Raw genomic sequence first — 72,089 nt, forward strand, 5'->3', positions numbered from 1 at the left:
ATGTTAGATTTCTTTCTTATGAGAATATGAAAAAGAGTGTCCCTCGTTCTCCCGCAGCTATGCAGCACCCTTGGGTGCAGGGAGCTTTGGCTGTTACAGGAAAACTCCGGAAGGAAATAATGGACCTCAAGCAGCAAGTCAATAAGCTCGAGGAGGAGAATCGTATCCCGAGGGGCATCATCGCCAAGAATATCACATCACCAGCCCCGAAAAGAGAGACATAATCACATGGGTATGGGCACTCCCCTTGGCAACTGCGAAGCTTGGGGGAGTGCCCAGGTATCGTATCACCATCACTTTTATCTTTACCGTTTTTCTTAGTTCGATCCTTTTGGTTATCTTGATCTAGTAGAATAAAGTTTATGGCATGATCTAGTTTTGAGTTTTGCTTTATGATCCTTCTATGTAATCGAGTCTGTGCACTATATATAATAAAGATTAATGTTGAGTCAAGGGCTTGATTATTTTGCCACGATCCTAAGTGAATAAAAGAAAAGAGAAATAAATAAAAAAAGGAAACATAGAGATCATATGGATCTTATGGAGAGTAATGAGCTCACATAGAAAAAGTATGATGAATAAAAGTTGTTGAGAGTTGACAAACATAGTTTTGGTCATCGTTGCAATTAATAGGAAGTATAAAGAAAGAGAGGTCTTCACATATAAATATACTATCTTGGGCATATTTTATGATTGTGAGCACTCATTAAAATATGACATGCTAAAGAGTTGATGTTGGACAAGGAAGACAACGTAATGGGTTATGTTTTCTTACATCTGAGATAAATTATATTGTCATGGATCATCCAACATGGTTGAGCTTGACTTTCCCCCTCATGCTAGCCAAATTCATCGCACCAAGTAGAGATACTACTTGTGCTTCCAAATACCCTTAAACCAGTTTTGCCATGAGAGTCCACCATACCTACCTATGGATTGAGTAAGATCCTCCAAGTTTTCATCGGTGCAAGCAACAAAAATTGCTCTCTAAATATGTATGACTTATTAGTGTGGGAGAAAATAAACTTTATACGATCGTGTGATATGGAAGAAATAAAAGCGACAGACTGCATAATAAAGATCCATATCACAAGTGGCAATATAAAGTGATGTTCTTTCGCATTAAGATTTTGTGCATCCAACCATAAAAGCGCATGACAACCTCTGCTTCTCTCTGCGAAGGGCCTATCTTTTACTTTTATCTCCTACCTTGCATAAGATTCGTGGTGATCTTCACCCTTCCTTTTTACATTTTATCCTTTGGCAAGCATAGTATGTTGGAAAGATCCTAGTATATATGGCTAATTGGATGTGAGTTTTCATGAACTATTATTGTTGACATTACCCTTGAAGTAAAACGTTGGGAGGCAAAACTATAAGCCCCTTTCTTTATCTGTGTCCGATTAAAACTCCATACCCATAAGTGTTGCATGAGTGTTAGCAATTGTGAAATACTATATGATAGTTGAGTATGTGGACTTGCTGAAAAGCTCTTATATTGACTCTTTCCTATGTTATGATAAATTGCAATTGCTCCAATGACTGAGATTATAGTTTGTTAGTTTTCAATGAAGTTTATGATTCATACTTGAAATTGTGATTGAATTATTACTCTAGAATGAGAGATCATATGAAAAGAATTATGTAAGTTGTTGTTCTAAGAATGATCATGATGCCCTCATGTCCGTATTTTACTTTTATCGACACCTCTATCTCTAAACATGTGGACATATTTTTCGATTTCGGCTTTCGCTTGAGGACAAGCGAGGTCTAAGCTTGGGGGAGTTGATACGTCCATTTTGCATCATGCTTTTATATTGATATTTATTGCATTATGGGCTGTTATTACACATTATGTCACAATACTTATGCCTATTCTCTCTTATTTTACAAGGTTTACATAAAGAGGGAGAATGCCGGCAGCTAGGATTCTGGGATGGAACAGGAGCAAATATTAGAGACCTATTCTGCACTGCTCCAAAAGTCCTGAAACTTCACGGAAGACGTTTTCAGAATATATAAAAAATACTAAGTGCCACCAGGGGGGCCACACCCTGCCCACGAGGGTGGGGGGCGCACCCCCCTACCTCGTGGTCCCCCTGCTGGCCCTCCGATGGCCATCTTCTGCTATATGGAGTCTTTCGATGAGAAAAAATCATAAGCCATCTTTCCGGACGAGACTCCGCCGCCAGGAGGCAGAACCAATCTAGGGCTCTGGCGGAGCTGTTCTGCCGGGGAAACTTCCCTCCGGGAGGGGGAAATCATTGCCAACGATCCTCTCATCAGGAGGGGGTCAATCTCCATCAACATCTTCACCAGCACCATCTCCTCTCAAACCCTAGTCCATCTCTTGTATCCAATTCTTGTCTCTAAGTCCGGGATTGGTACCTGTGGGTTGCTACTAGTGTTGATTACTCCTTGTAGTTGATGCTAGTTGGTTTACTTGGTGGAAGATCATATGTTCGGATCCTATATACCTATTAATACTCCTCTGATTATGAAGATGAATATGCTTTGTGAGTAGTTACGTTTGTTCCTGAGGACATGGGAGAAGTCTTGCTATTAGTAGTCATGTGAATTTGGTATTCGTTCGATATTTTGATGAGATGTATGTTGTCTACCCTCTAGTGGAGTTATGTGAACATCGACTACATAACACTTCACCATTATTCAGACCTAGAGGAAGGAATTGGGAAGTAATAAGTAGAAGCTGGGTTGCTAGAGTGACAGAAGCTTAAACCCTAGTTTATGCATTGCTTCGTAAGGGGCTGATTTGGAACCATATGTTTCATGCTATGGTTAGGTTTACCTTAATACTTTCGTTGTAGTTGCGGATGCTTGCAATAGAGGTTAATCATTAGTGGGATGCTTGTCCAAGTAAGGACAGTACCCAAGCACTGGTCCACCCACATACCAAATTATCAAATTACCGAACGTGAATCATAAGAATGTGATGAAAATTAGCTTGACAATATTCCCATGTGTCCTCGGGAGCGCTTTTCTCTATATAAGAGTTTGTCCAGGCTTGTCCTTTACTACAAAAAGGATTGGGCCACCTTGCTGCACTTTATTTACTTTTGTTACTTGTTACTCGTTACAAATTATCCTATCACAAAACTATCTGTTACCTATTATTTCAGTGCTTGTAGAGAATACCTTGCTGAAAACCGCTTATCATTTCCTTCTGCTCCTCGTTGGGTTCGACACTCTTACTTATCTAAAGGACTACGATAGATCCCCTATACTTGTGGGTCATCATACTCCTACTAGGAGGAGGACTCTCCTCTCCTGGCGCGTCCCAAGGGCCGGACGGCCTCCCCCATGCTCCTTTATATACGGGGGCAGGGGCACCCTAGAACACACAAGTTGATCATTGATCTCTTAGCCGTGTGCAGTGCCCCCCCCCCACCATAATCCACCTCGGTCATATCGTCGTAGTGCTTAGGCGAAGCCCTGCGCCGGTAGCTTCATCATCACTGTCATCATGCCGTCGTGCTGACGAAGCTCTCCCTCGACACTCAACTAGATCAAGAGTTCGTGGGACGTTATCGAGCCGAACGTGTGCAGATCGCAGAGGTGTCGTACTTTCGGTACTCGGATTGATAGGATCGTGAAGACGTACAACTACATCAACCGCATTGTCATAACGCTTCCGCTTACGGTCTACGAGCGTACATGGACAACACTCTTCCCCTCTCGTTGCTATGAAACACCATGATAGATCTTGCGTGTGCGTAGGATTTTTTTAAAATTACTACGTTCCCCAATAGGGGTGTGATACGTCTCCAACATATCTATAATTTTTTATTGTTCCATGCTATTATATTATCAACCTTGGATGTTTTATATGCATTTATATGCTATTTTATATGATTTTTGGGACTAACCTATTAACATAGATCCCAGTGCCAGTTTCTGTTTTTTCCTTGTTTTAGAGTATCGCAGAAAAGGAAAATCAAATGGAGCCCAATTGACCTAAAACTTCACGGAACTTATTTTTGGACCAAAAGAAGCCCACGGAGTATCAGAGATGGACCAGGAGAGTCCCGGGCTTCCCACGAGGGTGGGGGCGCCCCCACCCCCCTGGGTGCGCCCCCCTGCCTCGTGGATAGCCCGGAGATCCACCGACGTACTTCTTCCTCCTATATATATCCATATACCCTAAAAACTTTGGGGAGCAGAATAGATTGGGAGTTCCGCCGCCAGAAGCCTCTGTAGCCACTGAAAACCAATCTAGAACTATTTCGGCACCCTGCTGGAGGGGGAATCCCTCTCCGGTGGCCATCTTCATCATCCCGGCGCTCTCCATGACGAGGAGGTAGTAGTTTTCCCTCAGGGCTGAGGGTATGTACCCGTAGCTATGTGTTTGATCTCTCTCTCTCTCTCTCTCGTGTTCTTGAGATGATACGATCTTGATGTATCGCGAGCTTTGCTATTATAGTTGGATCCTATGATGTTTTCTTTCCCCCTCGACTCTCTTGTAATGAATTGAGTTTCCCCTTTGAAGTAATCTTATCGGGTTGAGTCTTTAAAGATTTGAGAACACTTGATGTATGTCTTGCGTGGGATACCCGTGGTGACAATGGGGTATTCTATTGATCCACTTGATGTATGTTTTGGTGATCAACTTGCGGGTTCCGCCCATGAACCTATGCATAGGGGTTGGCACACGTTTTTGTCTTGACTCTCTAGTAGAATCTTTGGGGTACTCTTTGAAGTTCTTTGTGTTGGTTTGAATAGATGAATCTAAGATTGTGTGATGCATATCGTATAATCATACCCACGGATACTTGAGGTGGCATGGGAGTATCTAGGTGACATTAGGGTTTTGGTTGATTTGTGTCTTAAGGTGTTATTCTAGTATGAACTCTATGATAGATTGAACGGAAAGAATAGCTTCATGTTATTTTACTACGGACTCTTGAATAGATCGATCAGAAAGGATAACTTTGATGTGGTTTCGTACTCTACCATAATCTCTTCGTTTGTTCTCCGCTATTAGTGACTTTGGAGTGACTCTTTGTTGCATGTTGAGGGATAGTTATATGATCCAATTATGTTATTATTGTTGAGAGGACTTGCACTAATGAAAGTATGAACCCTAGGCCTTGTTTCCTAGCATTGCAATACCGTTTGTGCTCACTTTTATCATTAGTTACCTTGCTGTTTTCATATTTTCAGATTACAAAAACCTTTATCTACCGCCATATACCACTTGTATCACCATCTCTTCGCCGAACTAGTGCACCTATACAATTTACCATTGTATTGGGTGTGTGGGGACACAAGAGACTCTTTGTTATTTGGTTGCAGGGTTGCTTGAGAGAGACCATCTTCATTCTATGCCTCCTATGGATTGATAAACCTTAGGTCATCTCACTTGAGGGAAATTTGCTATTGTCCTACAAACCTCCGCACTTGGAGGCCCAACAACGTCTACAAGAAGAAGGTTGTTTAGTAGACATCAGGGTGCTACTTGTGAGCTGTGTTGGGATTTTCACCAAAGAGGAAGGGTGAAGCAATATAATAGCGGATAGTATTTCCCTCAGTGAGAACCAAAGGTTATCGAACAAATAGGAGATCCAAGCAAATTCCTAGTAAGCAGCACCTACACACACAAGAGCAAATACTTACACCAAACGTGGGCAAGAGAGTTGTCAATCCCCTTGAACTCATTACTTGCAAGGATTAAATATGACAATGATAGATAGATAAATTGAAAAGTAAAATTGCAGCAAGGTAATTTTGGTTTAGCAATATGATTAAAGTAGACCCGTGGGCCATAGTTTTCACTAGAGGCTTCTCTGTTGAAACATAGCATACAGTGGTTAGACAAATTACTGTTGGGCAATTGATAAAAAAGTGCATAGTTATGACGATATTCATGGCAATGATCGTGTATATAGGCATCACGTCCGTGGCAAGTAGATTGAAACGATTCTGCATTTACTTCTATTACTCCGCCAATCGACCGCTATCCAGCATGCATCTATGGTATCAAGTTCATGACAAACAAACGCTTTAAGCAAGATGACATGATGTAGATAGAATAAAACCAAGCAATATGATTAAACTCCATCGTTTTACCCTTAATGGAAACAATACAAATACGTGCTTCGCTACCCCTATTGTCACTGGGTGAGGACATTGCAAGATTGAACCCACTACAAAGCACCTCTCCCACTGAAGATGAATCAATCTATAGTAGGCCAAACCAAATGGATAGATCGAAGAGAAATACAAAGCTATAAAAAGCATGCATAATAAACTTCAGCAAAGACTCCATTACTTCCAATGAATATTCCAAATCATAAACCCACTGTTCATCGAATCCCAACAAACACACTGCAAAAAGATTATATGGTATGGACCTCCAAAGATAACATCGTATTGAAGATCAGAGAGAGAGAGAGAGAAGAAGCCATCTAGCTACTAGCTATGGACCCGTAGGTTTTGAAGGAAATATGCCCTAGAGGCAATAATAAAGTTATTATTTATTTCCTTATATCATGATAAATATTTACTATTCATGCTAGAATTGTATTAACCGGAAACTTAGTACATGTGTGAATACATAGACAAAAAGAGTGTCACTAGTATGCCTCTACTTGACTAGCTCGTTGAATCAAAGATGGTTAAGTTTCCTAGCCATAGACATGAGTTGTCATTTGATTAAAGGGATCACATCATTAGAGAATGATGTGATTGACTTGACCCATTCCGTTAGCTTAGCACGATGATCGTTTAGTTTGTTGCTACTGCTTTCTTCATGACTTATACATGTTCCTCTGACTATGAGATTATGCAACTCCCGAATACCGGAGGAACACTTTGTGTGCTACCAAATGTCACAACGTAACTAGGTGATTATAAAGGTGCTCTACGGGTGTCTCCGATGGTACTTGTTGAGTTGGCATAGATCGAGATTAGGATTTGTCACTCCGATTATGGGAGTCCTGGATAAGGGGGTCTTCGGACAGCCGGACTATATCCATTGGCCGGACTGTTAGACTATGAAGATACAGGATTGAAGACTTCGTCTCGTGTCTGGATGGGACTCTACTTGGCGTGGGAGGCAAGCTAGGCAATACAGATATGTGTATCTCCTCCTTTGTAACCGACCTTGTGTAACCCTAACCTCTCCGGTGTCTATATAAACCGGAGGGTTTTTGTCTGTAGGACAACATACAATCATACCATAGGCTAGCTTCTGGGGTTTAGCCTCTCCGATCTCGTGGTAGATCTACTCTTGTACTACCCATATCATCAATATTAATCAAGCAGGACGTAGGGTTTTACCTCCATCAAGAGGGCCCGAACCTGGGTAAAACATTGTGTCCCCTGCCACCTGTTACTATCCACCTTAGACGCACAGTTCGGGACCCCCTACCCGAGATCCGCCGGTTTTGACACAGACATTGGTGCTTTCATTGAGAGTTCCTCTATGTCGTCCCCGTTAGGCTTGATGGCTCCTACTATCATCGATAGCGATGCAGTCTAGGGTGAGACTTTTCTCCCCGGACAGATCTTCGTGTTCGGCGGCTTTGCACTGCGGGCCAATTCACTTGGCCATCTGGAGCAGATTGAAAGTTACGCCCCTGGCCACCAGGTCAGGTTTGAAAGCTCAAACTACGCGGCCTATATCCGTGGAGACTTGATCTTCAACGGATTCGAGCCTCTGCCATGTGTGTCACGCGGTCATGATGAGTACGACTTAGCTCTACCATCGGACAGTGTTAAGGAGATCGCACCGGCGGCCGCTCCGACCCTCAATTCGGAGCCAGTTGCGCCTTCCGCGGACGGGTGGATGGACCCCACCACGGAGGCCTTACCCTCAGCGGCGATCGAGCCGAACATCGACTTTACCATGCACGAAAGCCATGTTGTTGAACTGCCGGATACTTCTCCGGCCACGGACTCCGAACCGCCTGCGCCCGTTCCGATCGAATCCGGTTGGGCGCCAATCATGGAGTTTACCTCCGTGGATGTCTTTCAACACTCGCCCTTCGGTGATATACTGAAGTCATTAAAGTCTCTCTCCTTGTCAGGAGAATCTTGGCCGAACTATGCCCGGTAGAATTGGGATGCGGATGACGAAGAAATTTGCCGCCCACCCACCACCCACTTAATAGCCACCGTCGATGACTTAACCGACATGCTCGACTCCGACTCTGAATACATCGACGGTATGTACGATGATGCAGGAGACGAACAGGAACCACTGCCCCCAGGGCACTGGATGCCCACTTCACCACATGACGTATACATGGTGTACACACCAAAGGAAAACGACAACGAGGAACGGAAGGACGCAACGAAGGGTTGTTCCCTCAAGAAGCAGTAAAAACGGCGGCGTAAGCGCCGCCCCAAATCCCGCCTCGGCAGAAACAACGATCATACAGACCCAGCGTTAGAGCAGGGGGAACCATTGCCGGACCACGGCAACATGGAGAATCAAGCCGAACAACCCGACTCTGTCAGAGATCATAGTCCAGATGACGTCACACCGACGGACACCCGGAGCAACAGAATGCCCATCAAAGGCTCATTGCCACCGCGAGGAGTCTAAAAAAGCAGAAGCAAAGGCTCAAGGTTGCGCAAGACACACTCCAAATCAGATGGAGCAAAGTACTCAACACAACAGCAAAGTACGGCGGTAATCGCCCCACCAAGAGCTACCCGAAGCGGAAGTTGCTACCTGAATTCGATGAGGAGGCCTTAGATCCCCCACAACCAAAAATCAAAATAGCCATCTGGCCGGATAGGCGACCTCACGGCCAACATAGAGCAGCAAACAACGCCGCACATAAGCCAATACGCGATCCACGCGAGGACTCGCATCAAAAGGACGGCACAACCAGATCCATCTATGGACCACGTAAGCGCGCTCCAGCATACAATGCAACACAACAAACATCCGAAGAACGCGGTACACCCGGATACAGGGGTGCCACACACCCCCTATGTTTCACCGATGAGGTGCTGGATCATGAATTTCCAGAGGGATTCAAACCCATAAATATAGAGGCATACGACGGAACAACAGACCCTGGTGTTTGGATTGAGGATTATATCCTCCATATCCATATGGCTCGAGGAGATGACCTCCACACCATTAAGTATTTACCCCTCAAACTCAAAGGGCCAGCTCGGCAGTGGCTTAAGAGCCTCCCCTAAAGTTCCATTGGAAGCTGGGAAGAGCTCGAAGATGCTTTTCGGGCAAATTTTCAGGGGACTTACGTCCGACCTCCGGACGCGGACGATTTGAGTCATATAATTCAACAGCCCGGGGAGTCAGCCCGAAAACTTTGGAACCGGTTTCTTACTAAAAAGAACCAAATAGTCGACTGTCCGGATGCCGAAGCCTTGGCAGCTTTTAAGCATAGCGTCCGTGACGAATGGCTTGCCAGACACCTCGGCCAAGAAAAGCGAGAACAATGGCAGCATTAACAAGCCTCATGACCCGCTTTTGCGCGGGTGAGGATAGCTGGCTAGCCAGATGCAGCATCAGCGACTCAAGTACATCCGAAGTTAGAGATGGAAACGGGAAATCACAGCGCAACAACAATAACAAACGCCGGAATAAAGAAGACAGCACGAAGAGCACGGCAGTAAACGCCGGATTTAGAAGCTCTCGGCAAAGTCAGCAAAAGCAGCCCTCTAAAGGCGCCAGAGATGAACTGTCTAGCCTAAAAAAATTCTAGACCAAGTATGTCAGATCCATAGCACCCCCAGTAAACCTGCTAATCATACCCACAGAGAATGTTGGGTCTTCAAGCAGTCCGGCAAGCTCAACGCCGTACACAAGAGGGAGGATGCACCAAGCGAAGACGAGGATGAGCCTCCCAAGCAAGACACTGGGGAACAAAAGAAGTTTCCACCAGAAGTCAAAACAGTCAACGTGTTACACGTGATCAAGGGGAGAAACAAAGCGGCACTCCAAGAAAAATATGCCCAAGGGCCTATCACCGCAGAGTCCTGCCACAGGTCGTCTCAACCGATCACTTTCGACCATCGTGATTACTCAGAAAGTATCCGGCATGCAGGATGGGCTGCCCTGGTATTAGACCCAATAATTGACGGATACTACTTTACACGAGTCCTGATGGACGGTGGCGGCAGTTTAAACCTGATATACTAGGATACAATCCGCGAAATGGGGATAGATCCAACAAAAATTTGCCATAGCAACACTACCTTTAAAGGAGTAACGCCAGGCCCAGGGGCTCACTGCACGGGCTCCCTACTACTCGAGGTTATATTTGGCTTCCCCGATAACTTCCGTATCAAACATTTAACCTTCCACATTGCTCCGTTCCAAAGTGGCTATCAAGCACTACTTGGACGCGAAGCTTTTGCTCGCTTTAATGCAATACCGCATTACGCTTCCCTCACGCTCAAGATGCCCAGTCCACGTGGCATCATTAGAGTGCATGAAAATATTGAGCGATATATGTGCGCCGAAGAGAGTGCGACTGCCTTGGCAGCCGCACACTAAAAACGGCCTCACCAACTAAAGCATTTGATAGGTTGTCAAGACCACGGACACGGTTAGACGAGTCTGGCGCAGCTATATCTAATTCATACCGGATTGATGGCCACACCCCTATTACAAATACAAGGGGCTCAACGCGCGCAGACAAGTTGCAATTTTTACTTATCTTTAATTATACATGGTTTCTTTAAAAACTACCTTTTTGCACGACAACTTTTCACCTAAGTTCCTCTCTTTTACAGATGACCATCGTGCTACACCCATCCATGATACGGCACAACAGAGACACAGGCGCAGACGTGCAGCAGGGACCCACTCCAAGGATTCTTTTTAGATTAAGACCATGCGTAAACCTTTTTTACTGTCTCTTGTTGATATACATCCCTCGGATTCTTAGTACAAATTGAGAAGGATGCCGGCGTCTTGGCATGTGGCCACGTCAGAATAACGCACGTACCCGGACACAAGGGGCTTCTTACAAAGGGCACTATTTAGGCCCGGTTTATACCATAAAGACCGAATACCTTAGGGAGTGTTCGGCGTCGCGAGTTTGGCCTTATATGCATCAGCTCTGAATCATGTCTTTGGTCAAATGTTGGGTTTGCCTGGCTCCTATGTTTTGGTGCCTTACGTTCTGTTCTATTGGCTAAGGCAGCACCAGGAGAACTACTACAATTGTGCCCTGGTTTGTCCGGACGAGCACCTCAGTAGAGAAAGTCGAAAACTGACTGTCATGATATAGCGCGAGACTGGTCAACCACTCGATGACCTATCAGAATGTTAGAATTCCTCCGCTTTAACGAAGGGCCATTTCCCAGCCAGGCATATACGCACCCCGAGTTCGGGAGAGTGCGGAGCCACCAGGGGCTATATAGTAGCCCCACCATCAAACTCCTATGGCTAAATGAAAGTGTTAAAGCATCATAGTCCAGTTGCCTCGTTTGCTGCGCTATCACCTCCTTAATAGGACCAAGACGTTGGGTTAAGTGTGAACATGCGTTTTCTGCGAGCACCTCCGCATTCTATGCATGGGGGTTGAAGCCGACGACTGCAATCTTTCAGGTTATATACATATATACATAAACGGCCGCACAGGAGGCACCATATTACTTTCCAGCATAAGTATAAATACAACCTTACTACATTTCATAAAGACATTGTGTTTACAATGGGGATACATGTCACTCAAACATAATATTCTTCGAGCACTGGGCCTCTATCAAACGAGCACCCTCAAGAACCTCTTCAAAATAGTGCTCGGCAGCTACTCGGCCTATGGCCGAACCTTGCACCGCAACAGTGGTAGCATCCATCTCCGCCCAGTATGCCTTGACACGGTCAAAGGCCATCCACGAGCTTTCTATGCAGGCCGACCTCTTCATCGCATTGATGCGCGGAACCGCACCAAGGAACTGCTGCACTAAGCTAAAATAGCTGTTCGGCTTCGGCTTCTCCGGCCACAAATGATCTACGACGGACCTCATGGCTAGTCCAGACAACCTATTAAGTTCGGCCCATTCGGCTAGCTGATCAGTCAAGGGAAGCGGACGCTCTGGAACGTTAAATTGCGACTAGAACAGCTTGTCCACTTCACGATCTGTCTGATCTCGGAAGTATTCGACCGCATTGACAGCGCTTGCCGCCAAGTCCATATATGCGTCTACCGAACTCCATAGCCGATCCAGAGGGGCATACCGCGGATCTTCGAACTTCCTCTGCAGCAAAAAGGGCTTCCTAGCCGCAATATCCCCGGCTTTGCGCAGCTCCTCCTTCTTCGCCCTCATAGTAGAGCGAGTGTCTTTGGTCTCCATCGTGGCCTTTTCAAGGTCCGCTGCCTTCACTCGGTTCTCTTCTTCAAGGAACTGGCAACGGTCGGCAGTGTCTTTTAATTCTACGGCCATCTTGGCCATCTTCTCTTTGCTTTCGCAATGCGTGGCCTTCTCGGCTCTTAACTCTTCGGCTGCCTTCAAAGCAACCGCATTACTAACTCTTGCTTGTTCCTTGGCTCGGGCAAGTTCCGCCCGAAGGGTCTCCATGGTGGCAGCTCTGTCTGCAGTCACAACATATTAAAGATACTGGCATCATGCTGCTCTTATTACGTGACATTCACCAAAAAACATTACTTACCCTGTGACTCGTCAAGCCGCTTGTTAACAAGCTCGATGTCGATGTCTGCCGCATCGAGTTGCCGCTTTAGTTCGGCGAACTCATTAGTCCGGCTAGCCACCGAAGCTTCCACCACCTGCACATCAAGGCAGTACTGGTTATTACCTGGGACTATGATCCTCTGTTCGCCGCCGTTCTCGACGACAACCAGAGTCTCAGGGGCTACTATCTACACAGGGCACACCTAACATGTGCGGTACTATCAAAAAGTATATCATTTCACGTACCTCAAAGCCCGTCAGTAGACTCATAAAGGCTTCATGTAATCCGCTTTCGGCGGACGAAATTCTTTCCATCACCGTACCCATCAACGTACGGTGTTCTTCTGAGATGGCCGCTCGCTCCAACAGCTCCCTCAGAATGTTCGACCGCATACCAGATGGTGCCGGACTCTTTTGTTTACTCTCTTTGAGAGCCGGACGCTGGGGACTTCGGGTGACTATGGGATTATCTTCTGGCCTCACCGGATCCGGAGAGGCCCTCCATGACGACACTTCGAGGTCGCCCGCTTCTTGAGTGGGGGAGTCCGGGGGAGGCGTTTCGCTCTCCATCATCTCCGGAAGAAGATCCCCCGAAGACGAGCTCAGTTGAGAAGGGCTCAGGTCCGAACTGCAAGATATATGCTTCGGTTATTTTCCTCAGAGGAAAGGTAGTATACCTTCACTATTAAAGTATTTTTTGATCACTTACGACTCGTTGGAGGGTCGATCCCCGCGCGGACTTTGTGTGGCAGAAGCACCCCCCGAGGCAGGACCCTCTGTTGGAGACTTCTTCTCCCGTTTGGAAGCCTTGGTTTCCGGATCCTCAGAGGCAGTCCTCTTCCTCCCCCGTAGCGAGAGAAGGTCAGAATCTTCTCCCTGGTTATCCTCCCTTATGGAGGCACTCACTCTCTCGGTTGGAACTGGCAGCGATGGGGGCCCGCTTTTGCCCATATTATTCCCCCCCCCCCCGTATCTTCCTTCGAGGGCTCCGGGCAAGATGCGAGCTCGAGCATCTTTTCCAGTACCGGGTTTTCCAAACCCTCAGGGAAGGGGCCGAACACCGAATCATCTTCGCCTTTGTTAGTCAGTCCTGGTCAAAGGGCGATTTCTCAGGAATGGCGTCATGGTAAATAAAAGATGGTGTGTCCGGCTAGAGGATTACTTACTTGTTCGGCGGCGCGGTTGCTACTCAGGCCCACGTCCTCGGTAGTATCCGGGCACTCTGTTTGAGGTCCGAAGAATGACTTGTACATCTCCTCGTGCGTCAGGCCGAGGAAGCTTTGAATAGTGCACGGTCCTTCTGGGTTGAACTCCCACAAGCGAAGGGGCTGGCGTTTGCAAGGCTGGACTCGACGAACCAGCATGACTTGCATTACCATGACCAAATTAAAATCTCCCTCGAAGAGATCTTGAACGCGGCTTTGCAGTATAGGCACGTCCTTGGCTGGACCCCAGCTCAGCCCTCTGCTAATCCATGACATCAGTTGTGGTGGGGGGCCCGAGCGAAAAGCGGGGGGAGCCACCCACTTGGCACTTCTGGGAGCTATGATGTAAAACCACTCCCGTTGCCATAATCCGGACACCTCTGGAAAGGAACCTTTGGGCCACGGAGCTCCCGCAATCTTGCTTATTAATGCTCCTCCGCACGCTGCATGCTGTCCCTCGATTTTCTTCGGCTTCACATCAAAAGTCTTGAGCCACAGGCTGAAGTGAGGGGTAACACGGAGGAAGGCCTCACACACGACAATAAATGTCGAGATGTGAAGAAAGGAGTCTGGGGCTAGATCATGGAAGTCTAGCCCGTAGTAAAACATCAAACCCCTTACAAAGGGATCCAGAGCAAGGCCTAGACCTCGGAGGAAGTGGGAGATGAACACGACATCTTCGTTGGGTTCAGGAGTAGGGACGACCTGCCCTCGGGCAGGCAGCCGATGCGAAACTTCGGCGGTCAGATATCCAGCCTCCCTCAATTTCTTGATATCTTCTTCCGTAACGGAGGAGGGCATCCATCGGCCTTGAAGGCTGGATCCGGACATGGTTGAAGATCCGGAGCACCTGACCTGGGCTTTGGGTGTTAGAACTCGAGGAGGGGGAAGGATTCGATTGAGCACGGGAGGGAAAAAAGTGAAAGCCTTGGCCCTTTATAAAGAGGGTGAATACCAAGCGTCCTCTCCGTGGCCGTTTGGGGCTTGCCTATAATCTAGGAGTCCTAGACGTGGTTCGGTTATAAGGGGACACGATATTTGCTTTGACGAGACGTGTCAAAAAACTGCCTTGCGTTATGTGCGGGGCTAGTTAAAAGAAACGGTTCGAATAATCACCGGGATGTGACATAATGTCGTGTTGCCAAAACAAGTCAGCAAATTGGATTTGTGGAAATATTATTCTCTCTAGGGTGGTATGTGGAACTTATTTTGCAGGGTCAGACACTATCCTTGTATTCAAATTCTTCCATGGTGTATTCGGAGGAGGAACCCGCCTTGCAATGCCGAAGACACTACTGCGCACCGAACTCATCGTCATTGAAAGCCTAGTTCAGGGGCTACTGTGGGAGTCCTGGATAAGGGGGTCTTCGGACAGACGGACTATATCCATTGGCCGGACTGTTAGACTATGAAGATACAGGATTGAAGACTTCGTCTCGTGTCCGGATGGGACTCTACTTGGCGTGGGAGGCAAGCTAGGCAATACGGATATGTGTATCTCCTCCTTTGTAACCGACCTTGTGTAACCCTAACCTCTCCGGTATCTATATAAACCAGAGGGTTTTTGTCCGTAGGACAACATACAATCATACCATAGGCTAGCTTCTGGGGTTTAGCCTCTCCGATCTCGTGGTAGATCTACTCTTGTACTACCCATATCATCAATATTAATCAAGCAGGACGTAGGGTTTTACCTCCATCAAGAAGGCCCGAACCTAGGTAAAACATTGTGTCCCCTGCCTCCTGTTACCATCCTCCTTAGACGCACAGTTCGGGACCCCCTACCCGAGATCCGCCGGTTTTGACACCGACACCGATTGTCGGAGAGGTATCTTTGGGCCCTCTCGGTAATGCACATCACTATAAGCCTTGCAAGCAATGTGATTAATGAGTTAGTTGCGGGATGATGCATTACGGAACGAGTAAAGAGACTTGTCAGTAACAAGATTGAACTAGGTATTGAGATACCGACGATCGAATCTCGGGTAAGTAACATACCGATGACAAATGGAACAACGTCTACCGTTATGCGGTTTGACCGATAAAGATCTTTGTAGAATATGTAGGAGCCAATATGAGCATCCAGGTTCCGCTATTGGTTATTGACCAGAGATGAGTCTCGGTCATGTCTACATAGTTCTCGAACCCGTAGGGTCCGCACGCTTAACGTTCGATGACGATCGGTATTATGAGTTTATGTGTTTTGATGTACCGAAGGTTGTTCGGAGTCCCGGATGAGATCAGGGACATGACTAGGAGTCTCGAAATGATCGATCTGTAAAGATCGATATATTGGAAGGCTATATTCGGACATCGGAAAGGTTTCGAGTGATCTTGGTATTATTGCAGTACCGGGGGAGTTACGGGATAACGAGAGTACATATGGGCCTTAGTGGGCTTTAAGGTGAAAAGAGGAGAAGCCACGAGGGTTGGCCACGCGCCCCCCATGGGCCTAGTCCGAATTAGACCAGGGGAGGGGTTGCGCCCCCTCTTTCCTTCTCCTCCCCCTCTCGTTCCTTTCCCCTCCTAGTAGGACTAGGAAATGAGGAATCCTCCTCCTAGGAGGAGGATTCCTCCCCTCCTTTGGCGCGCCTAGAGAGGCCGGCCGGCCTCCCTCCCTCCTTTATATACGTGGGGAGGGGGGCATCCTAGAGGATACACAAGTTGATCAGTTGATCTTTTAGCCGTGTGCGGTACCCCCCTCCACTATAATGCACCTCAGTCATATCGTAGCGGTGCTTAGGCAAAGCCCTGCGTCGGTAGCATCATCATCACCATCATCATGCTATTGTGCTGACGGAAATCTCCCTCGAAGCTCTGCTAGATCGGAGTTCGTGGGACGTCACTGACCTGAACGTGTGCTGAACTCGGAGGTGTCGTGCGTTCGGTACTTGGATCGGTCGGATTGTGAAGACGTACGGCTACATCAACTGCGTTCTCATAATGCTTCCGCTTATGGTCTACAAGGGTACGTGGACGACACTCTCCCCTCTCGTTGCTATGCATCACCATGATCTTGCGTGTGCGTAAGAAATTTTTGAAATTACTGCGTTTCCCAACAGTGGCATCCGAGCCAGTTTATGCGTAGATGTCATATGCACGAGTAGAACACAAAGGATTTGTGGGCGTGGGTATATACATATTGCTTGCCGTCACTAGTTGATTCTTGATTCAGTGGCATTGTTGGATGAAGCGGCCTAGACCGACATTACGCGTACGCTTACGCGAGACTGGTTCTACCGATGTGCTTCGCACACAGGTGGCTATTAGGTGTCTGTTTCTCCAGCTTTAGTTGAATCGGACTCAATGAACAGGGTTCTTTCTGAAGATCAAAAAACAATCACTATACTGCGTTGTGGTTTTTGATGCGTAGGTAAGGACAATTCCTTCTCAGCCCGTAGCAGCCACGTAAAACTTGCAACAACAAAGTAGAGGACGTCTAACTTGTTTTTGCAGGGCATGTTGTCATGTGATATGGTCAAGACATGATGCTAAATTTTTTTTATGAGATGATCATGTTTTGTAACACGGTTATCGGCAACTGGCAGGAGCCATATGGTTGTCGCTTTATTGTATGAAATGCAATCGCCATGTAATTGCTTTACTTTGTCACTAAGCGGTAGCGATAGTCATGGAGGGAATAGTTGGCGTGATGACAACGATGCTTCGATGGAGATCAAGGTGTCAAGATGGTGACGATGGTGATCATGACGGTGCTTTGGAGATGGAGATCACAGGCACAAGATGATGATGGCCATATCATATCACTTATATTGATTGCATGTGATGTTTATCTTTTATGCATCTTATTTTGCTTAGATCGACGGTGGCATTATAAGATGATCTCTCACTAAATTTCAAGGTATAAGTGTTCTCCGTGAGTATGCACTGTTACGAAAGTTCGCCGTGCCGAGACACCACGTGATGATCGGGTGTGATAAGCTCTACGTTTACATACAACGGGTGCAAGCCAGTTTTGCACACGCGGAATACTCGGGTTAAACTTGACGAGCCTAGCATATGCAGATATGGCCTTGGAACACTAGAGACCGGAAGGTCGAGCGTGAATCATATAGTAGATATGATCAACATAGTGATGTTCACCATTGAAAACTACTCCATCTCACGTGATGATCGGTGCTACCTCTTGAGCACTGCGTTGGTTTTCCCCGAAGAGGAAGGGATGATGCAGCAAAGTAGCGTAAGTATTTCCCTCAGTTTTTGAGAACCAAGGTATCAATCCAGTAGGAGGCTACGCGCGAGTCCCTCGTACCTGCACAAAACAAATAAATCCTCGCAACCAACGTGAATAGGGGTTGTCAATCCCTACACGGCCACTTATGAGAGTGAGATCTGATAGATATGATAAGATAATATTTTTGGTATTTTTGTGATAAAGATGCAAAGTAAAATAAAGGCAAAGTAAAAAGCAAAGGAAATAACTAAGTAGTAGGAGATTGATATGATAAAGATAGACTCAGGGGCCATAGGTTTCACTAGTGGCTTCTCTCGAGAGCATAAGTATTCTACAGTGGGTGAACAAATTACTGTTGAGCAATTGACAGAATTGAGCATAGTTATGAGAATATCTAGGCATGATCATGTATATAGGCATCACGTCCGAGACAAAGTAGACCGACTCCTGCCTGCATCTACTACTATTACTCCACTCATCGTCCGCTATCCAGCATGCATCTAGAGTATTAAGTTAAAAACAGAGTAACGCCTTAAGCAAGATGACATGATGTAGAGGGATAAACTCATGCAATATGATGAAAACCCCATCTTGTTATCCTCGATGGCAACAATACAATATGTGCCTTGCTGCCCCTACTATCACTGGGAAAGGACACCGCAAGATTGAACCCAAAGCTAAGCACTTCTCCCATTGCAAGAAAGATCAATCTAGTAGGCCAAACCAAACTAATAATTCGAAGAGACTTGCAAAGATAACCAATCATACATAAAAGAATTCAGAGAAGATTCAAATATTATCCATAGATAGACTTGATCATAAACCCACAATTCATCGGTCTCAACAAACACACCGCAAAAAGAAGATTACATCGAATAGTTCTCCACAAGAGAGGGGGAGAACATTGTATTGAGATCCAAAAAGAGAGAAGAAACCATCTAGCTAATAACTATGGACCCGTAGGTCTGCGGTAAACTACTCACACTTCATTGGAGGGGCTATGGTGTTCATGTAGAAGCCCTCCGTGATCGATGCCCCCTTCGGCGGAGCTCCGGAACAGGCCCCAAGATGGGATCTCGTGGATACAGAAAGTTGCGGCGATGGAATTAGGTTTTTGGCTTCGTCTCTGATTGTTTGGGGGTACGTAGGTATATATAGGAGGAAGGAGTATGTCGGTGGAGCAACAGGGGGCCCACGAGGGTGGAGGGCGCGCCTGGGGGGTAGGCGCGCCGCCTACCTCGTGGCCTCCTCTTTTGTGTCTTGATGTAGGGTCCTGGTCTCCTAGGTCTTGTTCGTTGAGAAAATCATGTTCCCGAAGGTTTCATTCTGTTTGGACTCCGTTTGATATTCCTTTTCTTCGAAACCCTAAAACAGGCAAAAAAACAGCAATTCTGGGTTGGGCCTCCGGTTAATAGGTTAGTCCCAAAAATAATATAAAAGTGGATAATAAAGCCCAATAATGTCCAAAACAGTAGATAATATAGCATGGAGCAATCAAAAAATTTAGATATGTTGGAGACGTATCAATCGGACATGGTTTAGTTGATTTGGATCACGTGATCATTTAGATGACTAGAGGGATGTCTATCTAAGTGGGAGTTCTTAAGTAATATGATTAATTGAACTTTAATTTATCATGAACTTAGTCCTGATAGTATTTGCATCACTATGTTGTAGATCAATAGCTCGCGATGTAGCTCCCCGTTTATTTTGATATGATCCTAGAGAAAAACTAAGTTGAAAGATGTTAGTAGCAATGATGCGGATTGGATCCGTGATCTGAGGATTATACTCATTGCTGCACAGAATAATTATGTCCTTGATGCACCGCTAGGTGACAGACCGATTGTAGGAGCAGATGCAGACGTTATGAACGTTTGGCGAGCTCGATATGATGACTACTTGATAGTTTAGTGCACCATGCTTTATGGCTTAGGATCGGGGCTTCAAAGACGTTTTGAACGCCATGGAACATATAAGATGTTCTAAAGAGTTGAAATTGGTATTTCATACTCATGCCCGTGTCAAGAGGTATGAGACCTCTGACAGTACTTTGCCTACAAGGTGGAGGAGAATAGCTCAACCAGTGAGCATGTGCTCAGATTGTCTGGGTACTACAATTGCTTGAATCAAGTGGGAGTTAATCTTCCAGATAAGATTGTAATTGATAAAGTTCTGTAGTCACTATCACCAAGTTACTAGAACTTAGTGATGAACTATAATATGCAAGGGATGATGAAAGTAATTCCCAAGCCCTTTGCGATGCTGAAATCGGTGAAGGTAGAAATCAAGATATAGCATCAAGTGTTGATGGTTAACAAGACCACTAGTTTCAAGAAAAGGGCAAAGGGAAAGAAAGAGGAACTTCAAAGAAGAAAGGTAAGCAAGTTGCCACTCCCATGAAGAAGCTCAAAGCTAGACCCAAGCCTGGAACTGAGTGCTTCTACTGCAAAGGAAATGGTCACTGGAAGTGGAACTGCCCTAGATACTTGGCGGATAAGAAGGATGGCAAAGTGAACAAAAGTATATATTTGATATACATGTTATTGATGTATACTTTACTAGTGTTTATAACAACACCTTAGTATTTGATACTGGTTCAGTAACTAAGAGTAGTAACTCAAACGGGGGTTGCAAAATAAACAGAGACTAGTTAAGGGCGAGGTGACGATGTGGGTTGGAGGTGATTCAAAGGTTGATAAGATCACCATCGCACACTCCCTTTACCTTCGGGATTAGTGTTGAACCTAAAATAAATGTTATTTGGTGTTTGCGTAAAGCATAATATGATTTGATCATGTTTATTGCAATACGGTTATTCATTTAAAGTCAGAGAATAATTTTTGTTATGTTTACATGAATAAAACCTTCAATGGTCATACACCCAAGGTGAATGGTTTATTCAATCTCGATTGTAGTGATACATATATTCATAATATTGAAGCCAAAAGATGTAAAGTTAATAATGATAGTGCAACTTATTTGTGGCACTGCCGTTTAGGTCATATTGGTGTAAAGCGCATGAAGAAAATCCATGCTGATGGGCTTTTGGAATCACTTGATACTTGCGAACCATGCCTCATGGGCAAGATGACTAAGACTCCATTCTCCGAAACAATGGAGCGAGCGATAGACTTGTTGGAAATAATACATACTGATGTATGCAGTCCAATGAGTGTTGAGGCTCGCAGCAGGTATCGTTATTTTTTGACCTTCACAGATGATTTGAGTAAGATATGGGTATATCTTCTTGATGAAACATAAATCTGAAACATTTGAAAAGTTCAAATAATTTTAGAGTGAAGTGGAAAATCATTGTAACAAGAAAATAAAGTTTCTACGATCTGATCATGGAGGAGAATATTTGAGTTACAAATTTGGTCTTCATTTGAAACAATGCGGAATAGTTTCGCAACTCACGCCACCTGGAACACCACAACATAATGGTGTGTCCGAACATCGTAACCATACTTTATTAGATATGGTGCAATCTATGATGTATCTTACCAATTTAGCACTATCGTTTTGGGGTTATGCATTAGAGACAGCTGCATTCACATTAAATAGGGCACCATCTAAATCCGTTGAGACGATGCCATATGAACTGTGGTTTGGCAAGACACCAAAGTTGTCATTTCTTAAAGTTTGGTGTTGCGATGCTTATGTGAAAAAGTTTCATCCTGATAAGCTCAAACCCAAATCAGAGAAATGTGTCTTCATAGGATACCCAAAGGAGACAGTTGGGTACACCTTCTATCACAGATCCGTAGGCCAGACATTCGTTGCTAAGAATGGATCCTTTCTAGAGAAGGAGTTTCTCTCGAAAGAAGTGAGTGGGAGGAAAGTAGAACTTGATGAGGTAATTGTACCTGCTCCCTTATTGGAAAGTAGTTCATCATAGAAATCTGTTCCTGTGACTCCTACACCAATTAGTGAGGAAGCTAATGATGATGATCATGTAACTTTAGATCAAGTTAATACCGAACCTCGTAGGTCAATTAGAGTGAGATCGGCACCAGAGTGGTACGGTAATCCTGTTCTGGATGTCATGTTACTTGACCCTGACGGACCTACGAACTATGAGGAAGCGATGATGAGCCCAGATTCCGCGAAATGGCTTGAGGCCATGAAATCTGAGATGGGATCCATGTATGAGAACAAAGTATGGACTTTGATTGACTTGCGCGATGATCGGTGAGTCATTAAGAATAAATGGATCTTCAAGAGGAAGACGGATTGTCGGTGTCAAAGCCGGCGGATCTCGGGTAGGGGGTCCTGAACTGTGCGTCTAAGGCAGATGGTAACAGGAGGCAGGGGACACGATGTTTACCCAGGTTCGGGCCCTCTCGATGGAGGTAATACCCTACGTCCTGCTTGATTGATCTTGATGATATGAGTATTACAAGAGTTGATCTACCACGAGATCGTAGAGGCTAAACCCTAGAAGCTAGCCTATGGTATGATTGTATCTTGTCCTACAGACTAAACCCTCCGGTTTATATAGACACCGGAGGGGGCTAGGGTTACACAAAGTCGGTTACAAGGGAGGAGATCTACATATCCGTATTGCCAAGCTTGCCTTCCACGCCAAGGAGAGTCCCATCCGGACACGGGACGAAGTCTTCAATCTTGTATCTTCATAGTCCAACAGTCCGGCCAAAGGATATAGTCCGGCTATCTGGAAACCCCCTAATCCAGGACTCCCTCAGTAGCCCATGAACCAGGCTTCAATGACGATGAGTCCGGTGCGCAGATTTGTCTTCGGCATTTCAAGGCGGGTTCCTCCTCCGAATACTCCATAAGAGATTTTGAACACAAGGATAGTGTCCGGCTCTGCAAAATAAGTTCCACATACCACCGTAGAGAGAATAATATTTCCACAAATCTAATCTGCTGACATGTTTAGCAACATGACATTATGCCATGGCCCGATCTTTATCGAACCGCTTTTCTCAACCAGCACTGCACATATTGCGAGGCAGTTTTCTTGACACGTCTTGTCGAAGCAGAGATCGTGTCCCCCTTATTATGGGATTCTTATCAATACGTACGTGGGTAACCCAATCGTGCCTGTTGGTATGACTCCTCGGTTTTAGGCAAGTCCCAAACGGCCACGAGGGGGACGCTTGATATTCACCCTCTTTATAAAGAGGCCAAGGCATGTCCTTCTTTCCCTCTCGTGCTCAATCGAATCCTTCCCCCGCCTCGAGTTCCAACACCCAAGGCTTAGGTCAGGCGCTTCGTACCTTCAACCATGTCCGGATCCAACCTTCAAGCTCGATGGATGCCCTCCTCTGTCACAGAGGAAGACATCAAGAAGCTAAGAGAGGCCAGGTACCTGACCGCCGAAATCTCGCACAGGCTGCCTGCCCGAGGGCAGGTCATCCCCACTCCCGAACCCAATGAGAGTGTCGTATTCGTCTCTCACTTCCTCCGAGGGCTAGGCCTCGCTCTGGATCCCTTTGTTAGGGGGCTCATGTTCTATTATGGACTAGATTTCCATGACTTGGCCCCGAATTCCCTCCTTCACATCTTGTCGTTCATCGTCGTGTGTGAGGCCTTCCTCCGCATTACCCCACACTTCGGCCTGTGGCTCAAGACCTTCAATGTGAAGCCGAAGATGATCGAGGGGTGGCACGCAGAGTGCGGAGGTGCCGTAATAAGCTAAAGCTCTGATGCTCCATGGCCAGAGGGTTCCTTCCCAGAGGTGTCCAGCTGGTGGCAGCGGGAGTGGTTTCATATCACAGCTCCCCGGAGCACCAAGTGGGTTGCCGCCCCTGCCTTTCGCTCGGGCCCCCCACCACAACTGATGTCATGGATCAACAAGGGGCTGAACTGTGGGCCAGTAAATGATGTGCCAATATTGTAGAGTCGCATCCGAGATCTCCTAGAGAGAGATGTCAGCCTGGTCATGGTAGTGCAAGTCATGCTAGTTCGTCAAGTCCTGCCTTGCAAACGTCGACCCCTCTGCATGTGGGAATTCAACCCAGAAGGACCGCGAACTGTTCAGCACTTCCTCGGCATGACGCTCAAAGAGATGTACAAATTGTTCTTCGGACCACAAATAAAGTGTTCGGACACCATCGAGGATGCGGGTCTAAGCTGTAATCGCCCAGATACCCAAGTAAGTAAGCTCGTGGCCGAACACGCTGTCTTTTTATATATCATAACCTCATTCTGAAAAGTCGCTCTTTGACCAGGACTGGGTAACAAAGGCGAAGATGATCAGGTGTTCGGCCCCTCTTCCCGAAGGTTCAGCAAATCTAGTACTAGCCAGAATGCTCAAGCCGGCGCCTTATCAGGCGCCCTCAGGGGAAGACAAAGGGGAGAATAAAGAGGCTGAAAGCCGGCCTCACTCATCATTCATCCAAACCGGGGGAATTAGCGCCTCCGCGAAGGAGGATAACCAGGGAGAAGAATCTGAAATTCCCTCTCCCCAAGGAAGGAAGAGGACCACCTCTGAAGACCCGGAAACAAAGGTTTCTAAACGGGGGAAGAAATCTTCGCCAGAGGGTCCTGCCTCGGAGGGTACTCTTGCCGCACAATGTCCACAAGGGGATCATCCCTCTACCGAGCTGTAAGTAAACAAAAAGTACTTAATTGTAAAAATATCCTACATTACTTCTGAAGATAACAACCCAAGCATATATCTTGCAGTTTGGAACGTAGCCCTTCTCGACAGAGTTCATCTTCGAGGGATCTTCTTCTTCCGAAGATGATGGAGAGTGAAACACCTCCCCCTGCCACCCCGCCTCATGAGGTGGGCGACCCTGAAGTGTCGTCGCAGAGGGTTTCTCCTGATCCACCAAGGCCAGAGGGTAATCCTTTGGCCACCCGAAGTCCTCAGTATTCGGCTCCTAAGAGAGCAACATAAAGAGTCCGGAACCGTACAATGTGTAGTCGGACGCACTGAAGGATCTTCTGGAGCAACTGGCCATCTCAGAAGCGCATCGTACACTAATGGGTACGGTGATTGAAAGGATTTCATCCACCGAAAGTGGGTTGCATGAAGCTTTTCTGAGTCTGCTAAAAGGCTTTGAGGTACATGAAATAGTGTATGTTTTTGACAGTACCGCACACGTTAGGTGTGCCCTATGCAGATAGTAGCCCCTGAGACTCTGGTTGTCATCGAGAACGGCGGCAAACAGAGGATCATAGTCCCAGGTAATAATCAGACCGCCTTCATGTGCATGTGGCTGAAGGTCCAGTGGCTAGCCAGACTGGTGCATTTGCCGAGCTGAAGCGGCAACTTGATGCGGCAGATGCCGACATCGTGCTTCTCAACAAGCGGCTCGACGAGGCACAGGGTATGTGATTTCTCCGGTGATCAACACATAAGAAGAGGAGCATGATGCCAGTATCTTTAATATGTTGTGACTGCAGATGGAGCTGCCACCATGGAGACCCTTCGGGCGGAACTTGCCCGAGCCAAGGAACAAGCCAGAAATAGCGATGCGGCTGCTCTAAAGGCGGTCGAAGAGCTGAGGGCCGAACAGGCCGCGCATTGCCAGAGAAAGGAAAGAATGGCCAAGATGGACATTGAGTTGAAAGATGCCGCCGACCGTTACCAGCTTCTTGAAAAAGAAAGCTGAGCGAAGGCGACGGACCTGGAGAAGGCCATGGTAGCAGCCAAGAAAGCCTGCTCCAAAATCATAGCAACAAAGGAGGAGCTGCGTCAAGTTGGAGATATCACGGCTGGGAAGCCCTTTTTGTTGCGGACTAAGTTCGGAGATCCGAAGTATGCCCCTCTTCATCAACTATGGAGTTCTGCAGACACATACGTGGATTTGGTAGCAAGTGCTGCTGATGCGGCCGAGTACTTCAAGGATCAAAAAGATCATGAAGTGGAAAAGCTGCTCTGGTCACAGTTCCATGCTCCAGTGCGTCTGCTACTGTTGAATGAGCGAATGGCCGAGTGGGCCGAGCTCCATAGGTTGTCCGGACTTGCCATGAGGTCTATTGTGGATCATCTGTGGCCGGAAGGGCCAAGGCCCAATAGTTACTTTAGTTTAGTGCAACAATTCCTTGGTGATGTGCCGCACATCGACGCTATGAAGAGGTCGGTGTGCATAGAGGGTGCGCGGATGGCACTTGCCCGTGTCAAGACATACTGGGCAGAGATGGAGGCCACCACTATTGCAACACAGGGTTCGGCCGTGGGCCGAGTAGCTGCCGAGCACTACTTTGAAGAAGTCCTTGAAGGCGCTCGTTCGATAGAGGCTCGGTGCTCGAAGAATATTATGTTCTAGTGACATGTATTCCCATTGTAAAAACAATTTTTTATTGAATTATAAAGGCTATGTTTATACTTTTGCCTGAAAGTATTATGATGCCTCCTGTGTGGCCGTTTATGTATATATGAATATAACCTGAAAGTTTGCAGTCGTCGGCTTCAGCCCCCACGCATATAATGCGGGGGTGTTCGCAAAAAACGCGTATTCACACTTGATCCAACGTCTTGGTCCATAAAGGAGGTGGTAGCGCAGCGAACGAGGCAATCGGGCTATATTGCTTTAACACTTTCACTTAGCCATAGGAGTTTGACGGTGGGACTACTATATAGCCCCTGGTACTTCCGTGCTCGTCCAAATATGGGGCGCGTACATACATGACCGGGAAATGGCCCTTCGTTAATGCGGAGGAATCCCGAAGATTCCGCTAAGCCATCGATTGGTTGACCAGTCTTGCGCTTTATCATGACAGTCAGTTTTCGGCTTTCTCTACGGAGGTGCTCATCCGGGTGAACCAGGGCACAATCGCAGTAGTTCTCCCGGTGCCGCCTTAGCCGATAGAGCGGAACATAAGGTAGAAAAACACGAGAGCCGGGCAAACCCAACATTTGACCAAAGACATGATTCAGAGCTGATGCCTATAAGGCCAAACTCGCGACGCCGAACACTCTCTAGGGTATTCGGTCTTTATAACATATGCTGGGCTGAACAACACCCTTAATAATAAACCCCGAGTGTCCAGGTACGTGCAATATCCTGATGTGGCCACATGCCAATAATGTCAGCATCCTTCTTGGTTGTGTTGAGCATCCGGAGGATGTGAATCAACAAGAGACAGTAAAAAAGGTTTACGCAGGGTCTTAATCTGAAAAGAAACCTTTGAGCGGGTCCTTGCTGCATGTCTGCGCCTGTAACTCTGTTGTGTCGTGTCCTGGACAGGTGTAGCACGATTGTTATCTGTAAAAGAGAAGAACTTAGGTGAAAGTTGTCGTGCCAAAAAAGGTTGGTTATTCTAGATAACCATTAAAATTCAAGATAAATCAAGTTGAGCTGAACTAGCCCTAATTACACGCGTCAAGCCCCTGGTACCGTCTATGAGGGTTTAACCATCAAACCAATCTCATGTATATGCAGTGATGCACCGGACTCGTCTAACCGTGTCCGTGGTCTTGACGACCTGTCATTTATTCTGGTTGGTGAGGCCGTCTAGTGCTCGGCTATTAAAGCCGCCGCACGTTCTTCCGCGTGTAGAGAACGCTCAATATTTCCACTCACTATGATGGTGCCATGTGGACCGGGCATCTTAAGCTTGAGAGAAGCGTAATGCGGTACTGCATTAAAACGAGCGAAAGCCGCTCTTCCAAGTAGTGCTTGACAGCCACTTCGGAATGGAGTGATATAGAAAGTTAACTTTTTGCTTCGAAAGTTGTCGGAAGAACCGAATACAACCTCTAGTAATAGAGAGCCCGTGCAGCGGGCCTCTAGGCCTGGTATTACTCCCTTGAAGGTAGAATTGTTGTGGCTGATTTTTGTCGGGTCTATACCCATTTTGCGGACTATGTCCGGATATATCAGATTTAGACCACTGCCGCCGTCCATAAGGACTCGTGTGAGATGGTATCCGTTTATTATTGGATCTAACACCAAGGCAGCTAATCCTTCATGTCGGATGCTTGTCAGGTGATCCCTGCGATCAAAAGTGATCGGGCAGGCCAACCAGGGGTTGAGCTTAGGGGTGACGGGCTCTATGGCGCGTATGTCTTGGAGTGCATGTTTGCTTCTCCTCTTCGTCACATGGATCATGTTTACTGTTTTAACCTCTGGTGGGAATTTTTCCTGTTCTCCAGTGCTTTGTTGGCGAGGTTCGTCCTCATCTCCGCTTGGTGTCTCCCTCCCCTTGTGTTCGACGTTTAGCTTACCGGCCTGCTTGAAGACCCAACATTCTCTGTGGGTGTGATTTGCAGGTTTATCGGGGGTGCCATGAATCTGACACAGTTTGTCTAGAATCTTGTTTAGGTTGGACGGTCCCTCTCTGCTGCCTTTGAAAGGCTTTTTCTGTTGACCTGGTCTTGAGCCCCTGAATCCGGCGTTTACCATCGTATTATCTGGGTTGTCTTAATTATTTCGACGCTTGCTTTTACCGCGTCGTGGTTTTCCATTGCCATCCCTGACTTCGGATGTGCTTGGGTCGCTGGTGCTACTCGGTCTAACCAGCTATCTTCGCCCGCGCAAAAGCGGGTCATAAGGCTTGTCAGGGCTACCATTGTTCTCGGTTTTTCTTGGCCGAGGTGCCTGGCGAGCCATTCGTCTCGGATGCTGTGTTTGAAAGCTGCTAAGGCCTCGGCGTCCGGGCAGTCGACGATTTGGTTCTTCTTAGTGAGAAACCTATTCCAAAGCTTTCGGGCTGACTCTCCGGGCTGTTGAATTATATGACTTAAATCATCTGCATCCGGAGGTCGGACATAGGTCCCCTGAAAATTAGCCCAAAAAGCATCCTCGAGCTCCTACCAACTTCCAATTGAGTTTTCGGGGAGGCTTTTCAGCCAGTGCCGAGATGGTCCTTTAAGCTTGAGGGGTAAGTACTTGATGGCGTGGAGATCGTCTCCTCGAGCCATATGGATGTGGAGGATAAAGTCCTCAATCCAAACACCAGGGTCTATGGTCCCGTCGTACGCCTCTATGTTCACTGGTTTGAATCCTTCTGGAAATTCGTGGTCCAACACCTCATCGGTGAAACATAGGGGGTGTGCAGCACCCCTGTATTTGGATGTATTATGGCGTTCGGACGGTTGTAGTATTCGGTTTTGATTTTGTGTCGGAGCGCGCTTCCTAGATCTATAGATGGATCTGGTCATACTGGATTTTTGGCGCAAGTCCTCACGTAGATCGTGTGTTGACTTATGTGCGGCCATGTTAGCCGCTCTATCGCGGTCACAAGGTGGTTGATCCGGCCGATCGGCCATTTTATTTTTCGGCTGTGTGGGCTCTAAGGCCTCATCATCGAATTCAGGTAATAGCTTGCGCTTTGGATAGCTCTTTGTGTGGTAACTTCCACCATACTTTTCTTTGTTGTCAAGCACTTTGTTCCATCTGCAGCTGAGCGTATTTTGTGCGGCCTTAAGCCTTTGCTTCTGCTTCTTCAGACTCCTCGCTGTGGCAATAAGCCTTCTGCGGAGGTTCTCTTGTTCCAAGTGCCTTTACGGGATGATGTGTGCATCTTCGTCCGGACTGTTTTCCTCCCCGGAGAGAGGTTGATGAGCTTTATCCTCGGCGTCGCCGTGTTCGCATATTGGATCCGTACTATGTTCGCCATTTGCAGTTTTGTCGTGTTCTGCCTCTGGGTCAATATGGTCGTTGTTTCCTCTGGAGTCGACTGGGGTGTTATTTTCTTTTGCGATGTTATCGTTGTTTTTGCTGTGGCGGGACTTAGAGCAGCGCTGCTGACGTCGGCACTTGGGTTGCTTCTTGGAGGGGTCATCCTCCGCTGTCTCGTCGCCATTTCCTTCTTTGGGGGTGTCCACCATGTATATATCATATGATGGGGTGGCTGTCTAGCGCTCTGTGGGCACTGGTTCCTGTTCCTCTCATGCATCGTGTCCATGCCGTTGATGTCTTCGGAGTCGAAATCGAGCATGTCGGTTAAGTCGTCGACAGTGGCTACTAAGTGGGTGGTGGGTGGGGAGCGAATTTCTTCGTCGTCCACATCCCATTCTAGCCGGACATAGTTCGGCCAAGGTTCTCCTGACAGGGAGATATACCTTAATGATTTTAGCACATCGCCAAAAGGTGAGTCCTGAAAGATATCCGCGGAGGTGAACTCCATGATCGGTGCCCAATCAGATTCGATGGGCACGGATGTAGGCGGTTCGGAGCCCGTGGCCGGGGACGAATTCAATGGTTCGGCAACACGGCTCTCGTAAGGGGTGAAGTCAGTATCCGGCTCTATCTCCACTGAGAGTGCGGCCTCCATGGCGGGGTCTACCCACCCGTCCTCGGATGGTGCAATTTGCTCTGGTTTAAAGGCCGGAGTAGTTGCAGGTGTGATCTCCCAAATGTTGTCCGACGGTAGAGCTAAATCATGCTCATCGTGATCGTGCGGTGCACCTGACATGGGCTCGAATCTGTCAAAGATCAAGTCTCCATGGATGTCGGTAGTGTAGTTTAAGTTTCTGAACCTGGCCTGACGGCCAGGGGCGTAGCTCTCGATCTGCTCCAGATGGCCAAGCGAGTTGGCCCGCAGTGCGAAGCCGCCGAATACGAAGATCTGTCCGGGAAGGAAAACCTCACCCTGGACCGCATCGTTACCGATGATCGAAGGAGCCATCAAGCGTTACGGTGACGGCACAGTGGAACTCTCAATGAAAGCACCAATGTCGGTGTCAAAACCGGTGGATCTCGGGTAGGGGGTCCCGAACTATGCGTCTAAGGCAGATGGTAACAGGAGGCAGGGGACACGATGTTTACCCAGGTTCGGGCCCTCTCGATGGATGTAATACCCTATGTCCTGCTTGATTGATCTTGATGATATGAGTATTACAAGAGTCGATCTACCACGAGATCGTAGAGGCTAAACCCTAGAAGCTAGCCTATGGTATGATTGTATCTTGTCCTACGGACTAAACCCTCTGGTTTATATACACACCGGAGGGGACTAGGGTTACACAAAGTCGGTTACAAGGGAGGAGATCTACATATCCGTATTTCCAAGCTTGCCTTCCACGCCAAGGAGAGTCCCATCCGGACACGGGACGAAGTCTTCAATCTTGTATCTTCATAGTCCAACAGTCCGGCCAAAGGATATAGTCCAGCTGTCCGCAGACCCCCTAATCCAGGACTCCCTCACGGATGCTGATAGTAGTGTTACTATCTACAAAGCTCGAATTGTCGCAAAATGTTTTTGACAAGGTCAAGGTGTTGACTACGATGAGATTTTCTCACTCGTGTCGATGCTTAAAAGTCTGTCCGAATCATGTTAGCAGTTCCCGCATTTTATGAAATCTAGTAAATGGATGTCAAAACGGTATTCCTTCATGGATTTCTTAAAAGAAGAGTTGTATATGATGCAACCAGAAGGTTTTGTCGATCCTAAAGGTGCTAACAAAGTGAGCAAGCTCCAGCGATCCATCTATGGACTGGTGCAAGCATCTCGGAGTTGGAATATATGCTTTGATAAAGTGATCAAAGCATATGGTTTTATATAGACTTGCGGTTGTCGGATTTCGGGTTCCGGCAGACCCTTGAGGTTCGAACACTGGGGTGTGCGCGGAGATTTCGCCTTGTACCTACCTGCACCCCTCCGCCTCGCTAAGATCTAAGCTATGGAAAGAACAGCACAAGAGACACAGGGTTTATACTAGTTCGGGCCACCGCTGTGGTGTAATACCCTACTCCAGTGTGTGGTGTGGTGGATTGCCTCTTGGGCTGATGATGATGAGCAATACAAGGAAGAACAGCCTCGCGAGGGTCTGTTCTCGGCTGGGGGGATGAACTGCTAGGAGGAGTTCAGTCGCCCTTCTCTCTCTGTGTGTGTGTGTGTGATGCTACTCGATCCGATCCTAGCTAGTTTCTCTCTTGGCTTCTAGATTCTCCCTTCTTGATTGCCCCTCTACCCTGGGGGTGGCTAGTCCTATTTATAGGCAAAGTCCCTGGGCCTCTTCCCAAATATTGAGCGGGAAGGGCGCCAACAATTGGACATTTTGAAGGGGAACATCTGGTAGACTTATCCTGACTAAAGTTGGTCCTCGCCTGCCAAAGGCTCTGGTGGTGACGCTGGCTTGGGCTCCATAATGACTTCCTCCCTGCCGTTGGACTGGTCTTGGTCTCGTTGCACCGAAACGGGTGCCTTTGCTTGATGCTCTCGCCTGTGCTTGCTCCCTTTGCACCAAAGAGGAAAGGAGGACACTGCGCGGCTGGCGCCCGCCTGGCGCCTTTGGTCGTCATGGCTTGTGTCACGGGCACCTCGTGAGGTACCCCACCTTGATCTCTCCGCCTCCTCGCGAGCCAGCCTGATGAGGCCATGCCTGAGAAAGCTCCGTGTCGTCCGCCCCGCGAGGCTTGGCCCCTCGCGAGGGTCTTGGGTCTGTGTTGATGAAGATGGGCCGTGCTGGGCCCCCTTTGAGCCACGCCGCAGGCCGCAGGCAGGCAAGTCTGGGGAGCCCCGTTCCCAGAACGCCGACAGTAGCCCCCGGGACCAAGGCGCGCCCGGACTTGGCCGTGCAGGGAGGCGAAAGGGCAAGAGCGAAGCGCCGCGGGCCCTAACAGCCTGCGGCCTTGGACGCCGCGTGGTGCTTGATTGGACGTGGGCGTCTCCACTTCTCCATGGTGCCTCGGCAACTGCATGGATTGGACAAGTCCCTGCATGCAAAGCGGGTCATGATTACCTGCGATCGTGGAGGTCGGTGGTTGGCCTTCGCCGGCCATAAGTACGAAACGGCGCGCGCCCTTCCAGTCCATCCCTTCTTGCTTCTCCTTCTTCCCGGTCCTTGCTCCGTCTTGCTGCGATGGCTCCGATCCGCCGGTTCTCAGCGGCAGAGAAGGGAAAGGCTCCCCGAGAGGAACCAGACCTGCTCCCGCCGAAGAAACGCCTCGCCCTCCGTGGCCGGGACGAGGGGGCCCATCAGGTGGCGTCGAGGCCCTGGTGCGAGCGGCCACCGCCGGGGTTCCCGCTTCCCTTGTACGCCCACATCGAGGGCTCTGAAGGAGTCGATGCTGATCGCCACGGGCGACGCCACCATCGGCGCCAATGGGTCACGAAGGTGTGGGTCGTCCCCCCTGGGGTCCACACCGAGGGCTCCTCCCGAGAGTTCGTGCTCCACGCTACCATGCCTCCTCAGTCTTGGATTCGCCTTCCTCCCTTCTTCGCCTCCATCATCCCGCAGGGAGAACTCCTGGAGCTTTGGCTGCAGCACGCCGGCTGCAGCACCCTCACGAGTTCTTCATGACTCGAGGTCGCGGTCGCGGTCGTTGCCCCAGGCGAGGTCTTCATGACTCGAGGCTGGAGCGAAATCGCCCGGGTTTGTAGGACAAGAGGCGCCTTCACGATCCACTTGGAGTACGACGGTGCTTCGGTGATGTTCTTCAAGGTCTTCGATGCGAACGGGCATCGGCTGGAGTGCTGCCCCGGTAGAGGTGGTCGGGACCCTGCTACGGCGAGGACTGGGCCCGCCGACCGCTCCCTTGGCGGTTGCTCAGGCGGCGGAGGCGTCGGAGGGTCCAGCGACTCCGGCGAGCTCTTCGCGACTCCGAAGACGAGCGACGACAGCTACGAGCCCCCGAGCCGGCGCCGCTCCTGGAGCAGGGCGGGCTCGTCAGGCCGACTCTGATCTGGATGGGGTTGGTGCCGGTGCTTGACGGCCCGATGTTGATGATGGTGTCTTTTGCAGGGGCGCGTGTAGTTAGCGTCCTTTTAGGATCTGTTCCCTGCAAGGAATCAAAGACGCGTCCTGTGGGGGCTTGTAAGGTGCCTGTGATCCTGTTTGTTAATACAACCCTTGTCGTAGAATTGTGCGAGTTGCTCATTCCGTCTTAGCTCAGTTCTCCCTTTCGAACCTCACGAGGGCTTGGTGCTCTGCGCCGACAGGTCCCAGTCCCAAGGCGGCTTCAGCCGTCGCTGGTATGCCAGGTCGCGATGCCGTGGTCAAGGCCAGGAGGTGAGCGACCCGGGGTCCGGTAAGAGCCCCTGAGTCGCGATGCTCAGGGGGTCCCCAATGGCGCTCAAGCAGCCGTCGTTCGGTGAGAAAGGAGAGCGGCGTCGCTAACACGGGATTGCATTAGGTGCGGGGATGGTGCCACGGTAGCTGGTGCTTCCGGGTGGTGACTTATCTCGAGAATCAGGGACCGCTCTCTGGTGTGTTGCTGAGTCCGTGCATCGGCAGGCGTGAGGTTGCTCGACGAGGTCCTCGCGTGTCCCTCCCCTCTCGCCTTTGCTCCCCTTTCTGCTCTACGTCCTCGGGTCCCGGCCCTCGAACGAGTCTCAGCCGTCGCTGGTATGCCAGGTCGCGATGCCGTGGACAAGGCTAGAGGGTGAGGGCTGGAGAGCCAGTAGGAGCCCTGAGTCGCGATGCTCAGGCACCCCCCCTTTAACGTGCAAGTGGTTCGCGTGGATGAGAGTGAAGGAGACACCGCAAGGGCCTCGCCTGACGCAGCTCCTTTAGGAGATCCTGTGGACCCATCATAGAAAGAACGAGGGGTTGCCATGACAATTGACAACCAGTTGTTGGTTGCTTCCGAGGGGCGATGAGGCACTGAAGGCTTGACGAGGTGGCGCCATGCGGGGCTGCCGCGGCCAGAGCTCAGCCATTTAGGTTTGTCGGCGTTGCAGGGACAGACCCATGCGCAAGCGTCGTGCTGTTTGGGAGCAGCTCCGTCAGTTGGCGTCAGTTGAGCGGGCAACTAGGTCAAACACATTAGCCGCGAAGGAGTGGATTCATTCAAATAGATGCTAGGAAGGCGGACATCACTGGGTCAGGCCCGAGCGACTTGGGGATGATGCAACCCGTGGGGCGCCCCCAACAAAGTAAGCTAACAACATGAAATAAAAGGGATACATGCCGCAGGGACGGACCCACGCGGCCTGGGAATAATGCAGCCCTGGGGGGCGCTCCCAGCTAGAAATGAAACTTGAAAGATGTCACCTGATGATGTTGAGGACGAAGGAGTGTTGGTGTAGCAGACTCGGTGGGCTGCGGAAGCCGATCCTCACGAGCCCCCAGGCCCAGGGGCCTCGGGAGGCTCCGGAGGCGCTGGTGGCTCCTCGCGGACCATCTTCATCTCCGCCAGGGCTGCGGAACACCTGGCCTCTTGAGCCTCCATTATGCCCCTCATGAGGCGCTGGTACGTGGCAGCCGTGTTCGGCAAGCTGTAAGGCATGCGAACGTAGTTGTGGGGTGGACCTTCGCAACATCCCACTCGCGAGGGCCAGAGGCGCTCCAGAGAGGCGACTCGATTGAGCCCTGGTATGTCGATGCAGACGCGCAGTCCACCATCCTTGCCTGGATGGGGAGCCACAGCTGGTAGGCGGTGGCCGCCTTTCATGACTCTTAACTCCTGTAGATCCTGAATGGCCTTGCTGACGAACTCCTGAGGGTCTGGCCCTCCTTGCCTTACTCCTTCTTGAGGGAAATGTGCTTCGAAACACGCCTCCATGTGGTGCCCAAGCGCCTCCCTCGTGACCTTAGCCAGGTCGGTGGCCCTCCAGGGGAGAGCCCCCGAGCCCTGCCTGAGGAGGGCGCCGGGCGCGCTTTCCTATGCGATGGAAGGAGGTTCCCCCTGGGCAGGCGCGGGCCCTGAGGGGCCTGCCTGCTGAGGGGCCGGGCCGGACGATGTCTTCTTTTTCTTCGGGGCGGTCTCGGGAAGCCTCCTGCTTCCGCGATCCGGGTCTTCCAGTGATGCGGCCTGAAAGGCTCGTTCCAGGGAACACACCGCGTCCTTCTCTTCACAGGGCACTGTGATGACTCCGCCACTTCCTTGCATCTTGAGGACGTTGTAGCCGTGGTGAGTTACGGCCATGAACTTGGCCAGCGCTGGGTACCCAAGGATGGCGTTGTACGGCAGGCGGATTTGAGCCACGTCGAAGTCGACGAGCTCAGTGCGGTAGTTGTCGCGTGCCCCGAAGGTGACAGGGAGGTGGACCTGCCCAATCGGGACCGTGGAGCCGTCGGTGACTCCGGAGAAAGGCTTGGTCGGCTGAAGCTGGTTGTAGGGCACTTGGAGATTGTTGAATGTTTCCACGGACAGGACGTTGATCCCTGCCCCGCCATCGATGAGGGTCCTGGTGACCACCATGTTGCTGATGATTGGGGAATAAAGCATCGGGAGGACTCTGGCTGTGGCCGCACACTTGAGCTGATCTGCTGAGCTGAACGTGATGGCGCACGCCGACCACCTGAGAGGGCGCGTGGCTTCGAGCTTGGGGAGGACTGCATTCACTTCGCGGGCGAACTGCTTGAAGATGTGTTGAGAGGCTGGGGCTTGAGCCCCGCCCAGGATGCAGGCGATCGAGCGCGGCTCCTGGAAGCCCCCAGCCACCTCGTCCTGATGGCGGTCATCATTTCTCATTGGCTGCGGCGGCAGCGGAGGGAGGCCTGCGTTGCCTTGTGGGTGATCCTCGCGAGGCTGATCCCTCCAGTCTCCCTCACGAGGCGGGTCTTGCTAGCGATCCTCGCGAGGTCGATCGCGCCACCCTTGGCGCGGGCAGTGGTCTTCCCAGCGTCCTGCGTTCCTTCCTCCTCCTCGACTGTAGCCCCGGTCACCGTGGTCGGGGCGACGGCCGATCCTTCCTTCTCGCACGGCTCGGAGCTCTTGACATTCGTTGGTGTTGTGGGTGTGGAGGTCGTGGTACACACAGTACCGACTGCCCTTGGAAGATTCGGGCTGATCTCTGCCCTGCTTGGTGTCTGGTACTGCCGCGAGCACGGCAGCCCCCTTGCGCTTCACATCCTTGGCCTTGGGATTCTTCTCTTCTAGGTCCGCGGCAGGCAGCTCGAGGAGGGAGAGACGCCCTTCCTCAGCCCTGGCGCACTTGGTTGCCAAGTTGAACAACTCCAAGGAAGTGCAAATGTCTTCATGCATCGCCAGCTCCTCCTTCATCTTGACATCACGCACGCCGTCGGAGAAGGCTGAGATGATGGCCTCCTCGGTCACCTTGGGAATCTTGAGGCGTGCATTGTTGAAGCGCTGGATGTACTTCTGCAGGGTCTCTCCGGGTTGTTGCTTGATGCGGCGCATGTCGCTCACGGCGGGTGGCCGGTCGCGAGTACCTTGGAAGTTGGCGATGAAGCGGGTGTGCATCTCGTCCCAGGAGGAGATCGTGCCTGGAGCCAGGTTCAGGAGCCAGGTGCGGGCCCCGTCCTTGAGCGCCATGGGAAACCAGTTCGCCATGACCTTCCCGTCTCCGTTGGCAGCTTCGATGCCCAGCTCATAGAGCTGGAGGAACTCCGCAGGGTCGGTCGTGCCGTCGTAACGAGGAGGCAGGTCTGGCTTGAACTTGCCGGGCCACGCGACGCTGCGTAGCTCGGTGGTGAAGGCACGGCAGCCTGCTGTGGCCACGGGAGGCCTTGGGTGACAGAGAGCTTGGTCTTGCATGTCCCCACGCACTGTAGCTGGGAGCAGCGCGGGGTCTTGATGTGCGGGAGCAGGAGCATGGTCGCGACGTGCTGGAGCAGGGAGCGCCCAGGCAGCTTCTTGCGGGCGAGGGACTTCTTGGCAGCTTTGCTCTTGCCGCGCTGGCACCTGACGGAGTGGGTTCCGCCCAGGGGCCACGCGCCTTGGAGCCATGGCGCCTTCTTGAGGAGGAGGCGGCTGGGGCGTCCCCGAAGCTTCGTCGCCCGCGCGGGGCGGGGTGCGGTGCAGCGGAACGGATGGCGCAGGAGAGCCCCCTGCGGCGCGGACGAGCTCGGCGACGCGGTCGAGCCATTCTTCGTAGATGTCGTTGAAGGGACAGTAGCGCAGGAGCTCGTTTGCTGCGATGAGCGCAGCTCGAGCCTCCATGGGTGCGCGGAGCGCGCGGGATGAAGAAGCAGCTGGGGTGAGCGAGGGAGTAGCGGTGCGGCCGTCTTGCCGCACGGACGGATGCTGAGACGATGCTTGCTGCTCGTTCCCCGCCGGGCCGGTGGCAGCATTGACGGCAGGTGACAGGGAACGGCGAGGACGCCCGCCGACAGGAACCGTATGGGCGATGCGGGAAGCAAGAGCGGCCCGGCGCTCGGCGTGGGCCCGACGAGCGTCAGACATGGACGCGATGGTCGGAGGAGAACGGGGTGGTGGAAGACGAATTCCGGCGCACCCCTACCTGGCGCGCCAAATGTCGAATTTCGGGTTCCGGCAGACCCTTGAGGTTCGAACACTGTGGTGCGCGCAGAGATTTCGCCTTCTACCTACGTGCACCCCTCCGCCTCACTAAGATCTAAGCTATGGAAAGAACAGCACAAGAGACACAGGGTTTATACTGGTTCGGGCCACCGTTGTGGTGTAATGCCCTACTCCAGTGTGTGGTGTGGTGGATTGCCTCTTGGGCTGATGATGATGAGCAATACAAGGAAGAACAGCCTTGCGAGGGTCTGTTCTCGGCTGGGGGGATGAACTGCTAGGAGGAGTTCAGTCGCCCTTCTCTCTCTCTCTCCGTGTGATGCTACTCGATCCGATCCTAGCTAGTTTCTCTCTTGGCTTCTAGATTCTCCCTTCTTGATTGCCCCTCTGCCCTGGGGGTGGCTAGTCCTATTTATAGGCAAAGGCCCTGGGCCTCTTCCCAAATATTGAGCGGGAAGGGCGCTAACAATTGGCCATTTTGAAGGGGAACATCTGGTAGACTTATCCTGACTAAAGTTGGTCCTCGCCAAAGGCTCTGGTGGTGACGCTGGCTTGGGCTCCACAATGACTTCCTCCCTGCCGTTGGACTGGTCTTGGTCTCATTGCACCGAAACGGGTGCCTTTGCTTGATGCTCTCGCCTGCGCTTGCTCCCTTTGCACCAAAGAGGAAAGGAGGACACTGCGCGGCTGGAGCCCGCCTGGCGCCTTTGGTCGTCATGGCTTGCGTCACGGGCACCTCGTGAGGTACCCCGCCTTGATCTCTCCGCCTCCTCGCGAGCCAGCCTGATGAGGCCGTGCCTGAGGAAGCTCCGTGTCGTCCGCCCCGCGAGGCTTGGCCCCTCGCGAGGGTCTTGGGTCTGTGTTGATGAAGATGGGCCGTGCTGGGCCCCCCTTTGAGCCACGCCGCAGGCCGCAGGCAGGCAAGTCTGGGGACCCCCGTTCCCAGAACGCCAACAGCAGCGAAGTCTGTATTTACAAGAAAGTGAGTGGGTGCACTACAGCATTTCTGATAAGTATATGTGAATGACATATTGTTGATCGGAAATATTGTAGAATTTTTTGGAAAGCATAAAGGAGTGTTTGAAAAGATTTTTTCAAAGAAAGACCTCGATGAAGTTGCTTACACATTGAGCATCAAGATCTATAGAGATAGATCAAGACGCTTGATAAGTTTTTTCAATGAGTACATACCTTGACAAGATTTTGAAGTAGTTCAAAATGGAACAGTCAAAGAAGGAGTTCTTGCCTGTGTTGCAAGGTGTGAAGATGAGTAAAGACTCAAAACCCGACCACAGCAAAAAATAGAAAGAGAATGAAAAGGCATTCCCTATGCCTCAGTCATAGGTTCTATAAAGTATGCTATGTTGTTTACCAGTCCTATTGTATACCTTAGCATCTTTCTGGCAAGGGAGTACAATAGTGATCTAGGAGTAGATCACTGGACAAGTTCAAAATTATCCTTAGAGGACTAAGGAAAGAGTTCTCAGTTATGGAGGTGATAAAAGAGTTTGTCGTAAAGAGTTACGTCGATGCAAGCTTTTTACATCGATCTAGATGACTCTAAGTCTCGATCTGGATACATATTTAAAGTGGGAGCAATTAGCTAGAGTAGCTCCGTGCAGAGCATTGTAGACATAGAAATTTGCGAAATACATACGGATCTGAATGTTGCAGACCCGTAGGCTAAACTTCTCTCACAAGCAAAACGTGATCACTCTTTGGGTGTTAATCACATAGCGATGTGAACTAGATTATTGACTCTAGTAAACCCTTTGGGTATTAGTCACATGGAGATGTGAACTGATCACATAAAGATGTGAACTAGATTGTTGACTCTAGTGCAAGTGGGAGACTGAAGGAAATATGCCCTAGAGGCAATAATAAAGTTATTATTTATTTCCTTATATCATGATAAATGTTTACTATTCATGCTAGAATTGTATTAACCGGAAACTTAGTACATGTGTGAATACATAGACAAACAGAGTGTCACTAGTATGCCTCTACTTGACTAACTCGTTGAATCAAAGATGGTTAAGTTTCCTAGCCATAGACATGAGAATGATGTGATTGACTTCACCCATTTTGTTAGCTTAGCACGATGATCATTTAGTTTGTTGCTACTGCTTTCTTCATGACTTATACATGTTCCTCTGACTATGAGATTATTGAAAGTGCAACTATCCCTAGGTGGTTTTGGTAATTCATAACAACATATAGCTCATTGAGCTAATACTATTCCAAGATAATTATTTCAGGAAAGCTCAATGATTGGCATGGCATGGATGTGAAAGTGGAACCCTCAAAATGCTAAGGACAATGGATTGGCTCAAGCTCAAAAGCTCAAGACTCTTCATTTTATATTTTAGTGATCCAAGATCACATTGAGTCCATAGGAAAGGCCAATACTATTAAGGAGGGATGAGGTGTTGCTTAATGAGCCTCTTGCTTCATGTGCTTAGTGATATGCTCCAAAAACCCTCAACTACTTTCCCATATCCACATATGACCTAAACTCTAAGCCAAACTCGGTCCTACCGATTCTTCCTATCCGGCGCCACCGAGTTTCACTTGTCATTAGCCACTGCCAAACCCTAGCAATTCGGTTCTACCGATAAGGATCTCGGTCCCACCGAGATGGGGTTGCAAACTCTCTGTTTCCCTTTCGTAACTTTTCGGTCCCACCGAAAGAGCGAATCGGTCCCATCGAGATTGCAATGTAAACTCAGTGTTTCCCCTTTGTAACTTTTCGGTCTCACTGAGTTCCACTCGGTCTCACCGAAAGAGCAAATCGGTCCCACCGAGTTTGCCTGACCAACTCTTTGGTTAGCTAATTACCAAATTCGGTCCCACCGAGTTTGTGTAATCGGTCCCACCGAGATTACGTTATGCCCAAACCCTAACCGAATCGGTCCTACCGAGTTGCATGTTAGTCCCATCGAAATTCCTAACGGTCACTAGGTTTACTATTTCGGTCAGACCGAGTTTTCTGATTCGGTCCCACCGAGATTGGTAAATTGTGTTTAACGGTTGGATTTTGTGTGGAGGCTATATATACCCCTCCACCTCTTTCTCATTAAGTGAGAGAGCCATCAGAACACACACACCATTCCAACTCATATGTTCTGAGAGAGAACCACCTACTCATGTGTTGAGACCAAGACATTCCATTCCTACCATATGAATCTTGATCTCTAGCCTTCCCAAGTTGCTTTCCACTCAAATCTTCTTTCCACCAAATCCAAATCCTATGAGAGAGAGTTGAGTGTTGGGGAGACTATCATTTGAAGCACAAGAGCAAGGAGTTCATTACCTACACACCATTTGTTACTTCTTGGAGAGTGGTGTCTCCTAGATTGGCTAGGTGTCACTTGGGAGCCTCCGACAAGATTGTGGAGTTGAACCAAGGAGTTTGTAAGGGCAAGGAGATCGCCTACTTCGTGAAGATCTACCGCTAGTGAGGCAAGTCCTTCGTGGGCGATGGCCATGGTGGGATAGACAAGGTTGCTTCTTCGTGGACCCGTTGTGGGTGGTTGCTTCTTCGTGGACCCTTCGTGGGTGGAGCCCTGTGTGGACTCGCGCAACCGTTGCCCTTGGGTGGAGCCCTGTGTGGACTCGCGCAACCGTTACCCTTCGTGGGTTGAAGTCTCCATCAACGTGGATGTAGGATAGCACCACCTATCCGAACCACGGGAAAAACATCCGTGTCTCCAATAGCGTTTGAATTCTCCAAACCCTTCCCTTTACATTCTCGCAAGTTGCATGCTTTACTTTCCGCTGCCCATAAACTCTTTGCATGCTTGCTTGAGTGATGTGATGATTGCTTGACTTGTCCTAAATTAGCTAAAATCTGCCAAGAACTAAAATTGGGAAAAGGTTAAGTTTTATTAGGTCAAGTAGTCTAATCACCCCCCTCTAGACATACTTTTGATCCTACAAGTGGTATCAGAGCTTTGGTCTCCATTTACTTGATCTCCATAGCTTTTGGTGGTCATAGCCTTGGTTTCACAACCTAGGAGAGTATGGCGTCTAGCAAGGGAAATTATCACCGTAGAGGTCCTTACTTTGATGGTACTAATTTTGCTAGTTGGAAGTATAAAATGAAAATGCATATTCTTGGACATAACCCCGCTGTTTGGGCTATTGTGTGTGTTGGTTTGCAAGGTGACTTCTTTGACGGGAGAGAACCAAACCGTGAAGCTACCGCGGATGAGTTGAAGATGTTGCAATACAATGCTCAAGCTTGTGATATTCTCTTCAACGGATTGTGCCCCGAAGAATTCAACAAAATCAGCCGCCTTGAGAATGCAAAGGAAATTTGGGACACTTTGATTGATATGCACGAAGGTACCGACTCCGTCAAGGAATCCAAGTTGGATGTGCTTCAAAGCCAACTTGACAAGTTCAAGATGAAGGATGGTGAAGGTGTCGCTGAAATGTACTCTAGGCTTGCTCTCATCACAAATGAGATTGCCGGCTTAGGAAGTGAAGAGATGACCGATAGATTCATCATCAAGAAGATCCTAAGAGCCTTGGATGGAAAATATGATACCGTGTGCACATTAATCCAAATGATGCCCAATTACAAAGATCTCAAGCCAACGGAAGTGATTGGAAGAATTGTTGCTCATGAGATGTCACTTAAGGATAAAGAGGAACTTCACAACAAGTCAAGTGGTGCCTATAAAGCCTCATGTGAAGCCCCTACATCATCAAGTGAGAAACAAGACTTCAATGAAGAATTGAGCTTAATGGTGAAGAACTTCAACAAGTTCTACAAGAGTAGAAGCAAAGATAGAAGCTCCAAGTCAAGGTCCTACAATGACAAAAGATCTTCTAGTCGAGAGAGAAACTGTTACAATTGTGGAAGACCCGGACACTATTCCAACGAGTGTACGGCTCCCTACAAGAAAAGAGAAGATTCTCCAAAAAGAAGAAGCAAAGGATCACCACCAAGAGAGAGAAGGAGTAGAGATGATCGTTATGAACGAAGATACTCACGGAGAAGCAAGGATTCGGAAAGGAAGGAAAAATCATCAAGGAGCTACACAAGACGAAGACATCAAGCTCATGTTGGTGAATGGGTATCCGGCTCCGACTCCGACAACCACTCCGAGAGAAGTTATCACTCCGACTCCGAAGATACTCAAGATGAAGGTGTTGCCGGTCTAGCACTTGTGTCAACCAGCTCCTACGACATATTTGACTCACCAAATGAAGGAATTGGAAGATGCTTCATGGCCAAAGGTCCTAAGGTAACACACCCCGAGTATGTTGATTTTGATAGTGATGAAGATGACTTGTTAGGTGATGATTTGCTTGGTGACAACTCTAGTGATGAATACTATGATGAAAGACCAACTAATCATGCTAATCAAGATAAAACGAATGACAATGATAAGGAGAAGATTGAGGCTCTAACTAAAGAACTAAAAACTCTTAAGTTAGCTCATGACACTATCTTCGAAGATCATCGAGAACTTTTAAGAGCTCATGAGAAGCTACGCTTTGAAAAACTCAATCTTGAGCAAGAGCATGAGTTCTTAAAGGCAATCAATGATGATCTTCGCAAGAAAAGTTCTTCTTACATTGCCAAGCGTTTACTCTTATCCACTTACATGCCTCAAGTCAAATCTAACAAGAAAGATTCTTCCGCTAGTAGTAACAATGATCATGCTAAATCCAATATTGTTGCTTCTAGTAGTTCTCTTGATTCCACTAATGATTCTCTTAGCCAAGTTACACTTGAGCAAGAAAATGGCTTATTGAAGGGAATTATAGAGAAAGGAGTGTACAAAAGCCTTGCCGGGAGTAAGCAATTCGAGGAAATTGTGCGCAAGCAAGGAATGCACCGGAAGAATCAAGGTATTGGTTTTGAACAAAAGTTCAATGCCAATGGAGTTGAATGGGAAGAAGATCAATACCCCAAGACAAAGTTTGTCCCTCAACAAGAGAAGTTTTTCAAGGGGACACAAGCTCAAGATGATCTTCCACCACAAGACTACGAGCAAAAAGGCAAGAACAAGCTTCAAGAGGAAATTGATGCATTTGAAGAAGCTCCTAAGACCTTAGTCAAGTGGATTCCCAAGACTACTTCAAGCTCCACTTCATCAAGTACGACTAAAACTCCAAGGATTCCCATCAAGATGATGTGGATCCAAAAGAAGAAGAACTAGAAAGTTCTTGAGGGTGACTCCGCCAACATACTTCACTCTTATCATTTTGGCAAGAACAAGTGCAATCAACTTCCACATCTTGCACTAGTTCAAGGAGTCACAAACCCTCTTGTTGGTAAGACAAGGGACAAGGTAACCTAAAAGTTTTCATGGACATCATCTTTTGTGTACATCACTCTATGTCTATGGATATCCTTGTTTGTTCCTTGTGGGACTAACCCATGTAGGTATTGAAAGTGCAATTCACTCAAATGGATAGCTCCAAGAGATCTACATCAACATTGAGCATCCACATCTTCAATGTCTACATGAAGTCATCATCGACAAAACCCAAGGTTAGTTCATCCCTCTTAGGGGGGATATCACATCTAGGGGGAGCTTTACTCTAAGACTGAGCTAAAGCAACTCTAAAGATGTGAACAAAACAATGCTTTATGTAAAAGTGGTAACCCCACTTGAGCTTAAACGATGAGTATGACCTACGATCAAGTGTTCTCACTTGACTCCTAAGTCAACATACTCATATATAGATGACCCAGTCATCGCAAATTGCTTGATAGATGCTAGAATTGGTTGTGCATGCTTTGCCACATATTCCATTTGCTATCTTATTGTGTGAGCATGCTGATTGCATATTTTACTCATTCGAGGACATCCACTTGTTGCTTTGATTGTTCGGCTTTATCTTCTTTTGCCAAGTGGATGGACAAGAATGCCTAAGAACCTCCTCTAGCTATCTATGCTTTTCTCGTCTCAAACTCTATTCATGCTGCATCACAAAATTTGGTCAAGTCAGATTCGAACCACTCTGTGTGAGGAGCGCTCGGAGTCCCCGATTCGTCATAGACTTAAACTTCCAAAACCTCTTTATGATTCTCGGTCTGACCGATACTCCACTTTCGGTCCTACCGAGATCATTAAGTTGATCTAAGTTTTCAATCTCGGTGCAACCGATTTGAACCTTTCGGTCTCACCGAGTTTTAGTAACTGCACGCAGTTATGAATCTCGGTGCCACCCAGTTGTTCAACTCGGTCACACCGACAGGGTCGGGCTATATATATAGTCACGGGCAAAATTTGGAAATTTCTCCGAACCCCTTCGCCCGCGCGATAGCCTGCTCTGCCCTTGAGGTCTCCGGATCGTCTTCTCGCCGCCAGCAGCCTCCAGTCGCTGGTCTCCGTCGCCGTCAACGGGATTTCTGCCCAGCCGTTGCCGCCGTAGCAAGTCCACGCCGAACTAGGGTATGGATTTGATCTTTGTGCTATTCCTCAATCTGATTCCTAGCACATTGTGATCATATTGTTTCTGGCCACGTTTGATAAACTTCTATCCAGTCAAAACGCTCATAGATTAGGTTTGATTCGAAAATTCTAGGTTTAGGTTTCCGCCGAAACCATCTCGGACCCACCGAGTTGAAAAACTCGGTCCCACCGATTTGGCTTATGCCATTGCACAAGTAAAACTCGGTCTGACCGAGAATTACCATCGGTGTGACCGATTTTTGAACTCAGTGAAACCCTAGCAGTCTCGGTGCCACCGAACTGTGACTCGGTCTGACCGAGTTCACTAGTTTAGGTTCCAAAACTGCTTCGGTATCACCGAGTTTGAAAATCGGTAGATCCGAGATGATTTCAGTGGGAAACTAAAACTAAGTTTTTGGATCGTTCTTTTTGCAAAAATCTCTGCATTTTGTGATGCTCATCCATTCTATCTCTTCTATAATCTATTCACAGGGTCAGCAGTCAGTTTGCAACATGTCAGACCAGAGTGACAGCCAAAACTTGTCAGAGCAGCAAGTGCAGTTGAGTGAGGGCACTAGCCCCTCAAGTTCCTCAGATGAAGGCAGCAGGAGCACTCCTAGCAATTTGCCAAAAGCTGCCACGAGACAAAGGAAGAAGAAAACCTCAGATTCTGAAGATGAGGACTATATGGCAGAGGAAGAGGACACCTCCAAGAGAGTTGAGCCAGCTCAAGGCTCAAAGCCAGGCCTGAAAATCAAGAGGCCAGCAGGCAGGCAACCCATGTCAAAGGCTAGAGCCTCAACTGAGAAGCCTGCTCCCATTGAGCCCGTTGTAGCTAAGGGCGAGAAGAGGAAAGAAAGAGTGAAGAAGACTGTAGCCAGAGTGCTTGGGCAAGCCTCCATCATGGTAGAAGAGGAGGAAGAAGAGGCAGCTGCACCAGCGCCCAAGGCAGTCAAACTTATGGGAGATGCCATAAGGTCAGGGGGAGCTGCATCCAAGCCCAAGGAAGCACCTAAGGCTGCATCTAAGCCTAAGAGTGCACTAAAGAGGAACACACGGAGCATTCCTGCAGCTGAGAAGAACAAGGCCCCAGTGCCTGAGACTGTTGCTGAGGATGAGGAAGAGAGTGTCCTTCGGAAGCTCAAGCCCAAGATCCCAGACCACAACGATGCTCATCCTGTGGCTGAGGATATGAAGCTCAGGGGAGACTCAGGGCTCAGGAAGTGGAGAGAAGCAGATCCATATGCTTCTAGGAGAAGGACTGCAGTGGACTACAGATTTCATACCAAGGAGCAGCAAGATTTCTATGAGACAGTGCTACTTGACAAGAAGCCAATCATATGTGACATGAGATGGGTCGACTGGACCTATATCAAGGACAATGAAGAGTACTACCCAGGAGTTCAGGACAGCTTCAAGGCGTGTGGAGTAGAGGACTTTGTTGGGCAGAAGCTCACAAAGTGGAATGAGGAATTGATCATGCAATTCTACTCCACAGCACACTTTTATCCGGATGGCAGGATCACATGGATGTCAGAAGGTACAAGGTACAACTCTACTGTTGAGGAATGGGCGAAGCTAATCAATGCCCCAGAGGAGCAAGCAGATGACTTGGACATTTATGCCAAGAAAAAGATGGACCACAACTCCATGTCCAACATGTACAAGGAGATTCCGAATGAAGCACTTGACACGTTCAAGTTTGGCTCAGTGCATTATCTGCTCTCAGGATTGCCTACGATCAACTGGATCCTTAGGCACACCCTTCTGCCCAAGTCTGGAGATCACAAGATGATCAGAGGTCACGCGATCAATTTGCTTCATGTTTTTGACATGCCTCAAAAATTCAAAGTTATGAGCCTCATAGTGGAAACGATCAAAGGACTGCGGCTGATCAGAAGAGGAGCTGTGGATATGCCCCTCGGATTCAGGAGCTCATCAACTCCAAGATGGGCACAAGCGTATATTTGTTGGATAAGAAACACCTGCCCATCCGTCCAGATTTCGAGAACAATGAAGTTGTGATGACAGAGAATGAACCATCATCTGCCCATGCACAAGCTCAGAAGGAGAAGGCGAAGAAGGAGAAAGCTGCCAGGATGCCTACTCAAGCGGAGGCATCTGATTACTTCCTGAAAACCAAACAAGAGCAGCTCAGTTACTTGATTGCGTCCACCCTGCGGATTGAGCAGAATATAGCCACCCTGACTCAGAACCAGGCGAGCTTAGAGAGGATCATGGAACAAAGATTCTATGACTTGGACATCAAGGTGACAGAGATATAGACTGTCGTGAAGCAGCTCTAGGACGACATGAGTGAGAGGAGAGGCAGGACCACGACTCATGCTTTTGCGAGGGTGCCACAAGGTCCGAGGTCGTCTGCACTGCCAGTTGCTGACACCAGAGCTACAACGTCTGCACCAGCCACAACCTCCGTTCCACCAGCTCCAGCATCCACTTCAGCCTCGACTCCGACCACGTCTACCGAAGGCTTTGTCCTTGGAGTGCTCCGGACTCCACCACCACCTGAAGATCAAGCCTGAGCGTCGATCTAGTGCTATGCATTTTCTAGGAACTTTTTGGTAACTTGTTGCCAAAGGGGGAGAAGATGAATAGATCATAGGCTTCGAGAGAGAGAGAGAGTGTTGCTTTTCTCTCTTGCTTTATATGTGTTTGATCATAAGCTACACTTAATGTTCGCTTAATGCTTGCTTAAATATTACCATTCTATCTATCGTTTGTGATCATTCACTATTCTTGGTGATGAGTGCATGCATTTCAATCTCATCTTTTTGAGCGCTCCACCAAGATGTATGTGACATGGAAGAGTAACCCATGACTCTAACTCTTTGTGCATTTGCAGTCCAAAGCAAATTTTAAATATGCACAAATTTAGGGGGATCTCTTACTTATCACATACTTCTCAAAGCGACAATATATTTCATGCTTATTATCTTTTGTCGAAGCTTTGATCTATATGTTGTCATCAATTACCAAAAAGGGGGAGATTGAAAGTGCAACTATCCCTAGGTGGTTTTGGTAATTCATAACAACATATAGCTCATTGAGCTAATACTATTCCAAGATAATTATTTCAGGAAACCTCAATGATTGGCATGGCATGGATGTGAAAGTGGAATCCTCAAAATGCTAAGGATAATGGATTGGCTCAAGCTCAAAAGCTCAAGACTCTTCATTTTATATTTTAGTGATCCAAGATCACATTGAGTCCATAGGAAAAGCCAATACTATTAAGGAGGGATGAGGTGTTGCTTAATGAGCCTCTTGCTTCATGTGCTTAGTGATATGCTCCAAAAACCCTCAACTACTTTCCCATATCCACATATGACCTAAACTCTAGGCCAAACTCGGTCCTACCGATTCTTCCTATCCGGCGCCACCGAGTTTCACTTGTCATTAGCCACTGCCAAACCCTAGCAATTCGGTTCTACCGATAAGGATCTCGGTCCCACCGAGATGGGGTTGCAAACTCTCTGTTTCCCTTTCGTAACTTTTCGGTCCCACCGAAAGAGCGAATCGGTCCCACCGAGATTGCAATGTAAACTTAGTGTTTCCCCTTTTTAACTTTTCGGTCTCACCGAGTTCCACTCGGTCTCACCGAAAGAGCAAATCGGTCCCACCGAGTTTGCCTGACCAACTCTCTGGTTAGCTTATTACCAAATTCGGTCCCACCGAGTTTGTGTAATCGGTCTCACCGAGATTACGTTATGCCCAAACCCTAACCGAATCGGTCCTACCGAGTTGCATGTCAGTCCCACCGAAATTCCTAACGGTCACTAGGTTTACTATTTCGGTCAGACCGAGTTTTCTGATTCGGTCCCACCGAGATTGGTAAATTGTGTGTAACGGTTGGATTTTGTGTGGAGGCTATATATACCCCTCCACCTCTTTCTCATTAAGTGAGAGAGCCATCAGAACACACACACCATTCCAACTCATATGTTCTGAGAGAGAACCACCTACTCATGTGTTGAGACCAAGACATTCCATTCCTACCATATGAATCTTGATCTCTAGCCTTCCCAAGTTGCTTTCCACTCAAATCTTCTTTCCACCAAATCCAAATCCTATGAGAGAGAGTTGAGTGTTGGGGAGACTAACATTTGAAGCACAAGAGCAAGGAGTTCATTACCTACACACCATTTGTTACTTCTTGGAGAGTGGTGTCTCCTAGATTGGCTAGGTGTCACTTGGGAGCCTCCGACAAGATTGTGGAGTTGAACCAAGGAGTTTGTAAGGGCAAGGAGATCGCCTACTTCATGAAGATCTACCGCTAGTGAGGCAAGTCCTTCGTGGGCGATAGCCATGGTGGGATAGACAAGGTTGCTTCTTCGTGGACCCTTTGTGGGTGGTTGCTTCTTCGTGGACCCTTCGTGGGTGGAGCCCTTCATGGACTCACGCAACCGTTGCCCTTGGATGGAGCCCTGTGTGGACTCGCGCAACCGTTACCCTTCATGGGTTGAAGTCTCCATCAACGTGGATGTAGGATAGCACCACCTATCCGAACCACGGGAAAAACATCCGTGTCTCCAATAGCGTTTGACTTCTCCAAACCCTTCCCTTTATACTCTTGCAAGTTGCATGCTTTACTTTTCGCTGCCCATAAACTCTTTGCATGCTTGCTTGAATTGTGTGATGATTGCTTGACTTGTCCTAAAATAGCTAAAATCTGCCAAGAACTAAAATTGGGAAAAGGTTAAGTTTTTAATTGGTCAAGTAGTCTAATCACCCCCCCTCTAGACATACTTCGATCCTACAATTATGCAACTCCCGAATATCGGAGGAACACTTTGTGTGCTACCAAACGTCACAACGTAACTGGGTGATTATAGAGGTGCTCTACAGGTGTCTCCGATGGTACTTGTTGAGTTGGCATAGATCGAGATTAGGATTTGTCACTCCGATTGTCGGAGAGGTATCTCTGGGCACTCTCGGTAATGCACATCACTATAAGCCTTGCAAGCAATGTGACTAATGAGTTAGTTGCGGGATGATGCATTACGGAATGATTAAAGAGACTTGCCGGTAACGAGATTGAACTAGGTATTGAGATACCGACGATCGAATCTCGGGCAAGTAACATACTGATGACAAAGGGAACAACGTATACCGTTATGCGGTTTGACCGATAAAGATCTTCATAGAATATGTAGGAGCCAATATGAGCATCCAGGTTCCGCTGTTGGTTATTGACCGGAGATGAGTCTCGGTCATGTCTACATAGTTCTCGAACCCGTAGGGTCCGCACGCTTAATGATCGGTGTTATGAGTTTATGTGTTTTGATGTACCGAAGGTTGTTCGGAGTCCCGGATGAGATCAGGGACATGACGAGGAGTCTCGAAATGATCGAGACGTAAAGATCGATATATTGGAAGGCTATATTCGGACATCGGAAAGGTTTCGAGTGATCCGGGTATTTTTCGGAGTACCGGGGGAGTTACGGGAATACGGGAGTACATATGGGCCTTAGTGGGCTTTAAGGAAAAAAGAGGAGAAGCCACGAGGGCTGGCCGCGCGCCCCCCATGGGCCTAGTCTGAATTGGACTAGGGGAGGGGCTGCGCCCCCTCTTTCCTTCTCCTCCCCCTCTCCTTCCTTTCCCCTCCTAGTAGGACTAGGAAAGGAGGAATCCTACTCCTACTAGGAGGAGGATTCCTCCCCTCCTTTGGCACGCATAGAGAGGACGGCCGACCTCCCCTCCCCCAGTTGATCAGTTGATCTTTTAGCCGTGTGCGGTGCCCCCCTCCACCATAATCCACCCTGGTCATATCGTAGCGGTGCTTAGGTGAAGCCCTGCGTTGGTAGCATCATCATCACCGTCATCATGCCGTCGTGCTGACGGAACTCTCCCTCGAAGCTCTGCTGGATCGGAGTTCGTGGGACGTCACCGAGCTGAACGTGTGCTGAACTCAGAGGTGCCGTGCGTTCGGTAGTTGGATCGGTCGGATCGTGAAGACGTACGACTACATCAACCGCGTTCTCATAACGCTTCCGCTTACGGTCTACGAGGGTACATGGACGACACTCTCCCCTCTCATTGCTATGCATCACCATGATCTTGCGTGTGCGTAAGAACTTTTTTTTAAATTGCCGCGTTTCGCAACAGGTTTGCGGTGAACTACTTGCACATCATTGAAAGGGCGGCAAGGTTGATGTAGAAGCCCTCCGTGATTGATTCCCCCTCCGGTAGAAAATCGGAAAAGGCATCCAGATAGGATCGCGGAAGAACAGAATCTTGCGACAGTGGAAAAATTGTTTCAGATGACTCTCTGTTGGTTTTGGAATTTATGGAAATTTATAAGTTTGGAATTAGGTCAAATGGAGTTGTGTGGGGCCCACTATCTCAGGGTGGCGACCCCTGGGGGCGCGTCATGTGAACTTGTGGCTCTCTCGTAGATCTTCTGGCCTCCTCCCGAAGCTTCTAGGATCCCTTCTAGTTCAAAAAAAAATACGGTAAAGTTTCATCGTGTTTAGGCTCCGTTTGATATTGATTTTTTGAAAAACAAAAAACATGTAAAAAAAACTGGAACTGTCACTACGCACTGAGTTAATAGGCTAGTTTCCAAAAATAATATAAAATTACATATGAAGCATCTAAAATTAATAATATAATAGTATTAAACAATTAAAAGTTATAGATACAGTAAAGACGTATCACCTCGATCGGGCATTCCGCTGGGCACAAGCGTTTACCAAACATATTTGGCGCATAGGTCGCTAGTTAGAGAACAACTAAGTGGAGGATTGTCTCAAGAAAAAAAAACTAAATGCTGGTTTACCCCTTGCGGAGACCTATATGGTCACTTTTGGTGTTCCGAGAGTGTGCTAAATGGTGTGTCATGTCGCTGCCACATGTTGCGTGTTGGGTGTTTTTTAGAGATTTTTTTCTTGTACGTGTTTTCAAGTTCATATGAGTTTCTTTTGAGTTTTTTTTATGATTTTGGAGCAAAATCATGGATTCTTTTGCGTAAAAACAAACTTTGTTTTTAAAGAATCACATATTTGCTTGTCATGGAGGCATAGTTGTGCTTTTTGAAAAGAAAAGAAAACTATGTGTTTTCACGAGAAGCGTGTATTTGCATCATATCGATTTGCTTCTGTGAGAAACATAGCTCAGAAAGACACAAATTGCTTTCACGCGAGCTGTGATTCTTGGAAAAAAGAACACGTGCTTTCACAAAAAACACAGATTTACTTCTCATAAAGGCATTGATTTGATTCTCATCGAGGCACTGATTTGCTTCTGTGATAAGCACGACCATACTTCTCATAAAAAAAAGAAAAAATTGTGCTTCCATGAGAAGCACAAATTTGTTTCTCGTGCAGGCACAGATTTTAATCCGCGGAAAGCATATATGTGCTTCTCGAAAAGAGAAAAAAATATGTACTTCTATGAGAAGCACATATTCGTTTCTCGTGAAGGCACAGACTTACTTCCGTAAAAAACACAACATTAAAGGAAAAACATATCTGCTTCCACAAAAGGCACCAACTTTTTTCTTCTCGATGCACATATATACTTCCGCTAGAAGCATAGGGAAGGGGGAAAAGTGGGGAAAAGCCATGCTTCTCACTCCATTTCTTTCTCTCAATTTTTTGCCAGGTTTTTTAGGTTTTCGTGATTTTTACGGTTTAAAAAAAAATATTTTCCTCTTTTTTCATGAAAAATCATCAAGCCTATTAACATGAAATCCAGTTTCAAAGATCTCGGTGTGATAAATCCAACGATGAAAACGGATCAGGAATTGCACGCTCGGTTCAAATAAAATGTTTTGAATAAATGAATTTATAAAAAAAAAGGAAAAATTGCGCATTGGGACAAGTGGTGTACATGCAGTTCGCCACCTGTTAGCGCCTTAGAAAGTGGGAGTGACCTTTGCAAGGGGCAACACTTAACTAGTGATTTCACGCTGATTAGCGACCGGGCACGTACCAAACCCCCTCCCCGGGCCGCCACCACTACGTACACTTTGGTCCGGCTTATTAGCTCTTTTCCGATTTGGGAAATATTCTAGAACCTTTTCATACCAGTTTTTTTCTTTCTTTCATGTTCGTTTTTCTTTTATTTTAATATTCAAATTTTTTATTTTTATTTTGCAATCCTGAACAATTTTAGAAATCAAGATTTTTTTTTACTTTGCAAACATTCTCTATGGAATGACAACATTTTTTAGTTTCAGAAATATTATTTAAAAATTCATCAATATTTTCAGAATCATGAACTTTAAGATTTCGTAACATTTTGTACCAATTTGCGAACATTTTTTGAAAATGAAGAACATTTTTATGAAACTTGTGAACATTTTGCAAATTGATGGAAAATTACTGAAACTAGGTAAAAACGTGGAAATTAACGAAAGTGTTTTTGTTTCGATGAAGATTTTTGGAAGGCATGAAATATTTCCAATTAATGAATATTTTTAAAACAAGCAGACATTTTTCAATCCAACTTATTTTGTAATTCATGAGATTTTGTTTTGCTTTTATGAACATTTCTACAAAAGTCATGAACATTTTTATTCGCAAACATTTGTTCAAATTCATGAACATTTTGTTAATAATAGTTATGAACATTTTTAGAGTTCACCAACATTGATTCAAATTCATGAACATTTTTTTAATACAAGAACATTTTTTCAAATTGATGAACATTTCTTTATTTTACGAACATTCTTTTCAATATCGTGAACATATTATGAATATGTGAACATTTTTTGGGGATCATAAGATATTTTTTAATGCAGGAACATTTTTATGATTTGTTGAGTGTTTTTTTAATAACATCACAACTTTTTAAATTTGGAACACTTCTGAAATCCCAAATTATTGAAACAAGTAAACACAAAAAAGTGAAAAGCAAAAAGGGCGTGTGTGTAAGGCGGTTGTGCGCTTCCTCGGTAGAACCGGAGAGCTATATCTCGCGCTGTGCAAGACAGAAGAAGCTCTCGCTGAAGCGTCGAGGAGGCCCATTAGCGCATGGGAAGAAAAATAGGAAGGGAAAAGGGAGCTCTCAGGGAATGGATCCTGGTGGGTTCGATGGTATGTGGTGATTCAAGCCATGACCCGATCTTGTGTTCGTGTTAAGATAGGAGGCTCGATCAACTTGAGGTAAATCATCCAGATTTTTTTGTTTTCTGTTCAGTTACCTATTCTTCTCCGTTTTTATCCTTTTCACTGTTATATGTGTGTTTTATGTTTTTGTGTTTTTTTCTTAATTTCTTCCATGTTTTTATCCATTTTCCTTTAGTTTCTCTTTCGTTTTCATTTTTTGGTTTCTTTCTTGGTTTTCAATACTCTTTGTTTTTCCTTTGTTTCTTCATTTGTTTTTACAGTTCTTAAAAAATGCATTTGTTTTGTTGGTTTTTTCATGTTCTTTATTCTTTGGATTCTATTTTTCTTGTTTCTTTTGGTTTTCATTCTACATCTATCTACTATCTTCTACTACCACTATAAAAGGAAGAGAGGGGCAGATCCAAACAATCACATCCATTCATCATCAAAATCTAATGACCCTTAATCATTATGTGTTTAACGCTACCAACCACGCATTAAACCACAATCGACCCCGCATTAAAAAAAACCGCCCGCACGACCTCCTCATTCTCCTCTCGCACGACCTCCTCCTCCTCCCGCACAACTCCTCCCCTCCTTGCATCGCCCCGCACCGGCGCCTCCTCGGCTCCCCGCGCAACGTGGGATCCATTGCCCTCCTTGCTTGCTGTCGACGTTGCCAAAGCCGGAGGTGTTGTCGCCACACACAATCTGCTGACACGCTGGTGCATCGACGCCAATGCGGGATCCGTCCGCCCTCCTCGCTCGCCGTTGACGCCGCCATAGGCGGAGGTGCCGCTGCTCCACAGGATCCGGCAAGGTCGTCTTCCATCACGACAGCCCATGAGAGGTCGTCTTCCATCACGGGTGCAGGTGACTGGGGCGTGGTAGTCGTCCCACCATCGTCTCTACTGTCCCCATGCCAAGCGGTGGTCCTTCCCGGCGGCCCTTGCTCCTTCGCCAGCGCGCCTCCGCGCCGCCGCGCCTCTGCGCCGGGCGCCGCTGCTCCTCCGCCAGAGCCCTGCCGTGCCCGGTCGCAGCCTCGCGCACTTCCGTGCCGGCCCTCCACGCCTCTCCGCGCACGCCGCAGACGGCCCTCCTCACCTCCCACGACACGCCCGAGGAGCTCAACTGGCGGCGACACCCATCTCCTTTCAGGTAAATCATGTTCTGATCTTTATATTCAGTTATTATATGCTTGTACTGATTTCTTCACTTCCCCGTGGTTTTACCTTCATCCACATGCATATTGAGGGTCCTAAAAACAAACACTGCATACTGTTTTATCATCTCAACGATGTTCACATGCATTTTCAGGGTCCTCTGATTTTCACAATAAAAAACAACTTCTGCTGAACATAAACATCATGACAAATGCCCCCAAACCAGAAGCGAAATCACCTAACAAACATAATGCCATCAGACGCAATCCTGAATCTCTCATCAATGCAGAGATGAGTGGGCGTTCCAAAAGCTTTGTCTCCGTTACCTGCTGGTTCGAGATCTGCACAAGTTTCCTCCCTTCCGTCGTCGGCCTCATCTGAAGGTATTCTTCCCCGGCCTTGTCATTTTGCAAGATACAATTGAATGTTTGTTTCGACATGGATCTCCAGAGACGAAGTTCTGCACTCATGTGTCGCAGATTTTTTATTCTATTCCACCTCCGTTTAGTTTCAACTGTAGTTACCTGATAAACCGTGGAGGACAAGCGCCCTAGCAAACCAAAAAAATTAATTGTTAGAACTGTTGTTTATGCATGTTTGATTCTGATGCTTCCAGTTGGCATTTGTGAGTCATCTTTTCATAGTTACTGAAGCGCTACTTTTCTTAAAATTTGTACGCATACAAGCTGCAACCCCGAGTGAGCACAATTGTCCTATAGCACATAATTCAGATTTTCACTTTTAAATACTTAAGAAGTGCAATTTTTCTTGAAATTTGTACAAATACAAGCTTCTGGTCAGAGTGAGCACAACTGCCCTACGGTACAAAATTCAGAGTTTTGCTACACATTCAGATTACTAAGAATGCCATAATTGCAAATACGTTAGAGGCATACCGTGTAATTGCAACAATTATCAATAATAAGGTCTTATATATTTTGTAATTTCTAGGTCCTTTTTCTTGAATTTTTTTCCAGGTCCTTTGATTGGTCTATTCTGCGTCAAAGGTCCCGTTCATCTCTGGCAAATTCTGTTGCAGCCTCAATTGTACATGTGCTTCAATCTATTTTCATGTTGTTTTCTTGGGCCTTAGTGTTTTGTTTCTTGGGTGTTTGATGAACGCTTCACAAATTAAGCTCCTCTTAACAATTTCATAGGTGTCGGTTGGCCTGCAGCTCGTGTGGTTGGAGGTGCTTGTGCGAGACGAAACTTGGTGGTAAGCCTCTTCTCCCCCCCCCCCTCAGTTCTTCCCCTTTGCTTTGGACGATCTATGTTCATGTCATTACTTTTTATAAATATCTTATGTTGTTCTAGCTGATAGTCTTGACTTTTCTGGTATTCATGGAGGTAACTAAGGTATATCTATGTTGTAGTTGACAAGGAGGCCTAACTATGATGCCCGTGCAATTGAAAATGTTTGCAAGCCAGCCTATGATGTCTGGTTGGAGGCCTACTTATGATGTCAGGTTGTTATACACGGAAATTTTGCGGGATAGTTTGCAAATTGGGAGTTTATGTGTTTCTTCGTTAGCTTTTAAGATTGTTGTAGTTAAAACATGAGATGGAAGCCTCATATTGAATACTGAGCTATGTTACAAATTTATAGTAGTGGCTATCTTCTACATCAGCCTCTGTTCAAATAGTCTATTTTGTATGTTTGTTCACAGAAGTTGATTATCCTCGCATACAACTACCCTCCGCTGATGAAGCCTTAGATTGAATACAGAGCTATGTTGCCAAGGATTAGAATGCATTATTTCCATAGAAGCAAGATTATTTGATCATATTCTAAAATATTTTTTGATGCTTATATTTGGACGGGCACGATGTGGTGCAGGTTCCGCTGATTCTGGAAGCACACGGCCGAATGGAATCCAACAGAACCAATGCTGCATCAGGATGCACTGTTGAAGCATTTTGATTGGCCCGAGAGAAATGAGGACACTGTGTCAGACAACCTTTTGCTTACTAACCTCGAAATATTTGAAGTGTAAGTTTCTAACCACAAAAATGATATCATAACCTTGCTTGTCACATTGCACCTATGATATGAGGAGTACGGCAAATTTTACAAATAGAACATATATAATTTGTGGTAGCAGAATTACATTTAGTACTGAATATTTGATTAATAATCCTTACTCCGTATGGAGTGAAGTCTACAACCTTTATTGTCGGGGAACGTAGTAATTTCAAAAATTTCCCTACACACACGCAAGATCATGGTGATGCATAGCAACAAGAGGGGAGAGTGTTGTCTACGTACCCTCGTAGACCGGAAGCGGAAGCGTTATGACAACACAGTTGATGTAGTCGTACGTCTTCACGGCCCGACCGATCAAGCACCGAAACTACGGTACCTCCGAGTTCTAGCACACGTTCAGCTTGATGACGATCCCCGAACTCCGATCCAGCAAAGTGTCGGGGAAGAGTTCCGTCAGCATGACGGCGTGGTGACGATATTGATATTCCACCGTCGTAGGGCTTCGCCTAAGCACCGCTACAATATTATCGAGGAGTATGGTGGTGGAGGATCAACTTGTGTGTCTAGGGGTGCCCCCTGCCCCGTATATAAAGGAGCAAGGGGAGGAGGCCGGCCGGCCCTATTGGCGCGCCAAGGAGTCCTCCTCCTCCTAGTAGGAGTAGGACTCCTACTAGGAGGGGGAAAGGAAGTGGGGAAGGAGAAGGAAAGGGGGGCGCAGCCCCCCCTTTCCTAGTCCAATTCGGACCAGGGGGAGGAGGCGCACGGCCCACCCTGGCTGCCCTTCTCTCTCTCCACTAAGGCCCATATGGCCCATTACTTCTCCCGGGGGGTTCCGGTAACCCTCCGGCACTCCGCTTTTCTCCGAAATCACCCGGAACACTTTCGATGTCCGAATATAGCCGTCCAATATATCAATCTTTATGTTTCGACCATTTCGAGACTCCTCGTTATGTCCATGATCACATCCGGGACTCCGAACTAACTTCGGTACATCAAAAACTCATATAACTGTCATCGAAACCTTAAGTGTGCGGACCCTACGGGTTCGAGAACAATGTAGACATGACCGAGACATGTCTCCGGTCAATAACCAATAGCGGAAACTGGATGCTCATATTGGCTCCCACATATTCTACAAAGATCTTTATCGGTCAGACCGCATAACAACATATGTTGTTCCCTTTGTCATCGGTATGTTACTTGCCCGAGATTTGATCGTCGGTATCTCAATACCTAGTTCAATCTCGTTACCGGCAAGTCTCTTTACTCGTTACGTAATACATCATCTCGCAACTAACTCATTAGTTGCAATGCTTGCAAGGCTTGTGTGATGTGCATTACCGAGAGGGCCCAGAGATACCTCTCCGACAATCGGAGTGACAAATCATAATCTCGAAATACGCCAACCCAACATTTACCTTTGGAGACACCTGTAGAGCTCCTTTATAATCACCCAGTTACGTTGTGACGTTTGGTAGCACACAAAGTGTTCCTCCGGCAAACGGCAGTTGCATAATTTCATAGTCATAGGAACATGTATAAGTCATGAAGAAAGCAATAGCAACATGCTAAACGATCGAGTGCTAAGCTAACGGAATGGGTCAAGTCAATCACATCATTCTTCTAATGATGTGATCCCGTTAATCAAATAACAACTCTTTGTCTATGGTTAGGAAACATAACCATCTTTGATTAACGAGCTAGTCAAGTAGAGGCATACTAGTGACACTCTGTTTGTCTATGTATTCACACATGTATTATGTTTCCGGTTAATACAATTCTAGCATGAATAATAAACATTTATCATGATATAAGAAAATAAATAATAACTTTATTATTGCCTCTAGGGCATATTTCCTTCAGTCTCCCACTTGCACAAGAGTCAATAATCTAGTTCATATTGCCATGTGATTCAACACTAATAGTTCACGTCACCATGTGATTAACACCCATAGTTCACATCGTCATGTGACCTACACCCAAAGGGTTTACTAGAGTCAGTAATCTAGTTCACATCGCTTATGTGATTAACACCCAATGAGTACTAAGGTGTGATCATGTTTTGCTTCTGAGATAATTTTAGTCAACGGGTCTGTCACATACAGATCCATAAGTATTTTGCGAATTTCTATGTCTACAATGCTCTGCACGGAGCTACTCTAGCTGATTGCTCCCACTTTCAATATGTATCTAGATCGAGACTTAGAGTCATCCAGATCTGTGTCAAAACTTGCATCGATGTAACTTTTTACAACATACCTTTTGTCACCTCCCATAATTGAGAAATATTTCCTTATTCCACTAAGGATAATTTTGACCGCTATCCAGTGATCTACTCTTAGATCACTATTGTACTCCCTTGCTTAACACAGTGTAGGGTATACAATAGATCTGGTACACAGCATGACATATTTTATAGAACCTATGGCTGAGGCATAGAGAATGACTTTCATTCTCTTTCTATCTTCTGCCGTGGTCGGACTTTGAGTCTTACTCAATTTCACACCTTGTAACACATCCAAGGACTTCTTTCTTTGACTGTTCCATTTTGAACTACTTCAAAATCTTGTCAAGGTATGTACTCATTGAAAAAATTTATCAGGCGTCTTGATCTATCTCTATAGATCTTGATGCTTAATATGTAAGCAGCTTCACCGAGGTTTTCTTTGAAAAAATCCTTTCAAACACTCATTTATGCTTTGCAGAATAATTCTACATTATTTCCGATCAACAATATGTCATACACATATACTTATCAGAAATGTTGTAGTGCTCCCACTCACTTTCTTGTAAATACAGGCTTCACCGCAAGTCTGTATAAAACTATATGCTTTGATCAACTTATCAAAGCGTATATTCCAACTCCGAGATGCTTGCACCAGTCCATAGATGGATCGCTGGAGCTTGCATATTTTGTTAGCACCTTTAGGATTGACAAAACCTTCTGGTTGCATCATATACAACTCTTCTTTAAATTCATTAAGGAATGTAGTTTGGTTTATCCATTTGCCAGATTTCATAAAAATGCGGCAATTGCTAACATGATTTGGACAGACTTAAGCATCGCTACGAGTGAGAAAATTTCATCGTAGTCAACACCTTGAACTTTGTCAAAAACCTTTTTCGACAAGTCTAGCTTTGTAGATAGTAACACTACTATCAGCATCCGTCTTCCTCTTGAACATCCATTTATTTTCTATGGCTTGCCGATCATCGGGCAAATCCATCAAAGTCCATACTTTGTTCTCATACATGGATCATATCTCAGATTTCATGGCCTCAAACCATTTCGTGGAATCTGGGCTCAGCATCGCTTCCTCATAGTTCGTAGGTTCATCATGATCTAGTAGCATGACTTCCAGAACTGGATTACCGTACCACTCTGGTGCGGATCTTACTCTGGTTGATCTACGAGGTTCAGTAGTATCTTGTTCTAAAGTTTCATGATCATCATCATTAGCTTCCTCACTAATTGGTGTAGGTGTCACAGAAACTGGTTTCTGTGATGTACTACTTTCCAATAAGGGAGCAGGTACAATTACCTCATCAAGTTCTACTTTCCTCCCACTCACTTCTTTTGAGAGAAACTCCTTTTCTAGAAAGTTTCCAAATTTAGCAACAAAAGTCTTGCCTTCGGATCTGTGATAGAAGGTGTATCCAATAGTTTCCTTTGGATATCCTATGAAGACACATTTCTCCGATTTGGATTTGAGCTTATCAGGATGAAACTTTTTCATATAAGCATCACAATCCCAAACTTTAAGAAATGAAAACTTCGGTTTCTTGCCAAACCATAGTTCAGATTGTGTCATCTCAACGGACTTAGATGGTGCCCCTTTTTAATGTGAATGCAGCTGTCTCTAATGCATGATCCCAAAACGATATTGGTTAATCGGTAAGAAACATCATAGATTGTACTATATCCAATAAAGTATGGTTATGACGTTTGGACACACCATTATGTTGTGGTGTTCTAGGTGGCATGAGTTTGTGAAACTATTCCACATTGTTTTAATTGAAGACCAAACTCGTAGCTCAAATATTCGTCTCTGCTCAGATCATAGAAACTTTATTTTCTTGTCACGATGATTTCCACTTCACTCTGAAATACTTTGAACTTTTCAGACTTATGTTTCATCAAGAAGATATACTCATATCTGCTTAAATCATCTGTGAAGGTCAGAAAATAATGATACTTGTCGCGAGCTTTAATATTCATCGGACCACATACATCAGTATGTATGATTTCCAACAAATCTGTTGCTCGCTCTATTGTTCCAGAGAACGGAGTTTTTAGTCATCTTGCCCATAAGGCATGGTTCGCAAGTACCAAGTGATTCATAATCAAGTGATTCCAAAATCCCATCAGCATGGAGTTTCTTCATGCGCTTTTACACCAATATGACCTAAACGGCAGTGCCACAAATAAGTTGCACTATCATTATTAACTTTGCATCTTTTGGCTTCAATATTATGAATATGTGTATCACTACGATCAAGATCCAATGAACCATTTTCATTGGGTGTGTAACCATATAAGGTTTTATTCATGTAAACAGAACAACAATTTATTCTCTTACTTAAATGAATAACCGTATTACAATAAACATGATCAAATCATATTCATGCTCAACGCAAACACCAAATAACACTTATTTAGGTTCAACACTAATCCCAAAAGTATAGGGAGTGTGCGATGATGATCATATCAATCTTGGAACCACTTCCAACACACATCGTCACTTCACCCTTAACTAGTCTCTGTTTATTCTGCAACTCCCGTTTCGAGTTACTAATCTTAGCAACTGAACTAGTATCTAATACTGAGGGGTTGCTATAAACACTAGTAAAGTACACATCAATAACATGTATATCAAATATACTTATGTTCACTTTGCCATCCTTCTTATCCGCCAATCACTTGGGGTAGTTCCGCTTCCAGTGACCAGTCCCTTTGCAGTAGAAGCACTTAGTCTCAGGCTTAGGACCAAAATTGGGCTTCTTCACTTGAGCAGCAACTTGCTTGCTGTTTTTCTTGAAGTTCCCCTTTTTTCCTTTGCCCTTTTCTTAAAACTAGTGATCTTGTCAACCATCAACACTTGATGCTCTTTCTTGATTTCTACCTTCATTGATTTCATCATCATGAAAAGCTCGGGAGTCGTTTTCGTCATCCCTTGCATACTATAGTTCATCACGAAGTTCTACTAACTTGGTGATGGTGACTAGAGAATTCTGTCAATCACTATCTTATCTGGAAGATTAACTCCCACTTGATTCAAACGATTGTAGTACCCAGATAATCTGAGCACATGCTCACTAGTTGAGCGATTCTCCTCCATCTTTTAGCTATAGAACTTGTTGGAGACTTCATATCTCTCAATTCGGGTATTTGCTTGAAATATTAACTTCAACTCCTGGAACATCTCATATGGTCCATGACGTTCAAAACGTCTTTGAAGTCCCGATTCTAAGCCGTTAAGAATCATGCACTAAACTATCAAGTAGTCATCATATTTAGCCAGCCAAACATTCATAATGTCTGCATCTGCTCCTGTAATAGGTCTGTCACCTAGCGGTGCATCAAGGACATAATTCTTCTGTGCAACAATGAGGATAAACCTCAGATCACGGATCCAATCCGCATCATTGCTACTAACATTTTTCAATACAATTTTCTCTAGGAACATATCAAAATAAACACAAGGAAGACTAAGTTCATGATAAATTTAAGTTCAATTAATCATATTACTTAAGAACTCCCACTTAGATAGACACCCCTCTAATCCTCTAAGTGATCACGTGATCCAAATCAACTAAACCATGTTCGATCATCACGTGAGATGGAGTAGTTTCATTGGTGAACATCACTATGTTGATCATATCTACTATATGATTCACGCTCGACCTTTCGGTCTCCGTGTTCCGAGGCCATATCTGTATATGCTTGACTCGTCAAGTATAACCTGAGTATTCCGCGTGTGCAACTGTTTTGCACCCATTGTATTTGAACGTAGAGCCTATCACACCCGATCATCACGTGGTGTCTCAGCACGAAGAACTTTCGCAACGGTGCATACTCAAGGAGAACACTTCTTGATAATTAGTGAGAGATCATCTTAAAATGCTACCGTCAATCAAAGCAAGATAAGATGTATAAAATATAAACATCATATGCAATCAAAATATGTGACATGATATGGCCATCATCATCTTGCGCCTTTGATTTCCATCTCCAAAGTACTGTCATGATCTCTATCGTCACCGGCATGACACCATGATCTCCATCATCTTGATCTATATCAATGTGTCGTCACGTGGTCGTCTCGCCAACAATTGCTCTTGCAACTATTGCTATCGCATAGCGATAAAGTAAAGCAATTATTGGGCGCTTGCATCTTATGCAATAGAGAGACAACCATAAGGATTTTGCCAGTTGCCGATAACTTCAACAAAATATGATCATCTCATACAACAACTTATATCTCATCACGTCTTGACCATATCACATCACAACAAGCCCTGCAAAAACAAGTTAGACGTCCTCTACTTTGTTGTTGCAAGTTTTACATGGCTGCTACAGGCTTAGCAAGAACCGTTCTTATCTACGCATCAAAAACCACAATGATAGTTTGTCAAGTTGGTGCTATTTTAACCTTCGCAAGGACCAGGCGTAGCCACACTCGGTTCAACTAAAGTTGGAGAAACTGACACCCGCCAGCCACCTATGTGCAAAGCACGTCGGTAGAACCAGTCTCGCGTAAGCGTACGCGTAATGTCGGTCCGGAACGCTTCATCCAACAATACCGCCGAACCAAAGTATGACATGCTGATAAGCAGTATGACTTATATCGCCCACAACTCACTTGTGTTCTACTCGTGCAAATAACATCAACATATAAAACCTAGGCTCGGATGCCACTGTCGGGGAACGTAGTAATTTCAAAAATTTCCCTACGCACACGCAAGATCATGGTGATGCATATCAACGAGAGGGGAGAGTGTTGTCTACGTACCCTCGTAGACCGGAAGTGGAAGCATTATGACAACGCAGTTGATGTAGTCGTACGTCTTCACGGCCCGACCGATCAAGCACCAAAACTACGGTACCTCCGAGTTCTAGCACACGTTCAGCTCGATGACGATCCCCGGACTCCGATCCAGCAAAGTGTCGGGGAAGAGTTCCGTCATCACGACAGTGTGGTGACGATCTTGATGTTCTACCGTCGCAGGGCTTCGCCTAAGCACCGCTACAATATTATCGAGGAGTATGGTGGAGGGGGGCACCGCACATGGCTAAGAAAACGATCACGAGGATCAACTTGTGTGTCTAGGGGTGCCCCCTGCCCCCGTATATAAAGGAGCAAGGGGAGGAGGCCGGCCGGCTCTATTGGCGCGCCAAGGAGGAGTCCTCCTCCTAGTAGGAGTAGGACTCCTACTAGGAGGGGGAAAGGAAGTGGGGAGGGAGAAGGAAAGGGGGGCGCCGCCCCCCTCTCCTAGTCCAATTCGGACCAGGGGGAGGAGGCGCGCGGCCCACCCTGGCTGCCCTTCTCTCTCTCCACTAAGGCCCATATGGCCCATTAATTCTCCCGGGGGGTTCCGGTAACCCTTCGGCACTCCGGTTTTCTCCGAAATCACTCGGAACACTTCCGGTGTCCGAATATAGCCGTCCAATATATCGATCTTTATGTCTCGACCATTTCGAGACTCCTCGTTATGTCCGTGATCACATCCGGGACTCCGAACTAACTTCGGTACATCAAAAACTCATAAACTCGTATAACTGTCATCGAAACCTTAAGCGTGCGGACCCTACGGGTTCGAGAATAATGTAGACATGACCGAGACATGTCTCCGGTCAATAACCAATAGCGGAACCTGGATGCTCATATTGGCTCCCACATATTCTACGAAGATCTTTATTGGTCAGACCGCATAACAACATACGTTGTTCCCTTTGTCATCGGTATGTTACTTGCCCGAGATTTGATCATCGGTATCTCAATACCTAGTTCAATCTCGTTACCGGCAAGTCTCTTTACTCGTTACGTAATACATCATCTCGCAACTAACTCATTAGTTGCAATGCTTGCAAGGCTTGTGTGATGTGCATTACCGAGAGGGCCCAGAGATACCTCTCCGACAATCGGAGTGACAAATCATAATCTCGAAATACGCCAACCCAACATTTACCTTTGGAGACACCTGTAGAGCTCCTTTATAATCACCCAGTTACGTTGTGACGTTTGGTAGCACACAAAGTGTTCCTCCGGCAAACGGGAGTTGCATAATCTCATAGTCATAGGAACATGTATAAGTCATGAAGAAAGCAATAGCAATATACTAAACGATCGAGTGCTAAGCTAACGGAATGGGTCAAGTCAATCACATCATTCTCCTAATGATGTGATCCCGTTAATCAAATAACAACTCTTTATCTATGGTTAGGAAACATAACCATCTATGATTAACAAGCTAGTCAAGTAGAGGCATACTAGTGACACTCTGTTTGTCTATGTATTCACACATGTATTATGTTTCCGGTTAATACAATTCTAGCATGAATAATAAACATTTATCATGATATAAGGAAATACATAATAACTTTATTATTGCCTCTAGGGCATATTTCCTTTATTTATATCTAAAGCAGTTTAACTTTGATACTAGGCAGTGGGTATGCTAAGCTTTGCCACTTTCTGAAGTGTGTTGAAATAGGAGTTCCAGTTCTTAATTTTTCAGGAGACTAAAGAAGAGCGTTTGAGGAAAGAGGAGAAGTGGGAGGCACAAGAAGATAAGAAGGGGAGAAGGGAGAGGGAAAAGGAGAAGTTGCTCAAGAATACTAGAAACGCCTTACCAGTAGGCTTTCGTTGCAATGTTTTCATGGATTATTGGATGAGTCTTCCTCTTGATTGTTTTTTAGGTAAGTTCATGATCACATTGAAAATATGTGATGGATACATGGAGTTTTGTGGGTAACCTGATTTATTGTGACTTTTTGAGATTTTTGTTTGGAATTAATATTCAGTACAACCATTGCCAAAGTATATTGATCAACAGATCAGCTTCTAAATCATTCATCATTTTCAATGCTTTGTATGATGGGTTCAGTAAGATGATGACATCCGATTAATATCTTGCTGTTCAGGAGGTTTTGACTATATGAAAAATGTTGTTTTCTTGCCAGTGAAGATTAGCATGTTTGTACGCGGCGGCGAAGCCAGCCTCATAAATCTGTGGGGTCATCGTTAATTTTCTGATTTTTTTTCTTCACAATGAACAGTAACGGTACAGTATTTTTAGGCTATTTTGCTGAAAAGCTGTGGGGTCGGCCGACCCACAACTAACACGTAGCTCCGCCACACTACGCCTACCCTATAGTAAATTGCCGTATTCAGATCAATTGCTGGATTATCAGGGTCATGAACTGCTAAAAGATAGTGATGATCCCTTTGGAACTTTTAAACTTTTTCAATTGTTGGATTATCAGGGTCATGAACTGCTAAACGACAGTGATTATCTTGGCTGTTGGATTATTTTTGGAATGTTTAAACTTTTTCTGAATTTTTGAAAAATAAAAAATTCAGAAAAAGTTTAAACGTTCCAAAACTTTTTCCCAACAAACTTGATTTGTCGTTTCTGTCGTACAACAATATTCTGTGACAAAATTTTGACAAATATTCTCTGACAATAGCATGAACAGTATGGTGTATATAGCCACAAATTTTTTTTTGAAACTGTGTATATAGCCACAAATTTGTTTTTTTTACATCCACAACAACATGAAAAGTCATTTCTTGGGGAAATATTTTATATGGGTGCAACGTGAGAAACGTTATTATTGGAGATATATCATGTATGAATGAAAAACTATGTAAATATCAACCCGTATTTTGATAATTATTTGATGATAAATGAGACGTGCATTGCACGTGAAGCTTACTAGTTTTTCGTATATGACAAGAACATTTTTCTAATACAATTTCAACATTTTTTCAATACATATTTAACATTTTGTAAATATATAGTCAATGTTTTTTCTAACCACATTTTTGACATTTTTTCAAATGCTTGATTAAATATTTTCAAATACTTGTTCAACATTTTTTAAATGCTTGATTAATATTTTCATATACCTGATCAAAGATTTTTCATCATCTTTTTAATACATGGTCAACATTTTTCTATACACATTCAACATTTTCAAATGGTTCATTGCATTTTCCAAATACTCGTTTAACATATTTCAAATACATGATGAACTTTTTCACACCCATTGTATATTTTCTGTATACATGGTCAACATTTTTGTATACACATTCAACATTTTTCAAATGTATGATTAAGGTTTTTCAAATGCATGAATAATATACATGTTTAGACTTTTCAGAAGTGTAAACAAAAGTTGAAAAAAGAAATAAAGATGTAAATATAAAAGGTCAAACAAAAAAAAGAAGAGTCAGTGGCGCCGCGCGAGCTGGGCCGACCTATTTACGCCGTTGCCTTTAGGGAGAGCTTCCCTCTGTCTCACAATAAGCGAAAGATAGGGGCGCCCCTAGCACCTAGATTGAAACTCAAGGTGAACTCAAGGTTTCCTTGAAGTAAACCCTTTTCTTCAAGCTAAAGTAACCAACCACTTTCTTTCTTTTTCGCTTTTTACGTGGCAAATGTGTGTAACTTGGTAACTTCTAGACCGGTTTTGGGAAGCCTTTCGAAGCTTCCAGGTCGGGTTTTTTGTTCTTTAAAAAGGGTTTGTTCTGTTCTTTTCATTTCTTTTCTCTTTTCCTACTTTCTGCTTTCTTTCAAATGAGTGGACTTAAAAAAAATCATATTTGTGCACTTTTTCTTACCTTTGTGAATCTTTTTCAGTTTATTGAATTTTATTCTGCAATTTTTTGTGAAAATCTGCGACCTGTTTTCAAACATATGTACTTTTTTCAAAACCGAAGACCTTTTCTAGAACCCATAAAACTTTCTTCTCATATTTTATGAACTTTTTAATTAATAATTTTTTCAAATCTGTGAAACATTTTTCAAATTTGCAAGCTTTTTCTCAAAATCATTGAAATGTTTTCAAATCCAGGAAGTTTTATAAAATCCATGAACTTTTAAAAATACGTGATTTTTTTAAAATTCCTAAAAATTTCTCAAATCCGTGTACCTTTTTCAAAATCAATGAACTTTGTTCCAAATCCGTGAACTTTTTTTTGAAAACTCCAGAAACGTTTTTGAATTCATGAACTTTCTTTTGAATTTCGACTTTGCTTTTTAAAAATCCATTTGAGTTTTGAATTAAAAAACTTTTAGCCTTTTTTTTGCTTTTCCGAAAAGTCAATGGTGAACCGGTCAACCGTGAGTTTGAATAGCGAACCCAGCGACACGAGCGTCTTGGCTCGTTTCTAGGCCGCCTCAGGCCTTGTACAATGGGAGATGGTTAGAGGGGTGCTTTGAAAAATAAATCAAGATTTTCTGAAGCACCGGTGCCTATTTCTACAGGAGAGACGCTTAGTTAAGCGTCTACCCTGTATAAATAAGTATCGGTGCTTAAGAAAAGTCTGGTTTATTTCTGTAAGCACCTCCCCTAAACACCTCCCATTGTACAAGGCCTCATGACGCCTAGTGCTAAGGAGGCGCTCTCAGGCGGAATAGAAGTTCCACGTTCGGTGATAGCCAGCGCCAATGGACTGCCCCAATCCTAGCGAGCTTCACTTGTGCTGTTTTTTCCCTAAAAAAGCTTGTGCATTCTTTTCTTTTCAACAACTAGTTTTGGATTTTTGTTTCATTTTTTTCAAAAAAAAAATTTACTGTGTGTTTTAAAAATGTCTCTTGTGTACTATTTTTTATGAACATATACTAAAAAATTGTTTACCATACATAAAAAATAGTTTTTATGAAAATATTCTCCGTATGTTAAAAAAAGTTCATCACACATGGAAAAAGACATATATAGAAAAGTTTACATCATATGTTAAAAAATAGTTCAGTCAAAGTTAAAAGGTGCACATTTTTATTAAAAATGTTCATAATATACTAAAAAACAACCCTATAAGAAAAAAAAATCACAAAATGGAAAAGGGAAAAGGAATAAAATAAAAACCATAAAGAAAAGAAAACCAAACAGATGGCAAAACCAAAAAAACACACATAAAAATGAAAGAAAAAACAAAAAAGAACCAAGAAAAAACAGACAAAACTCAATATAAACGAAATAAAAAATGTTCATGCCGCTCGCGAGATGGGAACCCGGTGGCAGCGCGTGGAGGTAAATCTAAGAATGGTTTCAAAACTGAACCATACCTCAATCACACATAAATGTATCTCTCTCAATGTAAACAACTTGCCCTTATGCCCCATTCTGTTAGGCAACCAACAATTTCTTCTTCGATCGCACGTGTGGGGATACTTCACTTTCGCAAAGCTTATGATCTTCTTCTTGTATTTGACTTATGCATTGATGTAATTGGCAGTGATGCACATGTAACCCAAGCTCTGTGATGAAGTCCACATGTCAGATGTTTAAGCAAATGCGAGGATCCCAATTTGCTGCTCAACTTTGATATCTTTCTTCATTCCATGATACATCTTCGTTGCATCATCACGAACTGCAAGCATCCTCAATTGATCAACAAGACTTTGCAATATGGGTTCTCAAACTCGTAGTCCCAAACTTGGTGTGAAGTTGCGCTCCACAGTATTTGCACACGGCCTTGAGATCACCATCTACGACAACCAGATCTTGTTCATAATGCTCCCATACATTGGACCTTCTAGCACATGGTACTTGACTCGTATCCTCGTCCATGGAATCAACACTCTCAAAACCCATTGAGGTAGGCATGCCTCATATTTCATAGCACACTAAGTGGGAAAATACGTATGAAAAATTACGGTTAGAAAATGCTAGAATGGCTTGAGATCAGATCATAACTTTTTGAGAATCGAGAAGCATAACCAAGTAGCCATGTGGCCATAAAGTAGTAACATATAGAGAACCATAGTAGTATCAGTAATTGAAAGATCGAGGATGTCGCCTAGAGGGGGGGTGAATAGGCGCTTTAAAAAAATTATGGTTTAGGCTTGAACAAATGCGGAATAAACCTAGCGGTTAAATTACCAAGCACAAAACCTAAAACAACTAGGCTCACCTATGTGCACCAACAACTTATGCTAAGCACGGTAAGCAACTATGTGATAGCAAAAAATATGACAAACAACAATATGGCTATCACAAAGTAAAGTGCATAAGTAAAGGGCTCGGGTAAGAGATAACTGAGGCACGCGGAGACGATGATGTATCCCGAAGTTCACACCCTTGCGGATGCTAATCTCCGTTTGGATCGGTGTGGAGGCACAATGCTCTCCAAGAGGCCACTAGGGCCACCGTAATCTCCTCACGCCCTCGCACAATGCAAGATGTCGTGATTCCACCAAGGGACCCTTGAGGGCGGTCACCGAACCCGTACAAATGGCAACCCTTGGGGGCGGTCACCGAACCCGTACACTTTGGCAACCCTTGGGGGCGGTCACCGAAACCCGTCAAATTGCTCGGGGCGATCTCCACAACCTAATTGGAGACCCCGACGCTTGCCCGGAGCTTTACACCACAATGATTGAGCTCTGAACACCACCAACCGTTTAGGGCGCCCAAGCACCCAAGAGGTACAAGCTCAAGGGTACCAAGCACCCAAGAGTAATAAGCTTCTCAACTTGTAACTTCCACGTACCACCGTGGAGAACTCAAACCGATGGACCAAATGCAATGGCAAGGGCACACGGAGTGCCCAAGTCCCTCTCTCCTAAATCCCACCAAAGCAACTAATGCTAGGGAGGAAAATGAGAGGAAGAACAAAAAGGAGGACACCAAGAACTCCAAGATCTAAATCCAAGGGGTTCCCCTCACATAGAGGAGAAAGTGATTGGTGGAAATGTGGATCTAGATCTCCTCTCACTTTTCCCTCAAAAACTAGCAAGAAACCATGGAGGGATTGAGAGTTAGCAAGATCGAAGAAGGTCAAGAATGGGGGAAGAACTCGAGCTAAAAGGATAAGGTTCAATGGGAAGAAGACCCCCTTTTATAGGAGCTCCCGAATCCAACCGTTATGTGCTGAGGCCGTGCACGAGCAGTACTACCGCTCAGGGGAGCGGTACTACCGCCTAGGCGGTAGAACACATAGAGCGGAGCAAAGCAGAGGGCGAGGCAGAGCCGTATGAGCGGCACTACCATTGGGGCCAGCGGTACTACCATTGGCAACGGCAGTACTGCCGCTGGGCCCAGCGGTACTACCACACATGAGCGGCACAACCGCTCCTACTGCCGCTACTACTGCCGCTGATCCCGACACAAGAAAACCACGTCTCGAGTCGATGCGGTACTAGCG

This window comes from Triticum dicoccoides, chromosome 7A, assembly GCF_002162155.2.
Source record: "Triticum dicoccoides isolate Atlit2015 ecotype Zavitan chromosome 7A, WEW_v2.0, whole genome shotgun sequence".
In the NCBI taxonomy this organism is placed as follows: domain Eukaryota; kingdom Viridiplantae; phylum Streptophyta; class Magnoliopsida; order Poales; family Poaceae; genus Triticum; species Triticum dicoccoides.